Source organism: Choloepus didactylus, chromosome 24 (genome assembly GCF_015220235.1).
Source record: "Choloepus didactylus isolate mChoDid1 chromosome 24, mChoDid1.pri, whole genome shotgun sequence".
Taxonomy (NCBI): Eukaryota; Metazoa; Chordata; class Mammalia; order Pilosa; family Megalonychidae; genus Choloepus; species Choloepus didactylus.
The window spans coordinates 4,049,934-4,122,022 of NC_051330.1; the positions used below are offsets into that span (position 1 = coordinate 4,049,934).

Consider the following 72,089-nt stretch of genomic DNA (forward strand, 5'->3'; position numbering starts at 1 on the left):
GATTAGGTTGTAATTCCTTGAGTGTTTCCGTGGAGATGCACCCCATCCAACTGTGGGTGATGACTCTGATTGGATAATTTCCATGGAGGTGTTACTCCACCCATTCAGGGTGGGTCTAAATTAATCACTGGATTTATTTATATAAATGAGCTGGCAAACAAAAGGAACTCAGTGCAGCTGAGACTGACATGTTGAAGAGGAGCTACAGCCAAGAAGGACACTTTGAAGAATGCACAGGAGCTGAGAGAGTAGCTGCGGATGAGAGACACTTTGAAGATGGCCATTGAAAGCAGACTCTTGCTCCATAGAAGATGCCCCAAGAGCAACCAAGAGTGACATTTTGAAGAGGAGCTGTGGCCTAAAGAGGAACATCCTGGGAGAAAGCCATTTTGAAAAACTTGGAGCAGATGCCAGCCACGTGCCTTCCCAGCTAACAGAGGTTTTCCGGACACCATTGACATCCTCCAGTGAAGGTACCTGATTGTTGATGCATCATCTTGGACACTTTATGGACTTAAGACTGTAACTGTGTAACCAAATAACCCCTCTTTTATAAAAGCCAATCCATTTCTGGTATTTTTCATTAGGAGAAGCATTAGCAAACCAGAACACCATATACCAAGAAAAATTATACATGGATTAGAGTTTTCAAAGTCAAAAATAGAACCAAAAAAGTGCCAGAAGAAAGCATGAGTAAATGTCTTTTCAAACAGGGAGTGGGGAAAATTTTTAAAACTGTTTTTGCCAGTTTTGCTACAAGAACAAACAAACTCAACTTCCCATAATCTTAAAATTAGAAATGTCAATTTCTTGATTACTTCAGTGGTGTGCAGCTGTGAGTCAGTTGTGGCTCTATCCCATGAGTTTTCTCATTCTGGGACTGGAACTAGAGTTAACATTCTCATGACAGAGGAGAAAATCCAGAGAGCTAAAAGGGAAATGGCTCCTATTTTTTCTTTATGGACATGACATTCAGCACATCTGCTCACATTCCACTAGACAAAACCCTCCAAATGGCCAAGATTCATATCACATACAAGGAAACAAGCATTGCCTACAGAAGTCCCTGGCTAATGCTTTATGGAAAAGGAGGAAAAATAATTGCAGTCAACACAATATAATTCACCTCACCTGTTGTTACTAAAATCAATAAGGTAAAAAATTGTTAAACTGGATTACATAAAAATTATATTTAAAACTTTACATTGCAAAAGGAAAACAGCACATAAACAAAATCAAATGACAAATGAAAACCAAGAAAAAAATTTTTGCAACTAATATCATAGACAAGGAACTAAATATATAACATTTAAAGATTTTCTTTAAAAATGAGAATAAGAAGACTTAACTATGCTACGGGAAAGTTTGTAAAACACATGAAAGGCAGTTCACAGATAGTGAAATGCAAATGGATCTTAACATGAAAAAAATGTTCAACCTGCTCAATAGAGAATGAGAAATAATAGTACCAAACCATGCCTTCCTAAAAGACTGGCAAAAATCCAAACATTGGACAATATGTGTCATTAGTGAGGCTGTGCGGGAAACAAGCACTTTTATATATTGTTGGGGGAAAATGCAAAATATTACAATTCTTTGGAGGGGGATGTGGCAATATTTGGCAAATCACATTTGCTGGACCACTTGACACAACAATGCTACTTCTAGAAATTCACACTGAAGTTGCACTGGCACAAATTCAAAGGCTATACATTATATCACTATCTCCTAAAAGAAAAGACTGGGGATACCCCAAATGCCCACCCTATTACTTTCATTCATGTTCTCTTCAGGCACACAATGTGGACAGGTTGGGGCTAATGCTTCCTCAACTTTCTCCATGAACATACAAAAATATACTGTGGCAGTTTGAAGCTCATGTACCCAGCTCTTATGTTCTTTTAATCCATTCCTGTGGGTGCAGATCCATGGTATGTTGGACCTTTTGATTTGGTTGTTTTGATTGAGATGTGACACAATTCATTCAAGATACATCTTAATCCTCTTACTGGAGTCCTTTATAAGATAATAAAACACATACAGAAGCTAAGAGGTGAAATTGAGAGAAGCTCAAAAGAAAAAAAAAAAAAAAAAAGCCCCAGATAGAAACTGAGAGGAAAAGACACACCCAGAGAAGCTGAGCGGTGGAAGCCGCTGAGGGCAGAAGCTGGAAGCAATGAAACCCAGGGCATAATAACCAATATGCATAACCATGTGCCTTGCTCTCTGACAGAGGAGCCCAAGCTTGCCAGTAACCAGTCTTCAGAGGAGGTATCATTCTGCTGATGCCTTAATTTGACCATCTTCACAGCCTTACAGTTGCAAACTTATAAGCTAATAAATCCCCATTTTTAAAAGCCAGCCCATTTCTGGTGTATTGCATTTCATCAGCTTTAGCAAACCAAAACATAAAGTAACATACATTGTCTTCTAGGGGAGTTACTATTTAATTTTGCAATCATATCACACTGCACCCCATTCCACAATTTGTACTCACCTGACAACTCATCAAGGGCATCTCATCCGTTCAGTAAATTTGGACATATTTCCTTTTAATAGACACATAATGTATCAAAATATTAATGGGTTTCACATTGTTCAGCTCTTTTACCCTTTTATTTTTCCAGAGATATTGATGATTAGAATAAGCATTCATAAACACATTTCTTTATATTGTGGTGCTTTTATTACTGCCAGAAAGTTTCAAGGTGAAGTGCATTTTCAATTAATAGGTAGCATCCTTAAAAAAATAACAATTCACATACCCACAACAGTATATAAGAATGTATATTTCTATGAACCCTTAATAGCACTGGACAGAGATAATCAAATAAGGATATAATCTTTGAAGTCTTTATACACACAATGAAGTGAATTGGCTCAAACAGAGAATTAACCTTGGACTTTAGTATCATCAATTCAAATCATTAATATAATAATGACTGTGATAACTTCCCACATAGATATATGTTGCCAAGACCACAGAATATAGATTACATTGCTGGCAGGATCTATTTTCAGCTCACTGAAATTCACCCTCTGTGGCAGTGTACTGATAGCATTTTACAAGTAACCTTAACACTCTAAGCAAGTTGTGAATTAGAGCCTTGATCTCCAGATATGAATAGGCTTTCATCTATTGCCCCAGACTTGGAGACACCATGCCCCAGGTATCAGAGTATATAAATCCTAAAGGAAATAGTAAATAACTCAGATAGGAACTAATGAAGTTCCTCAGATCCCTACTGCTTGTTACCAAAGGTGATTATCTTTCTTTGTCTCTAATGTGTATAAAAGCCAAGTGAAAAATCACTATGGGGAGGTAGATTAGGGTAGTGTTTTGGTTTGCTAAAGCTGCTGGAATGCAATATGCCAGAAATGGGTAGGCTTTTAACAATGGGGATTTACTGAGTTACAAGTTACAATTCTAAGGCCATGGAAAACGTCCAAGTTAAGGCATCATGAAGAGGATACCTTCTCTGAAGAAAGGCTGCTGGCATCCAGGACTCCTCTGTCGCATGGGAAGGCACATGGGGACATCTGCTGTCCCTTCTCTCCTGGGTTCTGGTTTCAATGGTTCCCTTTCTCAGCTCCCAGGGGTCCTTCTTGCTTCTCTGACCACACCTCACTCTGCTCTTTCCAAATGTTTATGCATTTTATCCTCATAAAGGACTCCAGTAAAGGATTAAGACCCACCTTGAATGGGCTGGCTCATATCTAGTTTGAAACAGCCTAATCAAAAGTTCCCACCCACAATAAATCTGCCCTCACAAGAATGGATTAAAAGTACATGACCTTTTCTGGGTACACAACAGATCCAAGCCAGCACAGGAATTTTCCCCTGACCTCCTGCTGGCATAAATAAACCTCCTTTTCCTCCACAGCCCATTCAGGGTGTCTGTGCATTAAGCCATACTGAGCAACTAACCCAGAGTTAGGGGGGCAAAATCCACAGTAGGTTGGATAATGTAAATTAACAAACACATGTTCTTAATCTGCTTTACTGTGGCACACTGTGGACCCATTATAAATAAGACCAATGGAAGGTGTTATTTTTAGTTAAGGTGCAGCCAAATAAATCAAGATGGGTATTAAGCCATATTACTGAGGACTTATAAAGAGAATCCAGAATTCACAGAAGCCAGAAATGAAAGGACATCACCAAATGACAAGGGGGAGAAATACAAGCCAAGGAAACTTAGATTGTTACAGAATTCAGGGAGAAATCAAACCTTGCTGACATCTTGATTTTGGACTTCTTCTAGCATTAAACCATGAGCCAACAAACTCCAGTTGTTTAAGTAAAACAATTGTGTAGTGATTTTCATAGCAGCTTGGCAATCTAAGAATACCCCCCTTCCACAGTTTCTATTAGTCCTTCTCTCCCACTTGGTTATTTAGATAATGAATATTTTCCCAGTTTTATGCAAAATATATTGCAAACTTGCAGGTACATTCCCTGGTAAAACTATCAGGTAGATTATTGGAAACCTAGAGAAAAATTGAAAACCTTCAGGTAAATTATTGGAAACCTAGAGAAAAAGTGAGAACCATCAGGTAGATTAGTGGAAACCGAGGGAAAAAGTGAAAAAGTGATAGGAAAAAAGTGATATAGTGAAGGGTGGCTATTTTTCTTTGGAGAATACTTGTAAAATGACTCAGATCTGATGAAACAAAGCCGTGTTAATTAAAGTCTAGAGACAAGATGCTTCCCAGACATTTGCCATTGATGTCCCCAGGCTCTCAGTTGGCAAAAGTTCTGGGTTATGTCAGACATGCCCTACGTCTGACTAGCAACCTTAATTTAGAGTCACTCCTTATACTAACGATTAGACTTGGAGCAACCAGATCTGGAAGATGAAATAAACCTGCCAATGCACCCATTAACTGATTCTCAGCCTTAGTTCTGTTACAGAAAAGGAGAACCTAGCTCTTCTCACTCAGGGAGTGTTCCAGGTGATGAAGAGAAATGCTGAATTTTGAGGTAGCCAAATTTAAAACTTACTCTGGAATATGCTATCAAACAATTGGTGGCAGTTTTCCTATATTTCTGAAAATAAATTAATCACATTAATTCTCAAATAGGTAATGGTTCACATTAATGATGATAATCACTGGGATATTAAATAGAATTTTAATCATCCAGTGTATATGAACTCTGTTGAGTCAGGTAGGTAAAAATGCCAAATCCTACTGATATGTAGACAGAAACAGACGGCTGTGTGGGTGGTTGATAAATAGCACCCACACTCTTCACCTTCTCTGTAAAGATTTTCATTTAATGGTGTTTAGACTTAAATTTAAGTTTTCATGTCTAGGAAGTTTTGTACTCATAAATTATATAAAGGAGAAGATTAAGTGCCTCCTAGGTTTAAAGTGTTTATTAATGGTGGTGTTCAATACAATGGGCTCTGGAGCCCAGCAGAATTGGATTCGCGTTTCAGCCCCACACACTACATGCTCTGAGACCTTGGACAATTAGTTGGGCTTTCTTTATTTTTGCATCATCCAGGGATGAGGAGAGAATATGTACAGGCATTTCTCCTTTCAGCAAGCCATTCTGGCAGCAGGGAGAGGAAGGAAGTTGTGTTAAGTGATCAGGATCGTGCCTCTACCTCAGGGTGATGAGGACGGCTGTGAAGTTGAACAAAGGTAAAGAACAGGGCTGGCTAAGAAGGAAAGAACTGGATGGCTGGGCAGTCACAGGAGGATGCTGAGCATTTGATTCACTGTGATCTGATGGGTCACTGTGGGGAGAGGCGACAATGGATGAAGAAATCCATCAGGTGCCTGGACACCACGATAAGCAGATGTTCATTTGCAGGTGGGTCAAAGTGCCCGGCCATGTTTGCTGTTGATTCCAAGACAGATGGTTCAATGGAGATGTGGATGTGTGCTTCTTTCTACCTGGATTTTGACCTATGTCCTCAAGGAAAGGGAAAAAAACCTTGAATGAGGCACAGACACTGATGAGAGATTGAACACAAGGATTGTGATGAACAAAGAGGTAAATATATTCTCTGAGACTACATATGTATTATACAGCATGGAAGCACTGTGGTTGACTACACAATTTCTAAACTTATCTGCTCTTATAAATAACAAGGGTCCTTTTAAAAATCCAGGCCCCATTCCAGTAGGTTTTAGTTGGGGTTCAAAAATCTTGTGTTTGAACAAGAATCTTCTGTGATTCTGATGAGCAGGTAACTTTAGGAACATTGTGGATAGGTTGAGTACAGGCTCCAGATTTCGACTTTCCCGTCACCTTAGGGCTCCTCTGCCTTATGGAAAAATACCTACTCCTCTAAGCATCAGTGCTTTTTTGTAAAATGCAGATAACTATTCATTTTTATCTCATAGGGTTGCTGAGAGAAGTAAATTATGTCAGATTGCATATAAAGTGGTACCATTTGGTGAGTGTTCAATAACTATTCTATTACTATTACCTTTATCTTTAGGGCCATACATTGTTTGAGCTCAGCAAAATGCCTTTCACCGTATGTCAATCTGCATTCAGAGTTGTACATCTAGTTCCTACAATGAGGATGTTTCATATACTGAGAAAATGGATTTTGTTTCTGGAATAAATACCCCCCAAATCTCTTTTGCTTATTATAAATTGGTAATTTCAATGTTTACACTGAACAAGGGCAAGAGGAAAACCCAATTCCTTGCTTCTCCTTAAAATTGAGTAGAAATAGACCCATCAGCAAAAACACTGGGTTCCTGTGTATTCTGATCTCTGTATTTTATGTTTCTGAGGGGAAGAATCATCTATCCATCTAAGTGGACAATGATTGCTTGATTAAAAGCCATCTCAAAAGAAATACAAGCTCTTTATTTGATTGTAGCCTACTCCACACTTATAAGAAGGAGAAGGGAGAATAACAGGGCAGAAATAAAGCTGGGCAGAAGAGTTAACTTTGGGATGAGAAGAAAATATGCCACTGTGTGGAATAAAGTGATGAAAGAAAAAGAGGGCAGAAAGTGAATTGGTTAAAGGAAGATTGATATAAAAGATGGAAAAAATGCAGGGAAAGTGCAAAGTAAAGGGTTCCTTCTAGAATGAGTCAGGTGAAGCATGCAGCTGCTTATCTTCAGTTCAGTTTGCTAGGGACTGAGAAGGCCACACAGTTTTCCTATTTCTCCCCTCTGATGCTTGGCATTCCAGCATTCAAGAAGCCTCCTTTAGATTGTCTCTCTTGTCTGCTAAATTTGTAACCCAAACCTGCCATGTATTAGACTAAACCTTAGAAAAATATGTGGCACAGGTAAATTACTGGGAGTAAAATTTGAAAGTGTCAAAAAATCTGACCAACTTGGGCAGCTGAGGTTGGCCAGAGAATCCATCTGGAGAAGAAAGACACACACAAGTGTCTGCAGACCTCTACATAAACGTCAGGAAAGTGACCACGAATGTGGGTTGTACTCATGGCTCCCTCTCTACACACACTGGACACATTGATCTGGTTCCTGTCCTTCTTCTGTCCTCTGTGATCCTTTCAGATCAGTCTGTAGGGGGTAAAGGGTGAAGGTGTCACAACTTTCCCACACACATGATGTACAACTGTTCTGAGAGCCAGGCACCCATTATTAAATGTGTTTTGTGTAAATGCTAGATGAACCATTGTTTCTATGACTCAGGGACAAAGCAGGCTGCTGGCCTCTGTTACACGTTCACGGAGAAGGGCACTCTAAATCCTCACCACTAACACCAGCACATGGATTAATTTCAAGGATCGGGTGCCTGACACTTAAAGTCAGAAAACAAGCAGCTTTCAGGAAGCAGGCATTGATCATCTGCAATGCCTAGGAGTTGACTAAAAGTGTCTTCATAAAGGCATTATTAAAATCATGATCTCTCTTCTCTTTTCACTGTATTTTCTCTCCAGCATGATCATACTGATGCCCATTGCTTCATTTCACATCAACAGAGGAAGTCTCAGGAAAAATGACCTGGCTTTTTTGGGAGGGAAAAGGTGAGTGCAAACCACACTGAGTTCTGAGAATGCTTTCTTCCCTTCAGTTATCAAGGCCTCTACTTCTCATCTCTAAGAAAACGTTCTCCATTTTTCATGAAGCCTTTTAAGACTGAGTGAAAATGTGGCTTTTTCAAAATCTAAAATGATCATTAACTACTAGATGAAATTATATGTACAGGGACCATTAAGTGATGACTAAATTAGTACTTCAAGAAATATGTATGATAAATTTTCATCAACTGACTGGATGTTTGTAGATAAAAACATTAAAATGCACCTGTGTTCATATTTCATTATTCTCAATCATTATGTTTGTAACAGATTGGTGAGTTTCCTAAGTAATCCATGGGAGAGAAATAAGAAAATCTCTAACATTTGAGAAATTGTTTATAATACTAAAGAGACAATTATAAGGAAGGAATTGGCATGAATTTATTCATAGAAGTCTTGGGAGTAAGGAAGGTAAACCATTGAATGATAATGTGCCCTCAGATGGAACAATGCCCTTGCATTTTTTCTCAGGGTAATGATATTCAATCAGGAGAGAGACAATGAGACTCTCACTACAGATTTCATTCTCCTGGGGCTCTGGCCTGAGTTCAGCCACCTTAGGATCCTCATCTGCCTCATCCTTCTGGTCTACTTGGTGGCTGTTGTGAGCAACACTATTCTCATTCTTGTCATCTGGCTGGATTCCAGACTCCACTCCCCCATGTACCTCCTCAGCCAGCTCTCCCTCATTGACTTGGCCTTGATCTCAACTTCTGTCCCCAAAATGGTCACGAACTTCTTCTCGGGGAAGAAAGCCATATCCCAGGTGGGCTGTGGAACACAGATCTTCCTCAGCTTAGCCCTAGGGATTGTGAGTGCCTCCTGCTGACCCTCGTGTCCTACGACCGCTCCGTGGCCATCTGTAACCCGCTGCGCTACTCGGTCATCATGGGCCACACCATCTGTGCACAGATGGCCACCGGTTCCTGGGTGGGAGGGGCAGTGACTTCCCTGGCTCATACAGCCCATGCCATGCACTTTCCCACCTGCCGTCCTCGAGAGATCCCACATCTTCTGTGTGAGGGAACAGCTCTCCTGAGGCTCACGTGTGAGGACATTACAGCCTATGTGAAGTCAGTGGTGGTCTCCAGCTTTCTGGTGGTCCTCATTCCCCTGAGCCTCATTCTGGCCTCCTACACCCTCATCTTCCTCACTGTCCTCCGCATGAGCTCCACCGAGGGCAGGAGCAGAGCTCTGGCCACCTGCTCCTCCCACGTCTCCGTGGTCACCCTCTACTTTGGCCCTGCCATACTGGTCTACATGAGGCCTGGCTCCTCCAAGACCCCCAAATTAAACCAGTCTCTCTTCATGTTTAATGCCATCCTTACCCCTATGCTGAACCCCCTCATCTATAGCCTCAGAAACAAGGATGTCAGAGCAGCTGTAAAGAGGATCGTCATCAGTAGGTGTCCCCTGGGAAAGAGAAAAAGGCCCCTAGGTTGCTGTACCTAATTATAATCTGCTGTCAGCATATTTCTTTCAATTGCTTCAGGAGCCTTACTTCTTGGTAAATGTCATCAGAAACATAGAAACGTTAGAGGTCATTTATTTCAACACCATTCTTCTGTACAAATAAAATTAAGAAATAAGATAACCTATCTTGGCCTCAGGGCACCATCACAAGACCCATTTCTTATGATTCAAAATCCTAAAACCACAGCGCTCCTCTCTGAATTACACAGAGCACCATCCTTTTTGTCCACATATGCTCAAGTCACAAATGCACTCACCTGTCTACACACACGTGAAGAGGAGGCGTGAGCTGCTCCTAGAACAGCTGGAGAACTCATGACTTCAGAGTCGGCCGAGGAAGCAGAACTTTTGAGAGCAGGTCATTCAACTGATGAGGCATTAAAATAGTCTGACCCACCTTGAGTAACCAGAAGCACCTGCTACTCAGTAGTCCTTACATTTCATGAGGAGCAAAGGATAAACCTGCCTCCTTTCTTTGAACTCCCAAAACTTTTCCATTTTCCTGTACTCCTCCTTTTGTGTTCATGGGCATTGCCCAAGGCAGACATAGCCCCAGATAGGGTGACAAGATCTCTTCTGGGTGATATGAAAAATTTGAATAAATATAATGGTGTCTACCTCCCAGAGTTGCTGAAAGGATAAAAAGTTAACATGTTACTCAGAATAGAGTTCAGTGAATAAATTTTATCTATATAGATCCAAGCATCTGAAGGCTGGAGATGAGAGTTGACACCTAATTTGGAAGTGTGGGAACCCAACTCTCAAAGGCCTTTCCTCTAGGCCTTACAAATGGAGCTTTATTTTATAACTAATAAAGATGTACCATATTCACTCTAGGCTGAATGCTAAATTACTGAGTGTTAAAATCAGTCAAAGAATGGACCAAATAAAAACAACAGCAGCAAAAACAAGAGCACTTTCTTCTGGAATACAAAAATAAATTTGAAATTTTTTATTTTATACAAATAAAATTAAATAATATTGCTGGCTTATTAATAAATATTTAGTGGTCAAATTTTAAAAGACTAATTATTGTGATGAACAATAACTTAGCACTGTCAGCTCATGGTTTGCTCCTATAATCACTCTAGTCATATTTGTGAAAATAGACACACTTCAGCTGAGATCCATGAAGAACAAAGTTTACTTAGTTGACTAACGTATAATGGAGCTGGCAATGACCCAGTGCTTTCTGTCCTCTTTAATAGAAACCACCTTAACTAAGGCCTTTCTCCTCCTAGTGCCTGGATTAGAATATTTGGTTGATTGTTATGAAGTTTTGCTTGTACTTTCATATGATTGAGTTAGTTCTGTGGTTTTACATTGTTGGAAGAAAATACTTTCTGAGTATTTACAGAAACAGACAACACTGTTGCATAAACACACACATATGCACCTGCTGTTTCTAGCATTTCTGCCTGTGTTTGTTGTTTCAATCACTTGAGGATAATTTGACATTAAATGTCAGTACTAGAAATGTGTCACGGGACGATATAGCTGGATTTCCAGTCACCAAATAATCTCTGGAATTTCATCTGTGTGCAGTCGTCACTGCCCACTACCAATCAGCTTCCTCTCTAGGAAATTTTTATAACAGGTATCATGGTAAAAATTTGAAAAAGAAGTACTAAAACAAGAAGAAGATTGAAAGAAAAGGGAGAAGGGAAAATCTTGAACTTTTCCATAGTTTGATGTCATTCTCAGCAGGTTGCAGCATTTTATCCTTATAATAATATACATTTATGCTTCAAATGGCTGATAAAATTTTGACATAGGAAGCACACAAAAAAGTTTCTGCTAATGTGGTAATTTATCATGAGCTCCTGCTCCCTTTCCTAAAATCAACCCTACACTCATTAGAGAGCAAAATAAGGACTCCAGTAGGTCAGGGATGGGGAGGGAAAGGAAATAGCGTGGGATCCACGGGCAGCGGAAGGGCTGTCCTGCCGAGGGGCGCGTGGGGAGCGCGGCTGATACCCGCGGTTCTCAAAGTCTGGCCCTTCATCAGCAGTGCTGACGTCACCTGGAACCCTGTTAGAAATGGGGGTTCTCAGACCCCACCCCAGACCCAGGGAATCAGAAACTCTGAGGGCAGGGCCAACATCCATGTGTAAGCCCTGGGGTGATGAACGCAATAGGAAATAGTTCTAGAGAGTCTTACTTCCCAGCCAAGTTCATGTGTTTGATCATTCAACAATATTTATCGATTACTGTTTGGCAAGCATGATATTATGCACGGGTGTAAACTGGTGGAAAAAAGAGCCATGTTCCTTACACTAAGAGAACCCAGTTCTGCGTGTTTTCAGCTGCTCGCCCCAGCACAGCTCTGACCCAGCACCGACGTGACCCCCGTGCATTTCTGCACCAGCTTTCCACGCCCGGCTGCTGCCCGGGGGTAGACAGATGTCCCCGAGACAACATGAGTGGAAGACCAACGCACAACCTCGACTAATCTTCTTCACCAGGGGTCTCCCATCGTGTCCCTTTTTACATCTGAAACACTAGCTAAGTATTTGTAATTTATAGTGCAAGTAAACACAGCGTGCTATCAAATATCCTCTTCTCAATCACATCTAATCAGAACTGATTTGGTTAACTAAATACACAGCAGAGATGCTGGATGAAAACTAGTGAAGTTCCCTTCAATTCTTAGTTTATAAAGAGGTTTTTTCATAAATAGATTCTGCAAATTACCACATCACACTGCAGCAGTTGAAATTATTATATATATGTTTTTCCTTTGTTAGTTTAGTTTTTTCTGACATTGAACCATCCTCTATTACTGAGATAAATTCTACTTGACCATTTTTTTTTAAATGCTGGATTTGCTTGTGAATATTTTATTGGGACTTTTTAAACATATTTTTTCCATAAATAAAACATACAGATATTTTTGGCATTTTCCAAATCTAATTTTGGACAGAATTATAACAGCCTGATACTGGGTAGATTTCAGTAATTTTCTATTCTTTAAAGATAATTTTCAAAAAAGGTAAAATCATGACTCATATACAGATTTAAAAATAAACATGTGTGTGCTAGTTTGAATATATTATGTCCCCCACAGAAGCCTCATGTTGGGTGGAAACTACTGATTGAATGTTTCCAAGGAGAGGTGACACTCAACTGTAGGTGAGAACTCTGATTAAGTTATTTCCATGGAAGTATAGCCCTACCCATTCAGGGTGGGCTTTAATTAAATCACTGGAGTCCCATAAGAGAGCTCACAGACAGAAGGAGCTCAGAGCAGCTGAGAGAGACTTTTGGAGACATGCTTCAGAGCTGACACTTAGAAATTCTTAGAGATGTGGTCAGAAGGATGGTTGGAAATGCTAAGCTAAGAGATGAAGTTCAGAGTTTTCCTGGGGGACACTAAGAGAGGACCCCATGATGCTTAGAGAGAAACAACCTGGGAGAAAGAAGCAAGGATGCACAGGAGCTGAGAGAGGAGCTGAAACACAACCTGGGAGCAAAGGACAAGCAGACACCAGCCACGTGCCTTCGCAGCAGACAGAGGAGTTCTGGATGCCATTGGATCTTCTTCAGTGGAGGTATCCTCTTGACAATATCTTAGTTTGGACACTTTTATGGCCTTGGGTCTGTAAATTTGTCACCAAATAAAATCCCTTTATAAAGCCAATCAATTCCTGATGTTTTGCCTAATGGCAGGATTAGCAACCCAGACCAATGTGTTTAAAGCTTCTACTTTACTAATTAATGAGGTCATTGCCAAAGTGTTGCAAACAGTCCAAAGAAATTGTACAACAGTCACATTAATAGATCAAGAGTATCATGAAAGACTCCAGAAGAGAGTTGCAGCTAAACTGACAGCCAGGAAAAAGCAGCAGCAGAAGGAAAGGCCAGCATGTAATAAAGACTGTGGTCAAGAGAGTACACGGAGCATTGGGAGGAAATAGAAGTCATTCTGTGTGGCTCAGAAAACATTGGTTGCATACTATGGATGGATTGTACGGTGTGTGACTATATCTCAATAAAATTGCATTACACAGTATAAAAATAAAGTCATGGAAAAAATATGGCAGAGACTATTGGAGAAGAAACTATTCAAAGAAGTTGGCATCAAAGGTATAAAAAGTTTTAAGCCATGTAAGAAGTGAAAGTCATTCCGAAAGATATCAGAAATTTGTATGTTCAAAATAATCTCTCTGGTGCCACGTGTTGAACGGTGAGGGTTGAGGTATAGCACTGACGGCCAGGGGTCTATATGAGCATCCTCTGAGGCATTTCCTCTCATGCTCCCAGCTCCAGTTGTAGAGAGGTTGCTTCATACCACGAAGGGTTCCTGGAAATGACCTGTGCGTAAATACCCACACACCCCACTCAGTTTAAGTGAGCCCCTTTATATTCACAGCATCACCTCTTCTGACTGCAATTCTGTGAAATCCTTTATTCTAAGTAGGGAAATTTATGTCCCAGCTGATGACAACTATTTCATTATTAAATATAAGTATCAGAGAATCTGATGCTTATGGCTCCAGATTATAAAGAAGCTTTATTCAATACCATCTTTGTCAAAATTTTAACACTGGATCGTAAGTCAAAATGTACTTAATTGAGACATGAAGCTATTCTTGCTAATAGTACAAATTTTGTCCTATGGGTATTAATATCTTCAAGTTTTTCTCCTTATGTGAAAACTTAAACACGTTACATCTGATAGGTTCCCTTGTACATTTACTATTTTATAAACAAACATGTTGGCAATTAAGTAGCAGGTTAAAACCATAAACAAGTGATTATCTCTTATGTCAAAAGCCTATTATTATTCAATGATTGGGAAACTGCATTTTTACGAATGTGTTCCAGGGAGGAGTCAGTCTGCAGCAACACAGGTTAACAGAAGCATCTTTTTCTCTTGTCAGATTTTCATTCTTTTTTAACTGGACCAGGATTTGGGGGTGGGAGTATTAAATGTGGAAGAACTCAACAATTTTACCTTTTATCAAAGTAAAAAGATCCTTAAGAATACAATCATGGCATATATTGTTATTCTTATAGCACAAATCCTCAAATGAATTGAATGACTTTGCTTTACAGGAAAATACCATGATGTTTTAAACAAAAATATTTAAATACTTCAAATACCAGCAAGCTAAAAACAAATAGAGTGATCAACATACTTAACTGTCCCCCTTTAATCACGCTTTCTCAAATACAGAAGTCATGGTCTGAGGAAATCAGTTTTAGTTTCTTTAGGGTCCTCCACTTATCTCAGCATGACGCTGGTTTGGCTGGTTGTTGAATCTGTAACACAACAGTGGTTTAGACCAGTTTCCCTCTCCATATTTCCTCACCCTTTCCTCACCCAAATCACAGATTCGTGTCTTCCTCTCACAGCCATGACTGTTTTCTTCTACATCACTGTTTTTCAGAAATTAATGGCCTTTTGTGTAACACACTTATTCTCTTGCTTTCAGTGGCTTTTCTCCTGTTTCCTTCTTCCTTTCTCCCACTTTGCCGTTTCCACTCTTTCCTCTTTCTTATCAAGTTCTTGTTGTTGGTTTCCATGTTTAAACTCAGACAAGAAGAGGAGATTCTTCTGAGCCCTCACTGAGGATTTTCACCTGCCCTGAGGATTCCGTTACCCCTGACTCCCAGTAACACTTTCTCCTGCAGCCAGATCGGCTTCTCTTTCGTCTCATTTTCTTGCGGAATTACCGTTCTTGTCCTCTTGCTTTCCTCTACTTTTGCTGCTGCCTCCATTAGAAACGTTGGAGACTTTTCTTTCAGCCTGTAATTCACATCTCTTAATTTTCTCCATCCCGTGGTTATAGCTGAAGTGTTGAAAACAGAATAGAATGCATATTTCTGAGAGAATATCATAAGCAATTTCCTTTTTAAAGGCATATGTGAATTTGGGTCACCAAATATTCTTTCAATGCCGTCTCCTTCTTTAAAGTTGTCATTTTTGCTTACAAATAGCTATAGCCTGAATTTTAATTAAATTCTGTATTCCTGCATGAATTTTGTAATTTGTCTTTTGAATTGAAGCCCAGATCAGCAAGGCTGATACCAAGGATGTAATTGGGTCACCTTTTTCACACTGTGCATCTGCTACATCTGCTCCCTGAGAGTGTCTGCATCATTCCTGTCCTCTGGCCCCTGCAAACTCGGCTCATTTTTATGGCTAAATTTATTTAATTTAGGAGCAATCTCTGTTGGGAGCAACAGATTCTTAATTTGAAATTTGAAATTGAAAATGCAGAACATCTTTATTACCTGGGCATCAGGATGTGTAACATCATTCTATCAGGTATAGATCAACTCATCAAATGACAAAGTTAGAACAATTTTAATTATTCTGACTGGTCACAGGCTCAGTGTTCTACATTATCAAAAGGTACCAGTCAATCCAGTTAGGAGAAAGTGTAGAAGCCATTAATGCCTGTGCCTGTGTGGCTAAGAGGAATGGAACAGAACCCAGAGATGTCACTGATGACTACGGGCTCCCACATCTTGGGCCACAGCCAACCTTCTCACAGCTGGCCCTCAGCTCATCACCAGCATCCCCATCACTTGGGCTCCTCCTGAAATTGCATATTTCCGGGGTCCATCCTAGACCTAAACATCCAAATCTCTGGGAGAAGAGCCTGAAGTTTGCACTTTAACATGTATTCCATGTGCAGAGTAAAGATCGAGAGTCACGAGTCAGGTGTTTCGAGAGATTCAAACAACTCACTAGAAAGAAGATTTTGGCCGTAGCTTCCACCTGCCAGTTGAGTAATTCTGCTAACAGCAGAGCGGATATCCATGGAATTCTCTAGGGCTTGAAAAAAGACTTGAGCTGCAAGAAATACTCCCAGTAGGTGCTCACTTGCCTCGGATGTTTGGGATTCCTTTATTTGCTGCATCTGTGGCAGGATCTTTCTGCAAAGGCAAGGGGGAAGCTGGCAAACTTTGAGGGAAGTTACTTGTTTCTCTAATTACAAATGAAATAAAATTCTACCTAAGTTGACCTCAGAATGCAGTAGATATATACACAAACCATTAAAAGTGTGTCCTTCTTGTGCTTTTCCTTGGAGATATTGAATTTAAGCTTTGCGCTTTGTTGAATCTCTGAATAGAGTTGGTGATACGAAGATTATCTGACTACATCTACTGAGTCAACAAATGTTACTGAGGACATACTATGTATCATAGTTTACAGTGCTCTCTGTTTTAAAGGAACTTAAACATCAAGTTAAATATCTAATATCAGGTTTCCCAAAATTGTGGTTTTTTAAATAAGAAGACATGTTTAATCTGTTATACATGAATCACTGAACTTATTAAACTTCTATTAGATTCCCTTGCACCATGCTGAAATTTGCTTTGAATACAACCATGAATGGGAAAAAATACATGAATATTAAGGATTCCCAAAAGTGGGGAATTAGATGATGAGTAGAAAAAGTGACATATAAGAGGTTAAAACATTGATAGAAGAAAATCCAGTAAGTGTCATTTGCTATGCTGTAGTTATTAATTTCTCTACTGTGTTGCAAAACATTATGAAGCAAGGAAAATTCTGTTTCCAGATCCCCCCCCCCCAAAAAAAAAGCTTTCATAAAATGGAATCAGTTACTGTATTTTATGGGCCTGATTTAATTCCATTGTCTTCTAGAGATTTGTGTTTTGAAAGTCTCTACTATCTTTCAGGCGAAGCTGATAAGGGGAAACACGGAGACCCACAATGAGACACTAAGCACAGACTTCATTCTCCTGGGCCTGTTCCCTGGAATGAGACACGTCAGTGCCCTTGTCTCCGTGATCCTTTTGATCTACACTATCGCCTTCATGGGAGATGCTACCCTGATCCTCCTCATCTGGGTAGATCCCTGTCTCCACACCTCCGTGTACTTCCTGCTTATCCAACTGTCCCTCATCGACCTGGCTTTCATCTCCAGCACGGTCCCCATAATGGCGGTCAGCTTTTTCTCGGGCAAGAGGAAAATCTCCCTGGTGGGCTGTTGGGCCGAGATCTTCTTCACCTTGGCCCTGGGAATTGCTGAGTGCCTCCTTCTCACCCTCATGGCTTTCGACCGCTACGTGGCCATCTGTCACCCTCTGAAATACCCAACCATCCTAAGCCACCAGTTCTCCCAGAAGATGGTCCTTGGGTCTTGGGTGGGAGGGGCTCTGGCATCCTTAGTCCACACAGCCTGCACCATGCCCTTCCCTCTCTGTGGGCCCCGGGGGCTCCACCACTTCTGTGAGGTCAAGGCCATCTTGAAGCTAACTTGTGAAGACATCTCTGCCTATGAGAAAGGGGTACTGGTGACTGGCATCATTGTGGTTTTTGTCCCTGTAAGCTTCATTCTGACCTCCTGCACCCTCATCTTCCTGGTGGTTCTGCAAATGGGCTCTCCTGAAGGGAGAAACCAAGCCCTGGTGACCTGCTCCTCCCATTTGACCGTGGTCACCTTTTGCTACGGTCCAGCCATGTCAATATACATGAGGCCTGGATCTTCCAACACCCCCATCTGGAACCAGGCACTGTTTCTCTTCGACACCATCCTCACCCGCATGCTGAACCCACTCGTCTACAGCCTGAGGAACAAGGAGGTGCTGGGCGCACTGAGGAAGGTGCTGGGGGGGTGCTCCATTTCAAAGGTGGCACCCTGTCTCACTGCGTGAGCATGAAGTTCCACAGTTAAAGTATCACTGGGAGACTGCAGGGTCCGAGGAAATCAGCTGGGCCTCTCTCTGTCCCTGTTTTCCCATCTGTAAATGTTGAACAACTCCCTGCCTCCTGACAATGCCAGTTGTAAACAACTGCATCCATGAACACTAAATCACAACTGATTCTCACCTTGGAAATGAGTGTCTGCCTAATCCCCTGAGCTCACTTCATGTGTGTCTCCTGCAATGGAAATAATCAGGTCTCCCGTCTTTTAGGTGTAGCAAGAAAATATGTGAAAAAGAGTGCTTTGGAGGAAAATAAAGGAGCTTACGTCAGACCAAATATTTCCCAACTTTCTTTTGTGCCAATGAAATGTCCTGTAATTCCAGGCTGCTGAGCTAATGAAACAAAGCCAGAACTTGCAGGTTTCATGTTTGCACACCCAGTGATACACTGAGTCAAGTGCCTTAACCCCCTAAATATCACGGTTGTCTGTACCATCTTCTCCATTTTTCTTCCTGAACCCTAACAATACCTGCTTATGAATGTTCCTGCTCTGGACCCTTGTTCCTTTCAGTCCATTACATCCTACCATAGTGATTTACCTGTTTGCAGATCTCCATTCCCTTGGTCAGGAATTCATTAGTCATTAGTGCTTTCTATGGCCTATGGACTAAACTATAGATTCCCATTTGTGGCAAAAAGAACTTCCATGGCATGCAATTCTGTCTGCCCCATTTCACAATCTACTTGAGCTCCAGAAATGCCCAGCAGCTTATAGTCTCTCCTGAGAAGCATGTTTCCTCCCAACCCACACCATTGCAGGAGCTGTAGCCCATACGTGGAAAGTCCTCTGCACTCCACTCCATGGTTCCCACTCTACCTGGGCACCCTCCCTCCTCTGCAGATCCCCATACACCACCTCACCCTTTGTGAGGCATCCCTGACCTCTGGTCAGACTGAGGGATCCTTGTTCTCCCCAGGACTGATGTCTCCCCTCTGTGCATCCTATGCTTTGCAAAATGCACACGATATGTATTTGATTAGTGAATTCACTAATGCATGTGACTGGCAGAGCTGGACCTGTCAGTGGTTCCTGTTTTCCTTTCAATTCTAGGACTAGAGGGAATGGGAGCCTTTCCCAGGTTATCACATACGTTCCAGAAAACTGTGAAATGATCAATTGTAATGTTTGTATCTTCATTTCCTTTTTCACAGACAAGGAAACTGAGGCCAAAGATGGTTAGTAAACTATTCAAAGTTTCAGGACACTAAGTGACAGAATCGGAGTAAGATGTTCTGCCCACTGATGGCTGCTATACCCTGCAAGTGACTGAGTCTGAGAGAAAGAGAGAGCTTTCATGCAGGACTTGAGTAAGAGGGCTGGTTCAGTCCCTTTCTTTGTTACGTTTTACCTGTAAAATGTAAGGAAAAACACTGACTTTCTAAGATTTTTCAGAGAATTAGGAGGTATCAGTGTAAAGACTTGCCAATTGATAAGTGGAAAGTATTAAATTATTGTCGTGTTATCACACTAAAACAAGCATTCAATCAAACCAAATTGTTGCTTCATTTTGCTTATTTAGTTTCCTTTGTTATATGCTGTATTAGCATTATACAGACGTGCACTCAATTTAGGCTTATTTAGCCAAAGTAACTAGGTTGCCATATTACATGTATCCATATCATCAAGTGACACATTGGTGTAATTAGAATAAGAGCAATAATGAACATGGAAGAGAATTTATGATTTACACATGCATCATCTCATTTCTAATCGAACCTCCGAGCCCCCTTATGATGTTATGGATCATAAAGAATATCAGGACTAACTCACCTGTCTCCTACACAGTGCTGCACATTTGAAAATGCTCAAATAAATCCTATCTCAAACAACCCAATAGCATTTTATAGTTATAAGCTAAAACAAACTCTGAAAAGAGGAAACCCAGCTATGGTCTAATATAAATGTCTCACAGTAGTCTTAAGAAACATGTTAGAATTTATGTGATTGCCTGTATTTTAAAAATTGTATTTTATTACAAATAAATATGCAGATTGCTAATATTGCTATAAACCAAATTAAGTGTGCTGTGTATTGTTTTTACAGTCCCCAGCTGTTTTAAGCATGTGCACCTTCTTTCCACAAGTATCACAAGCACCTTACAGGGAGAAACTACACAATAGGCTACACTGTTTTGTTCCTGGAAAATGTTACTTATTGAAGTATGGTGCTATTTTGAATGTCAGCAATAAGAATTTGAAAATATTATCTTTTACATTGTATGAGGTTTGATGGGATTGGGTGGTTGGACAATGTCATGTGAATAAGGGGATAAATCTGAGAACTTCCAAATCCTTAACTTTTAATCCAGTTCCTTCTCAATTGGACCATATGTGTACAATGAATAAAATTAAATATGCTTTTCGATGCAGTTTTTGACGACTGGGATTCATTTAAAAGTGCCTATCAGAGCATCAGGAGGAGGATCTGAGACGCAGGTGATGCCTGAGAGCTGTGTGGAAGGCTCTTTCTGTGCAGAAATCCATCTGCAAATGCCCCTGTAGCTGAAGGCTGCTCCTGGTTTTCTGCCTCATGGGGCAAAGCCAATCTCTGTCAGTGTCTAAATGGAGAAGATTGGTCATTTCAGTGCAGTAACTGACAGAAAACATGAACAGCTTTCCGTTACTCCACTGACTTTTCATTGTATTTAAATTAACTGGTTATTTCCCTCATTCTAACCCCAAGCTATATACTGAGAAATCTCAAGATAAGGTACCCAGTGCTGGAGGGGTTGCAAGTGTGGCTGACAATAAGGGACATAAACATTATACCTGATTATGAATTATACAGACATGCAGTGCTGCAAGAAAGAGTCCACAAATGTGATGACACATAAAATGCAATCAATAAATCGAAACTTGATTTTTATATTCTCAGTAAGCCCAAATGACTAATTTTGCAATGCATTGAATTTTCACTCTTGAAAGAATTGTCTTAGTTATCCAGTCCTGAGTGAGATGCATGGCCAGGGGCTTAGGGGAATCAAGGTCAAGGCTGGGATCATGGTCATGGTCACCGTCTGGGAGCACTGCCGTGGGGGTGGGAACATGGGCAGGGAGGATGAGAGTTTGGTGCAATGATGAGAGTCTGGTCAAGGACTGGGAGCAGAGGTAGAAGACAGGAGCATGGGCAGGGAGGCTGGGAGCAGTAGCAGTGGCTGAGAGCATGGGCAGGGGCTGGCAGCATGGCCAGAAACGTGAAGACTGGTCTGGGCCTGTGAGCATTGCTATGGGAGTGGTAGGATGGGCAGGGGGGATGAGAGTTTGGTCAAGTATTGGGAGCAGGGGTAGGGGTTGGGAACATGAGCAAGAAGCTTGGGAGCATAGCTAGGGGGCTGGAAAATTGATCAGGATCCTGGAAATATCACCCTTGGTGAAAGACTTCTTGGTTCAAACCTGGTTCCCACCTCTTATTAGAACTTTTACTTAAGGCAAATTACTGGGCTCCTCTAGGCCTCAGATTTCTTTCTTAAAAGATAGAGATGATAAGAAAAGTCTCAGCCTTGTAGTGTTTATATGAAAGTTGAGTTAATATGCATAAAGTCCTAAGAAGAGTTCAGGTTCAGAGTAATTGCCTTGCAAGTGATAGGCATGCAAAAAAGAGAATTAAAAACATTTGTACATAAAAAAATGATTATTAATCATTTTTAATTCCCTCATTTATTATTCAGTTGAATAAAACAAATATTTATTAAGCAATTTCTAAGTCCAAGTCTTTCAGCTCAGTTTTCTCACACAGAGCTTATAAATTATTTGGAGGAAGAGGAAGAAACATAAAAACTTGAGTACCAGAACTGAGACCAACACAAGGTCAGAAAGCTAGATCCAACACGGGGACCCGGGGAGACTTCTCACAGCAGGGGGCATTTGTTAACGGAGGTGAAGGACGTACGTGATTGACACTAAAGCCAACAGACCATACCACTGTGTTCAGCACCTGTAAGTCAGACTTTTCTCCTAAAAATGCAGACTCCTTTTCCTAATTGTCAAGCCACAAAACCCCAATCTAATTAGGTCCTTTAGGGTGAACTGGGCTTAACTTGCATGTTCCAAAACACCCATTAGCTGTGATCTTCCAGTTCAATCAGATTAAATCAGTATTAGCTCTTCTGAGACAGACATGTCCCATGAAGATTCATCCTACCAACATTATGACTAGTTCATATACTGTGCACATCTTCAAGTGCATTATATCATTTAATTTTTGGAGCAACCCTGTGAGAAAGGCCTTATATTACCTCCAACTAGCAGATGAGTGAACAGAAGCCTGCAAAGTGATGCAACCTGCCCAAGGTCACACACATAGTAAGAGGTGAATCAGGTTACAAATCTAGTCTTACCCCTTGTCTTCCTTTGCCAGAGCTGTTATTGCAAATGCCACAAACTTGTTTTGCACAAATGACAGGACCTTGTCAGCTCATGATTTTGAGGCTAAAAGAAGTCCAAAATCAAGACAGCAGCCAGACTTGCTTCCTCCTGGAGTAGTAGGGTTCTGGAGCTGACCGCCAGCAAGCCTTGGGGTTCCTCGGTGATGCCCTCCCCTTTGTTGGCTCTGCTGGTCTCTGCTGACATCTAGTTTCCTCCTCTGTGCCCTTCTCTGGGCTTCTGCCTTCCGATCTTTTCTCTTCACAATGTCTCCACTAATGTGGACTAAGACCCTGCATTCAGTTGGTCCATACATTAAAAATAAATCTGCACAAGCTCCTATGTAAATGGCTTCAAACCCATGGGGATGTGGATTAAGATTAAGAGCATGTGTTTGTTGGGGTACATAATTCAACCTACCATGCTGCTGAGGAGTGACTTTCTCCCTGGTGAATTTCGGCTCTGTCCTCTGACACCTGAGCTAATCACCTACCAGGGCTGGACTGAGCTGACACAAACCCCTGCAGAGCCCAGGGCATCTCTCCCAGTCAACAGTCCTGTATTTAACCTCTGCTTCCTAGCGCTGTCGGACACTCCCTGGGTTTGAGGTGAGCTTGTGGTGTTGACCTCACCAAGATCACCAACTGTCAAAGTTTATTCTCCACGTGAGGAGCCTCAGGCCTCCTTTGCTGAGCTGCAGAATGCAAAGGGAGATGGAGAAGAACCCAGAAGTCCCAGGAGGTGACAAGCATGGGCACAACACGATGACAAGTTACCCAATATTGGAAGAAGAAGTCATTGTTCCCAGGTTTGTGCACAGAGGCATGAAAATAAGTAATGACTTGCAACACTCTATAGTTGGGTACATCCTCCAAGTGCTTTGGAAACAAGCTCCCAGATCTATGACAGGTGCACGAGAATTCAGTGAATGATGAGATCCGCGGCAGATTATACTTGATAATCACATAGATCATCTATATTTAAACACACTATTTATAATGGTACTAAAGTGATCAGCTACTAGTCAGCTCAAGCAAAATAGTTCAACTAATCATTTATAAACATACATTATCCTTCTTTCCCAAAAACAGGGTTTAAATACATCTTTTGTGTTTTCTCGACTTTGAAACTTACAAAAGAAAACAAAAACGCATCTTAGATTATTATATTTACATCATAAATATTCAAAACATTGGCTACAGGTTTGCACATTCAACAATTTATGCTTAACTTTCAACAGAAACTCCTGAAGTCCAATTATAGGTAAGGTCAGACTGCATAGAATTCCCTCCAAACTTTTTCCCTGTGAGATAAACTGAGCTCATTTGCTCAGGTTGGCACAATGCTATCATGTCTGAAAATTGCTTTTTTACTTCTTTTAACTTAGAAATATTAGCTGATCACCATGTCCAGAGCTGGAAAATTCACTCTCCATTTCGATTTTGCACTGCCCAGCTCCGCTACATCTGAAGGCATAAATCCTCCCTGATGAACAGAGCACCGTAGTTCTCTATGGTGGCTGGAGGATGAAGGGTTGGGAACAGAGGCCATCAGGGCCCTTGGAATTTCAATGGGCCATGACAGCAGGAGAAGATTTTCTTGGAGCTGAACATCTTAATAACCAGCAGATGCAGATACTCAAGGCAGTTTACAAAACACAGCACTCAGCTTAGAACCTGCTGGTCTCTGTTTCCCTGCTTCTCCCGTGCTCTTCAGATACATAAAAGTTTCTTGTCCTGCTGTCTGCTTCTCTCAGCCTGTATTTCCTTTTGCTTGTTCTGTACGTGTTGAATGAGGGCCTGCTCCATAGCAGCCCATGGGAGATACAGTGGTGAGCAAATCATTCACCCTCAAGGAACCTACATTTTGACAAGTGAGACAGACAATAGGGAAATAAACATGCAAATAAATGTTTTATTTGATTTTAGGTGATGACAAGGAGTATGAGAGAATATAAAACAGGGGAGAGGAGATGAAGCAAGTGAGGGTATGCTTTAGATGGAGCGGTAGAGCAATGTCTTTAAGGAAGTCACATAACAGAGAGATGGAAAGAAATGACCCCTCATCCCTTGTGCCCCCTTACTTGTTACTCTCTCTTCTCTTTCCAGATGATCCCCCTCTTATCCTTCTGTTCTGGGGGTTGACCTGTGCCTTCCAAAACGATATGCAGAAGTCCTAACCCCAGTGCCTCACGATGTGACCTACTTGGACACGGAGCCCCTACAGATGGAATTAGTAAAGGTAGGATGAGGTCAGAGTAGAGCGGGGTGGGCCTTAATCCACCATGACTGGTGTCTTTTTAAGGAGGGGAGAAGGACACAGAGACAAAGAGGAGAAAGCACCTGTAAAGAGAGAACAGACAAAGACTGAAGTGTCACATCTACAAGCCTAGGGATGCCCAGGATTTCCAGGAACACCAGAAGCTGGGAGAGGCCAGGAAGGATCTCCCCTGCAGGTTTCCGAGGGAGCACGGCCCTGCTGACACTGTGATTTGGGCTTCCAGCCTCCAGAACCGTGAGACAATAAGCGTATGTTGTTTTAAGACAACTAGTTTGTAGTACTTAGTTATGGCATCTCTAGGAAACCAAGACTCCTTCCTTTATCCCACCTTATCTTCCTTCTAAATTAATCAGTAGAAATAGGAAAATAAATCTTTTGTTTTTCCCTGTTGAATTATTGTCGTGCTTCTTATAGTTTATTTGAAAAGTAAGGTAATTGCAAAATAAATTTATACTGTAAGGACAAAGCCATAAATTATTATTACACTTACCAAAAGAAATAACTTGTAAAGATGCTCTTTGTGGTCTGTGTTTATTCCTCATTATGCTCTTAACATGTAGTTCTTTTTAGAACTGGTTTTTCTACTCCAGGATGAACCAGATTCATGTCAATTAGCAGGAACACAATCAAACAAAATCACATGAAAAGAAAATTTATTTTATATAAAATTTCTCAGACAAAATGAACACATTCAATTACCCCTTGTCAATTACTGAAATTCTGTAAGTCAAACTCAAATAAATAATAATGTTGCATAATGCATAAGAGATCAGGGAGTGTTAATGAATATGACGGAAACAAGATCAATAGCAGACTGAGAAGATTCTGGGTTAAAAAAATTGGAGAAATTTTTTAATTGCAAGATTTTCCAGAGTATTTACTCTGCTAATAATGATCTCCAAGTGTGAGGTAGAGTAAGTAGTATTTCCACACCTATTGTATAACCTGCCTTGCAGAATGCCTTCTGGAATATTCCTATCTGACTTAATTCCTTCAGTTATGCTCTTCTAATATCATCACATTTTCATATTGAGTAAAAATTATAATGTAATCCACATGGAATGATAACAATATTCTATCAAAAACTGCAGCAGTGTCTCTAATATTGCATCTAAGAGATACCTGAAGATTTTATGGCCACAAGTTTACATATATGTGACACTGTGTTAATAACATATCCAGAAAATTTAATGATCTCCGCTATTTCCATGGTGATTTGCTAGTACTGGGATGTACAATCCTCCTGTAAGTAAAAAATTATGGTGAGACATATTTTTAAGAGCATTGTAATAGGAGGGGGGAAGAGAGAGAGAGAGAGAGAGGGGGAGGGAGATTCCTTTTAAGGTTCTGCAAATTCATTCCTTCTTGATCATACATCAAAACCCTGCTTTGGTTATAACTCTTTCACCTAGGTTTTGCTTGTCTCTTCCTAATCCATAATGAGATGACACAAAATGGCAATAACAGAGGAGCAAAGTCAAAAATTTTGATGAGATGGTACAGAATGTTATAGAAAGATTTGCAAAACCAAGGTTTATTTCATGCATCAGAGAAAGTAACGTGAGAGAGCAATAGAGAAAAAAGCCAGCAACTTTTATAGGAACAATTTCAACCTGATGTGTACTTTCTCAAAAACTAATACTTGAATTTCCAAAGTCTAGTAGACCATCAATTGGTCTACAGTGATGTATCATTAGACCACAGAAAACAGTTCGAGTCACTTTCAAGACATTCCTGGCCAGTCCCAACAGATAGAGTCATACAATCTCTCAACCATGGCTGATCATGTCATCTGATAAACCTGTGAGTCCCCCAAGCATCAAACTGGATGCAGATTGTGAACTTAAAAAGCAAGAAATATGCAGAGATTCTAGGTTCTGTTAGTTATTGTGGGTTAGTAACCATGTCCACATTGAAACACGCCTGGATGCTCTTTGCATATCACACCTCCATGATGTATGGAGATTTTCATATTGACTAAAAATTACAATTGTAATCTAGAATGAATGATAGCAACATTTTGCAAATCAGTGTAGTTTAACGGTTACAAAACCAATATTCTTCATTTCAGTTGATTATGCTTCCAAATGGATTGTTAAATACTATTATTAATTAGCAACAGATACCAAGACATGAATTATTCCCACATTCAAAATACATAGCACTGTATCTGAATTTCCTCAGTAATATTACAGTTTCAAATTAATGGGTTCAGTGGTAATTGAGGAGATCTCACTGCGTGTTTTTCTCCTGATCCTCCAGATCAAGCAAATACACTGAGACACGGGGCAAGGAAATGGATCCACCACCACAGATTTCATTCTCCTGGGCCTCTTCTCTGACTCCACACATCCTGGCTTCCTCATGGCCATTGTCCTTCTGATTCTCTTGGTCGCCACCACTGGGAACTCCACCCTGGCCCTGCTGATCTGGGGTGACGTTCACCTCCACACCCCCATGCACCTCCTGCTCAGCCAGCTCTCCCTCATGGACCTGACGCTCATCTCCACCACCGTCCCCAAGATGGCCACTGACTTCTCCTCAGGACACAGAGGCATCTCTCGCAGCGGCTGTGGGGTCCAAGTCTTTCTTTACTTGACGCTAGGAGTGGCTGAGTGTGTTCTCCTGACTCTCATGGACTTTGACCGCTACTTGGCCATCTGTAGGCCCCTCAGATACCAGATCATCATGACCCCCCGAGTCTGTGTGCAAATGGCTGCTGGGTCATGGGCTGGGGGTGTTGTCATCTCCCTAATGCACACAGTTTATGCCCTGCATTTCTCTGTTTGTGGCTCCAGGAAAATTCACCATTTCTTCTGTGAGGTTATGGCCCTTCTGAAGCTCTCTTGTGAGGACACCTCAGCCTATGAGAAGGTGGTGTTGGTGTCTGGCATTGTTTTCCTTCTCATCCCTTTTGGGCTCATCCTGACCTCCTACACCCTCATCTTCCTTGCTGTCCTCCACATGAACTCCCTGGAGGGCAAGAACAGAGCTCTAGGCACCTGCTCCTCCCACCTGTGTGTGGTGACCCTCTACTTTGGTCCGGCTATGATCATCTACATGACCCCAGGATCCTCGCTCCCCTCAGAGGTGGACCAGTGTCTCTTTGTGTTTGATGTTATCATCACCCCCATGCTGAACCCCCTCATCTACAGCCTGAGGAACAAGGAGGTGCTGGCTGCTTTGAGGAAAGTGCTGTGGAGAAGGCTAATGTTTAAACAGTAAAGGAGATGCCACTTTGCCTTAAAGTACTCAGATTCTGCATTGTTCTCCCACTTGATACTGCTGCTATTATGAAACACTGGACTCTGAATTTCAATTTTTCAGCCACATTAGAGAAAAGGTATTACTCCTTTCTTTCCAGCTTTCCAATAATGTGGACTTTTCTTCAATGGGGAGAGAGGGTAGTAGATACCAGCCAATAGTGTCTCTGCAGAAGTTCCTATTTAACAGTGTTACCCAAATTGACTGACCATAAGATAAATATCAAAATTCCCTAGACCTCATGAATCAGTCTCTTTGGGGAAGAGGCCTAAGCATATGCCTTTTAACAGGCTTTACCTGTTTTGAGATACCCTGCTGAATAGCAGGGTCCTAAGGTAACTTTTCAGTCCTATGTCCAACACTCATCTTCCATATATGCTGTACTGCAGCCGTATTGACTGACTGAGCCTTGAACATTTTAGATGATTTCACGAGTTACCACTTTTGCTCTTCAGCTCAGAATGAGCTCTGCTGATTGTGGGCATCTGTTTAAATACTATTCTTCCATAAAGTTATCTCCTGACTTTTACCCGGTTTTTAAAGCTTCTTGATTGCCTGATCACTTTCCAAGTGTAAGAAACAGAATTCAATGCTTAGGAGAGAGTTGATGTATTCTACACAGACACTAAAGGTATTAACTTTAAAATGCCCTAATTTATTAAAAATCACTTCGAACCAAAACATTTTAGTGCATAAAAATCACTTTGAAAACTTGTTTAATATGTAAATCTCATGGCTTAAACTTCTGGGATTTAATTCAGGAGATCTTGACTGGGGCCTAGGAATCATAATTTTTAGTAAAAGTAAAAATTAATAATCATCCTTATGCCGGTGTCCTGAGGAACACAGTTTGAAGAAACTGAACCTACAGTGAGGAGATTGTAGAAGGGATCACAGAGGTCCTGATTATTTATGTCTGAAGTCTTTTAATTAATGACTTTCACAGGTTATTCCAATGGTCATAAAATAGTAAAAAGTTACTGCTCTGGTGTAAAGTCTCAGTTTTGCAGGTGAAAAACATCAGGGGTTAATGAAACTGTGACTCTACTGAGTGGCTATTTTTTTTATTGCCATACCTTTAAATTCACCCTTATTAACACATCTGCACATATTAGGTTATCACTCCCCCTTCCCTAGCTTCTGTCTGTCTGTAGGTCCCCAATATTCTACATTATAATACATTGATTTTACATTGTTGAGGGAGTTCATAGTAGTGGAAACATACAATTATCTCTTCTTTTGAAAGAAATGAAATAAGTCAGACACAAAATGAGTGGCTATTTCTGGTCAGTGCAAATATCGATGTTTGTGTCTCAATACCCTGAGTCCTGAAATAATGAGCTTTCCAACTCATAACACAGCCAACGCATCTTCATAAAAAACAACATCACAGTTATCGTGTCAACACAATGTTCAATTATTTGATTCTGAATAAGATCCAAAAAGAGAAAGACATACCAGATGACAACAAGCAGCCAAAGTGTAAGACAAGAAAGGGGCTATTTTCAAATGCACCCATAAAAAGGAAAAGAATTTCTTTTGAAAAATGCCCAGATCGTCACATAGATTTCAGTCTGAAGCTTCCCATAATTTGTGGTCTTCCATCAAAATCTATTAATTAAATGCTATTTATTTATCTAAAACTGGAAGAGAGTATGAAAATGAACCAATTTTGATAAGCCTTTTTAAAAACCTCACCTCTTCTTTCTCCCTATTCTCTAGTTGATGGTTATGAATCTTCAAATGAAGCCAGTGGTCTAGAATTAAAGAAATGTTTCATATTCATTACCTTGTTCATATATTCAATTATTATTGCATGACTAGTATAGATGGAACACTGCTAAAAATTTTATGATTCCTTGTTACCAATGCAGACATAGAAATTGGGGAGGTTTGGGATCATGCCATCAGGAATGTGGTCTGTTTTTCATTTTAAGCAAAAGTTGGGGTTGTGCGTAGACACTGCCCAAGGTAGCCAGATAGTTGTTGAGATTTTGTATATAACTCTAGTTTGTAACCAGACAGGTAGATGTAGTGGAGGCCAGGGTGCACTAGTAGCATGATCAGATTTTATGAAAGAGTTTCTTAGGCCTAATCAACTGTGTTTTGGAGAGATGGGTCTGGTTAAAAAAAAAAAAAAAAAAAAAAAAGGCAAAGCAAAGTTTTGCCTTAATTCACAATAACCAACTAGGCATAGCAAAAACCCATCTCAAATTTTTATATTCTTCAAGTAAGAAGATAGTCCTTTTAACTAAATTTATTGGACTGTCCAAACTCTCATGTTATCTGATTCTTCTTTTTTATATGAACCATGTTTCTCCCTGGTGCTTTATTTTCTCCTGCCCCATGTTTTTTCTCTGACTCTGTCTTCTTGGGATTCCTGTGAGTCATGCTCACTCCCTGGTCCTACCAAATCTTCTTTAGGAGTGTCACTTGAAAATCTCCATGCAAGGACTACACATTCCAAATGCCACTTAGACAACATAAGTCAAGGAAAAAGCAGGAGCAGTCACTGTGATTGTAGTGTTGTGCTGATCTGTAATCCGGAACATGGATCCAAGGATTTGCACTCTCCATTTTTCTGCCCTGGAATCCCTGTTATGTGTGTCCAGGTGATCATTTACTGAGTGCCTTGTCGAGGTCAAGCGTGGACTGGGTCTGAGGATACCACAAAGAGGGAGAGAAGAGAAATCTGGACACCAAACTCAGAGCAACTACACTCTAGCAAAAGAGAGAGAAAATAAGCAAGTAAGCAAACAGATACATTCTTACAGCTGCTGTGGTATGCATTATGAAGGAAACAGCTGGAGTTCTGTGATCAAGAAATGCACTGTCCTTGTGGTGCTCCCTGCAGGAGGGGGCATGTCAGCAGGGGGAGGTCTTTTCCAAATGGCTCCACTGACAGGGAAGGAATGTGCATCTGGCCATGGTGGGACCAATGGGGAGAGAACAGCCATAAATGTTAACTTTTATTTTTGGTCCCTGGGCCTCCAGAGAACTCTATTATTCTGAGCTAACAGAATAAAAAGAAACCAATATATTTAATGAGTTGCTCTGAATTTTCACTCCCCAGATCCCCAGAGATGGAAGAGTCTCCCCTCTGCAGGACACTGGGCACAGCCTAAGAACACACTCCCTGAAGCTCTGCAAACGTCCTTCCATTGCAGAGAACCTCCGTGTCTCTCCTGCACACATGGTCCAGAGGAGGACATTCCAGCAGGGCCAAATCCACCCAGTGATGCTCTTGGGGGAAGCCAGGCTGTCTGGTAAGTCCCGGGCGAAGGAAAACTGCTATTAGCAGTGTCTTCCTGGGAACAGTCAGGGGTGACTGGAGAATTAATAATGCAGAGTAAAAGATGTATTCTGGGGAAGTGATCACTGGCACATGTATTAATTACAAGTGTCACAGTATCCATAGCATTAAAACAAGCCACTTTCCTAGCAGAAGCCTGACCCTCCATATATCAATGCAAAAATAAAAGGCATTGCTCTCCCTGAGTCTCTTAAAAAGAACACACTGTGTGATGTAATGAGCAATGTCTTCAGCCCATGCATTCAACAAACTCAGCAATGGATTTCAAGCTCTTGAACTGTTTCTTGCTGTGAATACCTCACCCACAGAAACTGCCTCTCTAGCGAGGCGGTGGTGGCATGGATTCTACATCCTGGCCCTGACATCCAAGCGCTCTGCATAAATCAGCAGGAATCCACGACCCAGGTGAGGCTGGGTATGATCAGGTGGCATCTCCACATCTCAGTGAAGACACTGGAGCCCAGTGACCCTTGAACCAATGCCTGCCTAATTCCCTCTGAGTGTGGAGAGCCTGCAGCCCAGGGGCTCTGTGAATATTTATTTGGGGCATTCTGCACAGTGTCACAATTAAGGAAGAAAACCTCTTGTAAGATGAAGAATGTTTGCAATCCGGGATTCATTCACTGGGCTGAAATTTTCACCATGTGAATTAAAGAGCAAACAAGATTCCTGTATTTTTTGGACCAGTTGCTCCCAATGAGGTAAAGTACTCAAATATTATAGAAACACTGAAAGAAATGAGATTTGAATTGCCGGAGCTCCAGACTGCAAATACTACCCCATGCCCTTTGCTACAACCCTCCCTTCCCAGACTGGAAGTAAACTCACTTGTGCCTCCCAGATATGCCACACTGGGCCAGCAAACGTGCCTGCACCGTGTCTTTTTCCTCCTCTGAAGACAGAGGGATGGAGGACAAGGAGGCTGTGGTGAGCAGAAACTCCCAAAAAACAGGAAGACAAAGAGAGGGGAGAGGCCCATATCTAAGATTCCTATACTGCTTAAGTCCCTAATTCTGGGTGGTTTATCTGTCCTCACTGCATTCCACTCTCTCACCTCTGGGCTTGCTCATTCACAGATTCACTGTCATGGGGTTCTCTTCCTCAGCTAGAACCTCCGTTCCCTACAGTGTTTCTCTTTATTTTGCCTCAAACAGCCAGTCTCTCTTCTGTACCCCATCTCTCAGTCTCCCTGTCTCACAAGTAAGGACCCACACATTCAATCCTTTGTTTATATATCCATTCATTCATTCAACATACATTCACTGCACACAAATATGTATCTGTAAATTTGAGTATAATAAAAATTCCTGCATCCAATAGGCCAGGAACATGGTGTTCTCCCAGTGAGTATAATTTACTAGTGTTACTGATAATTGAATAATCCCCTTGCTAGTATTCTGATTAGACTCCTTTTTCATTCTTTCTCCTAACTGATGATTGCAGTATATATATTAAAGCTAATTATTTTAGTATATTTGGACATTAACATACCAATTTCACTTAGTTTTACTAACTTCACACTTGATATCTGTCAGTGTTCTCAGTTGTCAATCATCACCTGTAAAAGATAATTTGCCTTTCTGACATTAACTGATTTATTTTTATTGTCTTGTGAATAGTCTAAGCTTTCAGACCCCTGATAATGGACAGTGGCTCTAGCAGGCACCCTTATCTTCTGTATGACTTGAAGAGAATTTCTCTTTTTCTGCCATAGGGCCCCCCACCCCAGGAGGGTGGAGGCAAGTCTTGTTGATTGGTCACTGACTCCCTTGGCTATGGAAGGAATTCTATTCTATTCTACTTTATTTTCTATCAAATATGGTTAGTTATCTTTCCCCAAAAAGAAATTAGCTTTGCTGATGTTTTCAAATTTTTTCACATATACAGATATGTGATGATATCTATTCACGATGAAATGTCCTCCATGGGTGCCATTGTAGCCCCCTTCTCAGATCCTCAGTTTAGCATCATCGTTCTTCATCATTTTCTAGATTTCACTAGTCAGAGGTTTGCTATTCTAGAAAAAAGTACTTCTTGGCATATATCAACTCTCTGGCTTGATTCTTATAATTTCATTACTTTTCCTTCCATTTTCATTATGTGTTACCTCCTGTTTGGAAGTTAATTTTGGTATATTTTTTAGTACTTTTTATAACTCTTTTTAACAGTTTTAAAAGTATGTGTGTGTGTATGAATGTGTACAAAACTCTTAATCTTGAACTTAAAAACCATGTCTTCAATGAGGATTAACCTGATGCACAGTGTGTATATTAATTTTTTAATTTATATTTTGGGAAGTCCTACTGAAAGTTTAAGGAATGGGTAAATAACACTCCATTTTTGGAGGAAGAAATAAAAACCTGTAAGTATATTAATCCTTTCAAAAATGGAAAGGCTTATTATTATCTATATGAAAAATCTAGTGGTATAGTACTTAAAATTTGGCACATTTATTCTCAATTTATCTCTAGAAGAAGGAATGAAAAGGTAATAACATCATTAAAGACAATAAGTAATAAAATATTTTTCTATTAGGTTTTAAATGTCTCACCATATACAAAAACTAAAACTTTATAAACAACATGTCTGAGAGGATGTCAAATGAAACAGTTTAAAATATCACAAAACTGACATATGTAAACTATGTTAGTATACAATCATCTTGCTTGACTGATCATTATTATACAAAAGTAGCATTTTGAAAAATTCTTCCCTTCCAAATAAAGCCAAACATATTTGTGCATTATCTTTTGGTTGATTATTTATTCTTGTTTTGTCTTTGTCCTGGCAAGTATATCATCCACATGGAATCAGAAAATCAAACAAGAGTTTCTGAATTTCTCCTCCTGGGATTTTCAGAGGCATCAGAGATTCAATTAATTCTCTTTGGCTTTTTCCTGTCCATGTACCTGGTCACATTCACTGGGAATCTTCTTATCATCCTGGCCATTATCACAGACCCCCACCTCCACATGCCCATGTATTTCTTCCTCTCCAAACTGTCCTTTGCTGACTTTGGGTTTGCTTCCACCACCATCCCAAAAATGCTGGTAAATATCCAGATGAAGAACAAAGCCATAATCTACACAGGCTGCCTCACCCAGATATATTTTTCCTTTATGTTTGGATGCCTGGACAGTTTACTCCTGACTGTGATGGCCTATGACCGCTTCGTGGCCATCAGTCACCCCCTGCACTACACAGTCATAATGAACTCCCAGCTCTGTGGACTGCTGCTTCTGGGATCTTGGGGCCTCAGTTTCATTTTCTCCCTGCTAGAGACCTTGACCACATTGAGGCTTTCCTTCTGCACACATATAGAAATTCCACACTATTTCTGTGATCCTTCTGAAGTCCTGAAGCTCGCCTGCTCTGACACCCTCATCAATAACATATTTGTGTATTTTGTTACTGGTGTTATGGGCATTTTTCCTCTCACTGGGATTCTCTTGTCTTATTCTCAAATCATCACCTCCATTCTGAGAATTTCTTCAGTTGGGGGGAAGTATAAAGCCTTTTCCACTTGTGGGTCTCACCTGTCAGTTGTCTCCTTGTTCTATGGCACTGCCCTTGGGATCTACCTGAGCTCTGCAGCCACACCATCCTCCAGGACAAGTCTGGTGGCCTCGGTGATGTACACCATCGTCACCCCAATGCTGAACCCCTTCATCTACAGCCTGAGGAGCCGGGACATGAAGCAGGCCGTGGGGAGAATCCTCTGCAGGGCAGCCTCTTCTCAGTGATGGGGGACCAATGACTAGCAGGGTTCACAATAATAAGGACCGAAAGCAACATTTTAACTTCATCTGCATTTACGTATTTGAGAGCAACTCTTAGATCTTCCATTGCAGCCCCTTCTACCCTCACTACAGTTCATAAAGTTACATCATGGAGCACCTTTTTCTAACCAATAATGTTCAGTTTGTGTAAATAGAACTTGACACACTCTGTTATTTATAGGGATGTTGTGGACATTTTATGAATTTAAATTGTATCTCACACCTCTAAAATATACCCTTAGAAGTGATGAGTTTATACCTCTTTTGGCAATGTCCTAAAGACTCATTTACAAAGATGTTTTCTGGGCTGAACGATTTTTCAGAGATTACTGCTTTTTCATCTGTTTCACTTTCCTTTCATTTGTAACTGCTTTACTGAATTTTTCCATTCATTCACAATATGGACTTTTTAAAATATGAGCACTATCTTATCCTCATTGTAACCACAATGCATACTAGTTCTGCTCTTTGTATGAAGCTTATTCTCAGTGAATATAGTTTGAAAAGAATGACAAATACATAAGTGGACAGTTAAATTTGAGGTAAAATCTGACCCTAAAAATACTTATTTATTTACTAATAAAATCCTTCATTTGAAAAAGAACCTCAATATCATTGAATAATAATGACGACACTCCCTATTTGCCAACCCTGATTAAGCAGTTCAAACACATCATTTCATCGGATTTTTGTGATGTCTTTTATGTGATTAGTTTCATGTTTGTCTAGTTACAGTTGAGGTGGTCAGAGCCTACAGTAATTAGGTGTCTAGCTCAAGGTCACGGGATTGGTGAGGAGGCAGAGACAAGTCAAGTGTGGGCTGTCTACACTGAAGTCACTCTCTTAGGGGTCATGTGACACCGACTCCGTCAAACCTTATAGTAATGAAAGGTAAACCTCAAAGGAGACAGAAGTTCTTCTGACTTAAACTCCCACTTTTGAAAGAGCACTCTTGACCAAGGAATTTTCTCTCTTGGGGCTTGATTCTTACAAATAAGCTGAAACACTAAATATGCGCATAACAGTGTTTTTTAAGCATGTGAATAATATGCATCATTTTCTCTCATGGAAAATAATTAAATACGGTCAATTTTTTTCTTGAATATTTTTTCCAGAACTTGACTTACTCCCTGGGTGAAGGTGCAAACATAGACTGTTAAAGGGATTTTAAAGCATTATGTTATCATAAAGACTGTGGACACTTGGTTTTATATATTTGCACATTCTTTTTAATTAATATTCATAAATACTGAAGATATCACTTGCATTAGCATTTGCCACATCTGGGGGCACTGCTGCTATTGTGTTATTAAGAACAGAAATAGCTATGGAGTCATTATTTATCATGCACAGACCAGCTGTTTTCTTCTACTCTGTTTATTTCCTGTTATAAAAAGTATCCATGGCTAAAGTTAAGAGGAAAATCAGCTATAAAATCACATTTCGCAAACACTACATTATTTTGAAAAAGTCACAACTCACAGCAGAAAGCTACAGCATAGAAGAGCTAGTAGCCTAAGGACTCCAGGTGTGGATATTTAGCTGGGATTCTTTCTCTCCTTCTCAGGAAAGCATGCCCAGATGCCAAAGATTCAGCATGCTATTTTATGGTACTGATGCTACTTGCTTCCTAATTCATCTCAAAGAAAAGACAAATCTTTCACAAACTTTGGTAATACGTACTAATAAGGCAGCAGAATTTTACTATTATGTTACTATGATTTATTTTTATTCTTTCTGAAATGTTGGTTCACATCCTTTCATAATTATTCTTCTGAAATACCATGTTTTAGCAAAACTTCTTATGTCATTTCACTTCATACTGTACAGTCGTGTTCTAAATATTTTCCCTAGTTTTTCATTTGAATGATTTACTTTATAATGTTTTGAAGTACAGTTTATTAATGGACATGAGTCTATCAATTATTTTCCCAGTTCTTTGTGTTGGGATTCTCCCATCTCAATTTATGCTCAAAAAGGTAAGCTATAGTTCATCTAGAAATCTGATGATATTTTAGATCTTTCTCCAACATAAATTTTCATGGTAACTCATGTTACAATAGGAATGAAAAATTATTTTTCCTCTAACAAATAACTAATTGACTTAAAACCATTTATTTCAACATCCTTCACTTCCTCACTGTTTTTTTTGTTTGTTTGTTTGTTTGTATATAAAGGATTAAAAAATTCCAATTTAATAAATTTTGGAAAAGCAAATGTAAAATGCCTTGGGCTTATATAACCAGATCCTCACTGGTTTTAATGCTGCTTTTTAATATAATTCATTATTTTATTAATTTGTTTGTGATTATTGAGATGCATTATATATATTATATATATCACAATGTGATAAACAGTTTAATTACCCATTTTAATAAGGAGACAGTCAAATCTCTTTATTTATTCCTCTTTTTAAAAATTCTTATTCAATTATTCTTTGTGTAAAACATGGATAAGTTTCATTTCCAGTTTACATGTGGGCTTTAACATAAATAGCAGAAATCTGATTTTGTTAGTGGGGCAGTATACAGCTAAATCCATAATCTAGGGCTGATAATATGTATCAGTTTTCTGTTTCTGCTGTAAGAAAGTACCAAAATTAGTGGTTCAAAACAGCACAAATATTATCTTTCAGTTCTGGAGATAAAAAAAAATCCAAGTGGTTTGAATTACTTTAAAATCAATGATCAGAAGAGATGTGATATATCATGAAGCCTCCAAGGAAATACCTGTTTTCCTTGCATTTTCCAGATTCTAGAGAATTCCTTAGCTCAATGTCCCTTTCCATTTTCAAAGCCAGTAAGGGCCAGTCAGTTCTTTCTCACATCATATCCTTCTGACACAGGCTTATCTGCCTTCCATCTCAACATTTAAGGCCCACTGTGATTACATTGGGCCCAACCAGACAGTCCAAGATAATCTGCTTATTTAAGATCAGTTGATGAGCAACTTTAATTCTACCCGCTGCCTTTATTCTCACTGGCCAAGTAGTTTACGTTATTTCCAGTTTCCAGGGATTCGACGTGGACATTTTTGGAAGGCCATTATTCTGCCCACCATACCATGTGGACCAATTTTGGCTAAAGATATGTAAGCCAAGTTTTGGGTGGCCCTTCGACCTAAACATGTACTTTACTAATTGCAAAAAGAAAGTCTCACCATATAGTGTTGTTCAAAAGAAGCCAGACACAAAAGAAAATACATTATATAGCTCCATTTATACAAAGTCACATTATTAATAAAATGTGTAAGGTTGATGTATATGCATTAATATGATGAAAATTGGATAATTTGTGATAGATAGCTGATAGATTAAATGATTAAAATGACTTAAATGGTTAAAACATTTAAGTGACTACATGATTGAAACGGGGAGTTTTGTGATAGATAGGGAGCTGACAGACAGAATCACATAAATATAAAAGACAAAAAGTATTCTATGCTGTTAGATTTCTGGAGACTGATGACCTGGGGAAGGGAGTGGAGATTAGATTTGGACACAAGTTGCTTCTGGGGCTGGTCATGCTTCTATTTCTTAGACTAGGTTCGGGGTACACAGAGTCATTTAGTTTGTGAAAATTCGCTACGCTTAAATGACATTTGTCCATATATAGGTCATATTTCAATAAAAGGATCTTTCACAATGATCCATCCGGAACTCCATTTCTACTCTTTCCTCCATTCTTCTCCCAGTCTTCCTGGCTGAGATATGGATTCTGTGCCTGGAGGTGCAGCCCATATTCGGTGGCCATGAGAGTGAAAACCAAGCACTGAGAAAAGACCATGAATACCTCTTCCCTAGCAATGTCACTGAGCTGCTGTACTAGCCCAGGTCAACCGAACCTAAATCCGTGATGTGTGAATTAACAAAACCTTAAATTCTGCAAGCCATTGTTTTCATTTGGGCTGAAGCTGATTGCCATCTCTAACTAAATTCACTATTCTTGGTATAGTTTAGAAGCTTTTCAATTATACCTCTTACAAACAGCTTGGATGCGGTTCCAAAAGTGATTATATCCATATCTATTTGTGCTAATAGACAAAAGTTTCAAAATCCATCCTTTGAAGACTGCTACAATGGAAGAAAGTCCTTTAAAAATTATAAGACCAGAGAGTAGTTTCTAATATAGAGAAAAATCCAAGACCATGACAAAGGGGAATTCATGAAGAGCAAGAAATATATTTTCTGCCTAACTTAGGAAAGAATGTTCATGAAGCCCATGTTCAAAAGCACATAAAGCTGGCTGAGACACTCCAGCATCACTCCATGCCTTCGCTGCTGGTAACCACACAGTGTACTCAGACCCCCATCTCTGTTCAATCCTCACACTTAGGAAGGAGACAAGTCCTGCCAGGAAACTGGACCCAATACCTCAAAACTTTCTTCCTCTTCCAATTCTTAATTCTCCATTGTCTATTTTCATTTCAAATGTCTCATCTCCCAGTAGGATCCAAAACCCCCAGCTACCAGAGGTAGAATAGAAACCTTAATGTATATGTTAGAAAGTCAATCAAACAAAAGGCAATATAGACATGAGGACATTAAAATGTCAACAGCGATATAAGAAGTCTTTGCTCTGGTCACAAGTGAGCCAGACAGGAGATCGCTGGACTCGTTGTGGTATCTGGAGAGAAAAGGTATTTCTTCTTAGCCTAGGAATGGTGAGCTGGAGATGAGGGGCAGGTGGAGAATATTTACATCTGGGAGAACTTTCACATTCTAGAGTAGAATTCCCATAACTTCACTTTCTCCTCTAAGAAACTCATTCAATTGCTGAGAGTAAAGTTGGAAATAGACATCCTTCAAGGCTTGGTCCTTGATATATCACAGTAAAACTTCATAATATTGAAATGTATACCTGTAGTAGGCTGATTGTTAAGATGGCAACAGTTTTCCAAATTTCTCTGAATCCAAATCTTCTGTATGCAGCTCCACTCACCAAGAGCTGGAGTCTCTTTCTCCACCGTTGAATCAGAGTGGAAATGAGGAAGTTTTATTTGCCTTGCCCAGTAGAGTATGGCTGAAATGACAGTGTACATCAGGAGGCCTTGGAGTCTTTCTGATGCTCACTCTTGTAGTCCCATCTCAGCCATATGAACAAGCTCAAGCCAGCTTGCTGGAGGACAAGGATGACAGGACATGTGGAGGAGAGTCCAGCTGTCCCAGTTAAAGTCACCCTAGACCAGCCTACAACAAATCGTGCCACCAAGAAGGAGACAGCTGAACCAAGAACAGCAGCGTAGCCCCAGATGGCTCACACCAGGCAAAAGCCAAATGAGAGAACAGGAGGGAACAAAAGAGCAGCAAACCATAGACTCCCATAAAGGAATATAATCAGCATCTAAAGCCATTCACTATTGGGATGTCTTGTCGTGGAGCAATAGCTCACCGACACAACGGTCAACATTACCAGATGTGGGGTATTCGGATACGTCTGCTGCTCCCTATTGTTTGCATTCCTTCAGACATTTGAAGACAGCATGGATGATAACCATTTATTACAGTTTACTTCAGATAACTGTACTTTAACCCTTTAAAGTACACAAATAATGTACAAATAATGTAGTCACAAATAATGTTCTCCTCCAGATAACTAGGAGAGTTTGGAAGCATATGCATGTTTGTACAGGAATAACTGGTGACCCTGAATCAAAACTCTCCAATGCCAGAGGTATTTTGTCAGCAGGAACCCAAACTCTTTTATCAACCATCCTTTGGCCATAAGGATTAAAGAAAATTTTGATGATAAGTGAGATAAAGGTATGAAAAAGTAAATACAGAGTTTGTTCATTCACTTGCCTTTTTGTGTTTTTATGATATTTAGAAAAATGGTAAATTTTTTTTTAGGAATAGAAGGAATACATTTGCAGGCACCACTGAAGTAGTCAAGCAGAAGTGGGAATGAGCCAATAAAATAATAAGGAACATGCAACACAGTTGGGCACACCAATGAACATAACCCTACAAGTGTGCACCAAGATTCCATACTTCAATGAGGACACCCACATCATGAAAGGTAAATCTTTCTTTAGTAAAGCAATGCACAACTGAAAACTTTCCTTCTCCATATTTAAATTCATCTGTGATGTTATGGCCCTATCATATCATATATTTGTAAAATTTGACTCCTTCTAGTCCCCCATTGAAAGACGTCTATTGGACAAACCATTTTGCCTATCGTACCCTATGCAGAGACAATCTGTGAGGATAGTGAGCTGAAGAAGAGAACAGGATCTTAATGAGGAGGATAAACCCAGATGATGTGCTATAAGAAGCACCAGTATGTGAAAGTCAGCATTAGTATAAAGATTTGTTAAGGTAAAGATGTACAGTGGTATGGCAGACACAAAAGTGAAAAGCTACAGTATCCATTTATTACACAATTATAGACTTCAATGGCATGGGTATTTTTTCCATAAAAGAAGCACAACCCATCACCATCCTTTCAGAAAAAGAGAAAACCTTGCTTGTAATTTTAAATGTCAATTGAGAAAAAATACTCTTCAAGAAATCCATTCTCCTTGTGGTATGTTGGAATTTCCAAGTTGTTTCTCATCCAAGATTGAGAAAAACATTGGAAAAGTGAGAAAGTGGACAAAGGGCAAAATGTTGACTATGTAAGAGACAGAGAAAGCTTACTAAAAGGAGTTACTTAAAATCAAACACACTGAAACTCTATGAAATATTTAGAAAGAGACATTTCTAACTACTGTGTTTCGATCAAGGAGTCTTAACTTCTGGATCTGTCTTTGAGCCCTGAAATCAAAAGCTCTTCTGCATCCCCATAAATAATGATGACTTTAATAACTCCTTCCAAACATTTTCTCAGAGCCCCTTTTATATATTTATTCCTCAGACTGTAGATAAGGGGTTCAGCATGGGCATGACAATGGGGTAGTTCACCAAGGCTGGTGCACCTGAATGTGTGTTGGGTGCACCAGCAGAACTAAAGTACACTCCTAGGCTTGTACAATATAATAAGGACACCACTGAGAGGTGAGACACACAGGTGGAAAATGCTTTATATTTCCCCTGAGTTGATGAGATTGTATGTATGGAATAAACAGTCTTAGGGTAAGAAAAAGAGTCATTAGTGCCTTTGAATCTAATCACAGTAGAAAACCAATTATGGAAGTCTATTTTAAGATTCTGTTCCTCAAGAACCACACCCAGCACCAAGTTGTATTAGTTAGGGTTCTCTGGTCCAAATTCTGCAGGGCAGGTAGCGAACTGGCAACTCCGACAAAGGTGTTTGATGAGCTCCTCAGAAAACACTTCACTAGCTAGCCAAAGAAGCGAAGGTCCCTCTTTCTCCCTTAAAAGTTTTCAACTGATTGGATTAAATCCCGCTGATTGAATTCTCTCATTGTGGAAGACATGCCCTTGTCAATGTAATCAGTCACAGGTGCAGTCAACCACAAATGTCCTTGCAGTAACGGTTAGGCAAGTGCTTTCTTGACCAGACACCTGGAAACCATCACCTGGTCAAGTTACCACATGAACCTAACCATCACAGCCCCCTTAAGGGACAGGGGAAAATGTAGACATATTAAACTTTCCCACCTGGGGAATTCCTGATCATCTTGCAAGCATTGGGGACTATCACTTTAGTAGGCCAAGCCTTCAATCTTGGGGCTTGCCCTTATGAAGCTTGTTACTGCAAAGTAGAAGCTAAGGCTACTTAAAATGGTGCCTAAGAGTCACCCTCAGGGAACCTCTTTGGTTTCTCAAATATGGCCCATCTCTCTCTAAGCCCACTCAGCTGCCCTCCCCACTATGTGGGCCATGACTCCCAGGAATGAGCCTGGACCCAGCATCATGGGATTGAGAAGGTCTTCCTGACCAAAGTGGGGAAGAGAAATTAAACAAAATAAAGTTTCAGTGGCTGAGTTATCAAATGGAGTCGAGATGTCATTCTGGAGGTTATTCTTATACATTATATAGATATCCCTTTTTAGTTTTTAGTGTACTAGGATAGCTAGAAGAAAATACCTGAAATGTTGAACTGCAATCCAGTATCCTTGATTCCTGAAGATAATCTAATAACTATATAGCTTATATGATGTGACTGTATGATTGTAAAACACCTGTGGCTCAGACTCCCTTTATCCAGTGTATGGACAAATGAGGAGAAAAAAGGGGGACAAATAGTAAAAGAATGAGTGGAGGGAAGGAGTATGAGATGTTTTGGATGTTCTTTTTTACTTTTATTTTTATTCTTATTTTTTGCAGTAATCAAAATGTTCAAAAAATTGATTGTGGTGATGAATGCATAACTGTGATGATACTGTGAACAATTGACTGTACACTTAGGATGACTGTATGCTATATGAATATATCTCAATAAAATTGCATTAAAAATTATGTGGCTACGAGCACCATTTTCAGCTTTTAATGTGCAGAATAAAAAACAACTCTCATCTTGAAAGTTCTGAACCATCTGATCACTAATGAGAATGTGAATCCCAATAGAGCCCTGTCTGTGAACCTGGGTAACTTGGTACAAAGGAATTTTAAAAACCAGTGCAAGTTTTCGAGCCGTTTCTGAGGCAACCACTTCTTCCAAGCAGATGCACGGTAAACACTGGGTGCCCACCACCATTCTCAGCTCCACTGCCTGCAGCCTGCTGCTGGGGGTCAGCTGCTCCTGGCAGACACAGATGGTTAAACAGGACCTAACCTTGACTTCAGTGAATTATAGAGCTGAGTTCCATCAGCTGCACCACAAGTTTTTACTACATCTTCCTTTATGCTTCTTAAATCATGGCTGAAGGCTGACGTTGTTCACCAGAGGCCGTGAAACTCCATCTCCTTGACAGCTTGGGGAAGATGAATTGCTGTCTGGGACCCTGCAAGTGCTCCGCTGAGGGGAGGTGGAAAGACTGTGGAAAGACTGTGGAAAGACTGTTATTCACACAGGCTGTCGGGGCATCGGGCCATGGAGAACACTCTTTGAGGATTGTGGTATCATAGGATGGCTATTATTTTTATTTTTCATGGACAGTTCTCTTCTACATCTTTTCTCAGTCTGTTTTTTTTGTTTCCTGTCTGGCTTTTAGGCTTAAACATTTTGATTTGGCAGCTAGTGGAGTACAGATGATCTGTGTATTCCCCATTTTCATTCTGCTTTAAGGTGTTAAACTGGATCCTAAAAGGCACGCCTTTTTCACCTCCATGCTTCCGTGGAGTAAATTCCGTGCTGACACAAGGTACCTGAATGAAAGCACATGTGCGTTTTGCAGGGTCCCACAGAAATTCACGTGCATTTAACTGGTATGGATTTGACCTTGTCAGTTATTTCCACAGACACTGAAATGTCTAAATCAAGTACTCTATCTCCTGGGAGATTCCACCTCCAACCTTCAAGTTGCTGATGTGCTGTGTATTGTAGCTGTCTGTCATGGAATACGACTCCTATTATGCTTTTATGAATTTTCCACTAATTTCAGGCATATCTTCCATATTCCATTTATGCAGCATCTGAATTTCATAAGACTGACTTTGGTTCAAGTAAGCAACTCTTTCCTCATGCAGTTTTACTGCCGGTGATGTTGCGGCACACATCACGTACTGAACTGATGGGTGTTTAGTTTCACCATCCAATGGAAAGCTGGAATCTTCCTGCTTGAAAATGGGCAATGGCAACACGTTGCTCATACTGTAGACCGATGCCCAGCTCCTGCAGGATGCCCGAGTGGAGGCAAAGTCATGCACCAGCCCTCGATCTTGGGGTTTGCCCTTAAGAAGTTGTTATTGCAAAGGAGAGGCTAAGCCTGCTCATAATTGTGCCTCAGAGTCTCCCCCCGAGAGCCTCTTTTGTTGCTCAGATGTGGCCTCTCTCTCTAAGCCCACTCTGCAGGTGAACTCACTGCTCTCCCCGCTATGTGGGAGATGGGACATGACTCCCGAGGATGGGCCTGAACCCAGCATTATGGAATTGAGAAAGCCTTGTTTACCAAAACAGGGAAGAGAAATGAAACAAAATAAAGGTTCAGTGGCTGAAAGATTTCAAATGGAATCAAGAGGTCATTCTGGAGGTTATTCATATGCATTATATAGATACCCATTTTTAGTTTTTAGTGTATTAGAATGTATTAGAAATAAATACCTGAAACTGTCTAACTGCAATCCAATAGCCTGGATTCTTGAAGACAACTGTATAACTATTTAGCTTAAATGCTGTGAATGTGTGATTGTGAAAGCCTGTGGTTCACACTCCCTTTAGCCAGTGTATGGACAGATGAGTAGAAAAATGGGGACAAAAAGTAAATGAATAATAGGGGGATAGGGGGATGGGAAATTTTTAGGTTTTTTTATGTTTATTTTTATTTTTATACTTTTCTTTTTGTGCATAATAAAAATGTTCAAAATTGTGGTGATGAATGCACAGCTATATGACGATACTTTGAACAATTATTGTACACTTCGGATGATTGTATGGTATGTGAATATATCTCAATAAAATTGCATTGAAAAGGGGAAAAAATCATAGTGAAGATGACAAGTGGGCAATTAAGGAATCTGGAACCAAAATGCATGTTAAACTCTACCTGCTGCCAACATATGTGGCTTTATCCCCACTACTAGATGAGTCCCTTGCACACAGCCAAAGAGCAACAAATATTTTTTAAATGAAAGACTGTTTTCAACCTTCCGTATACCTGGAAAATACATTATTTTTGTTTATAAGTTCAAATACTCAAAATATTTAAAGATTTCCAATGTTTCAGATTTATTTCCCTTACCATATGCAATAAAGTGATTAAAATTTAAAAAAAAAACTCATCAGATGCAAAGAAGGCCGTGTTGAGAATGAAGTTTATAGCCATAAATGTCTATTTTTAAAAAGAAGAAAAAGCTAAAATAGACGATATAACTGCACACTTGGAGAGGCTAGTAAAAGAACAGCAAGCTAACCACAAAACAAGCACAAGGGAACAAATAACAAAGATTAGAGTAGAAATAAATGAAATTGAGAATAAAATGCAATAGAGAGAATCAACAAAACCAAAGTTATTTCTTTGAGAAAATCAATAAAATTTACAAACCCTTAGCTAGACTGACAAAGGAAAAAAGAGAGATGATGCAAATAAACAAAATCAGAAATGAGAGGGGGGAACATTACTACTGACCACAGAAATAAAAAGATTATAAGAACATATATGAAAAACAGTGCAACAACATATTAGAAGTCTTAGATGAAATGTACATTTTCCAAGAAACATGCAAGCAACCTACTCTGAAGAAACAGAAGACCCCACAAAATAATCACAAGACATTGAGACAGTCATCAAAAACCTCCCAAAAGTGAAAAGCACAGGACAAGATGGCTTCACAAGTGAAGTTTCCCAATCATTCCAAGAAAAATTAATACCAATCCTAATCAAAATTCTCCAAAAAACTGAAGAGGAGGGACTACCTAACTCATACTATAAGACCAACATCACCCACCGGGCGCGCTCCCCACGCACTCGCTCGCCCTAGTGCTCAAGGCTCCCGGGAACGGCCTCGCCCCGGCACCCTCTCCACCGGGGCCAGCACCGCAGCGCCCGCAGCGGCCTCTGCTGCGGGGGGCCGGGCGGCCGCCAGGGGGCAGGCGCGGCGCCACAAACAATGGCCGCGCTCGGGGCGCGGGCGGCAGGCGGAACGGAGTTTTTGGAGCCGTGAGGGATACAACAATTTGGTCAATATTGTCTTAACATGCTTCAAATAAATCAGCTTCTCTCCAAGATAAAATGGCAAACCCCAAAGAGAAAACTCCAATGTGTCTGGTAAATGAGTTAGCCCGTTTCAATAGAGTCCAACCCCAGTATAAACTTCTGAATGAAAGAGGGCCTGCTCATTCGAAGATGTTCTCAGTACAGCTGAGTCTTGGTGACCAGACATGGGAATCAGAAGGGAGCAGTATAAAGAAGGCCCAACAAGCTGTTGCTAATAAAGCTTTGTCTGAATCTACGCTTCCCAAACCAGTTCAGAAACCACCCAAAAGTAATGTTAATAATAACCCAGGCAGTATAACTCCAACTGTGGAATTGAATGGGCTTGCTATGAAAAGGGGAGAGCCTGCCATCTACAGGCCATTAGACCCAAAGCCATTCCCCAATTATAGAGCTAATTACAACTTTCGGGGCATGTACAATCAAAGGTATCATTGCCCAATGCCTAAGATCTTTTATGTTCAGCTGACTGTAGGAAATAATGAATTTTTCGGAGAAGGAAAGACCCGACAAGCTGCTAGGCACAATGCTGCAATGAAAGCCCTTCAAGCGCTGCAGAATGAACCTATTCCAGAAAAATCACCTCAGAATGGAGAATCAGGAAAAGAAATGGACGATGACAAAGATGCAAATAAATCTGAGATCAGCTTAGTGTTTGAAATTGCTCTGAAGAGAAATATGCCTGTCAGTTTTGAGGTTATTAAGGAAAGTGGACCACCACATATGAAAAGCTTTGTTACTCGGGTATCAGTGGGAGAGTTCTCTGCAGAAGGAGAAGGAAATAGCAAAAAGCTCTCCAAGAAGCGTGCTGCAACCACTGTTTTACAGGAGCTTAAAAAACTTCCACCTCTTCCTGTGGTTGAAAAGCCAAAACTATTTTTTAAAAAACGCCCTAAAACAATAGTAAAGGCTGGTCCAGAATATGGTCAAGGAATGAACCCCATTAGCCGCCTGGCTCAAATTCAACAGGCCAAAAAGGAAAAGGAACCAGATTATGTTTTGCTTTCAGAAAGAGGAATGCCTCGACGTCGAGAATTTGTAATGCAGGTCAAAGTAGGCAGTGAAGTTGCTACTGGAACAGGACCTAATAAAAAGATAGCCAAAAAAAATGCCGCAGAAGCAATGCTGTTACAACTTGGTTATAAAGCATCCACTAACCTTCAAGAGCAACTTGACAAGACAGGGGAAAACAAAGGATGGAGTGGTCCAAAGGCTGGGTTTCCTGAACCAACAAATAACACTCCCAAAGGAATTCTTCATTTGTCTCCTGATGTTTATCAAGAAATGGAAGCCAGCCGCCACAAAGTAATCTCTGGCACTACTCTAGGCTATTTGTCACCCAAAGATATGAACCAACCTTCAAGCTCTTTCTTCAGTATATCTCCCACCTCGAATAGTTCAGCTACAATTGCCAGGGAACTCCTTATGAATGGAACATCTCCTACAGCCGAAGCCATAGGTTTAAAAGGAAGTTCTCCTACTCCCCCTTGTTCTCCAGTACAGCCTTCAAAACAGCTGGAATATTTAGCAAGGATTCAAGGCTTTCAGGTATGAATTAAAAGCAAAAACGAAAAAACAAAAGCATCTCAGCCCCAACTCCTTCCTCTCTATCCATCAGAAGGTTCATTCTTGCCTTCTAGTGTGATCTACATGCCACTTACATTGTAAATTATTAGGAACACAAAGGACAGAAAGAAGGGAGCCATGCACATGCCTCATTTTTTCTTATTTTTCACTCTATCCAGTAATTCCTTTGCGGCCTGAGTCTCCTCCATTTTCCTTTTTCCTTCTCCTTTTTCTTTTTCTTCTTTTCCTTAACATTTTCATTCTCTGTTCTGGTCTGTCTTCTGGTTGATATTGAGAGGGTACATCATTCTCTCCTCTACAAACAAAAATTCTGCCTTCAGGCATTTGGTATTAGTATTTAGTACTTAGTCCCCCCCCCCCCCCTTTTAACATTAGGTTTGATTATCTAATGATTACTTTCATTGCAATTTTGTACTTGGCATTCCATTGCCAGTAAAACTTCAGCTACAGCATTAAGACATGGAATCCTAGAGGTCTGTTACCTGCGGAGTTAATTAAGCATGCTGTTAGAATAATGAAATGTTTTCTAATTGTTTGAGGCATAAAAACATGGATTTGTTTTACTGGGTCACATCTGGGCCATCTAGAGTAGCAACTGCCTCAGAGGGTGCCAACAATTCCATTTCGCTGCATAATCTAGAACTAGCTTATAGCCCACTTAGAGTGTTATGTATATGAATTTGGGAATGGAAAGGTTTTTTTTTTTCCTATTTATTTGCTCCCTTTTCAGAAAAAGTAACAATAACAACAACAGTAGCAACAACAACAAAACAGTCGTTTATGGTTAGGCCAGAGCTTTTAAAAGAATTGTTAATTCCAGAAAGGTGAAACCCCTGTGTCCTGATTTCTTAGTTGCCTTGAAAATCATGTTCTAAAACTGTAACCACTAACTTGACTGGATAAACAGCAGTGTGCTAGTGTGTGTAGAAAGAGTGTACTGCTCCCTCAGATTTCACTGTTTTCATCCCTTTTTCCATCTTAGACTTATTCTTTAAGACCAAAAACTGTAATTTCCTTTAGAAATACTCTAGAAAATCTGTATTGTGTAGAATGATCGTGTGTTTATAAAAATTTTACAAGTTTAGATTATAAAATAAGAAAGAAAATCATGTGTTTTGGGGCATATTTTGCATGTTTTTTGTTTTCCTTCACAGAAACTGATTCTTTCAACTCTATTACCAGGTAGTTGTTAGTGTTTTAAATTGGAATATTAAATGTGAAATTAAAGAAGCTGTTAATTAAAAAAAAAAAAAAAAAAAAAAAAAAAAAGACCAACATCACCCTAACCAGATAAAGATAATTCAAGAAGAGAAAATTACAGACCAATCTCTCTAATGAAAATAGATGCAAAATTCCTCATCAAAATACTTTCAAGTTGAATACAACAGCATATTAAAAGAATTATGCACCAAGATCAAGTGGGTTTGTCCCAGGTACACAAGGGTGGTTCAACAGAAGACAATCAATTAATGTATACACCGCATCAGCAAATAGGAGGGGAAAAATCATATGATCATCTCATCGCTGAAGAAAAGGCATTTTACAAAATCCAACAACCTTTCCTGATAAAAACACTTTGAAAAGTAGGAATAAAAGGAAACTTCCTAAACATGATAAAGGAAAACCCATAGCTAACATCATACTCAATGGTGATGGACTGAAAGATTTCCCTGTAAGATTGGGAATACGACAAGGATGCCCACTGTCATCACTGTTATTCAACATTGTGCTAGTAGTTCCAGCTACAGCAATTAGGAAAAATAAAGAAAAAAAAGACACCATGTCTGAAATGAACAAGATAAGACTTCACTACTTGCAGATGACATGATCCTATATTTAGAGAGTACCAAAAATTTGACAGCAAAGCTACTAGAGCTAAAAAACTGATTCAGCAAAGTGACAGGATACAAGATCAACAAGCAAAAATCAGTAGTGTTTCTATACTAGTAATGAGCAATCTGAGAAAGAAACCATAAAAAAATTCCACTTACAATAGCAACCAAATGAATCAAATAGCTAGGATTAAATTTAACCAAGCATATAAAGGACCTGGACTTGGAAAACTATAAAACATTGCTAAAAGAAATCAAAGAGGATCTAAATAAATGGAACAACATTCCATGTTCATGGATTGGAAGACTAAATATCCTTAAGATGTCATTTCTCCACAAACTGATTTACAGATTCAATGCAATCCCAATCAAAACTCCAACAGCTTACTTTACAGAAATAGAAAAGCCAATTATTAAATTTATTAGGAAGGGCTAGGGACTCCAAATAGCCATAAACATCGTGAGAAAGAACAAAGTTGGAAGACTTACACTTCCTGACTTTAAAGCATATTACAAAGCTACAGTGGTCTAAACAGCACAGTAGTTGAATAAAGATAGATACACTAACCAATGGAATTGAATTGAGAGTTCAGAAATACACCTCACATCTATGGTCAATTGATTTTTTGACAAGGCTTCCAAATCCACACAACCTGAACAGAATAGTCTCTTCAATAAATAGTTCTAGAAGAACTGAATGAACTATATCTAAAAGAATGAAAGAGGACCCCTGTCTCACATCATATAAAAAATTATCACAAAATGGACCAAAGACCTAAATAAAAGACTCAGGACCTAGAAGAAAATATTGGGAACCATCTTCAAGATAAACAAAATGGCCAAAAGCACATGAAAAGATGCTCTAAACCACAATGAGATATGACTTCACACCTACCAGGATGGCTATAATAATAATAATAATAATAACAATAACAAGTGTTGATGAGAGTGTGGAGAAACTGGAGCCATTATTCAATGCCAGTGTGAATGTAAAAAAGTGGAACCACTTTAGAAAACAGTTAGGTAGTTCCTCAATGTGTAAAGTATAGCTGTTACCATATGAATCAGCAATTCCACTCCTAGGAATATATCCATAAGAATTAAAAACATACATCCAGATGAAAATGTGTATACAAATGTTCATTGCAGCATTATTTATAATGGTCTAAAATTAGAAACCAAACAAATGTCTATCAACTAATGAATGGATAAATAAAATATTTCCATAAAGTGGAATAATATTTAGCCATAAAAGGAATGCAGTACTGATACATGTTGCAACATGGATGAACCCTGGAAACATTATTCTAACTGAAAGGAACCAGAGAGAAAAGGCTACATATTATATGATTCCATTTATGTGAAATGTCCAGAGTAGGCAACTCCATAGAGACAGATAGTAGTTAATGATTACCCTAGAGATGGAGGCAGGGGGAAATGTAGTGTGACCACTAAGGGGTACGAAGTTTCTTTATTCAGTGATGAATATGTTCAGAAATAAGACAGGGGCAATGACTGCACTTCTTTGTGAGTATACTAAAAATCACTGAATTGTACACATTAAAATGGTGAATTTAATGCATAAGAATTATATCTCAATTTTTTTAAGAAGTCAGAACAATGAATTACCTCTGGAAGAAAGTGAAGAGAATACAACTAAAAACAGGACCACAGAGAGCTCCTAAGAAACTTTGATGTTTTCTTTTTAACATGAGAGAGCTATTCATAACATAGAGCTATTCATTTTATTATCCTTTAAATGTACATTTATGCTTCATACAATCTACCTGATGCATGATAAATTCCACAATGAAAAGTTAAACTTTTTAAGCTTAAAAGCTAAATTTTTAAAATAAAACATGGAAGAGTAATTGTAACAACATCTATCTGTTGATTCTAATAACATCTCAAACATAAAGTACCCCAGATTGAATTTCTGGTCGTCTCCCGAGCCTCCTACGCCTGCAATCTTCCCTAGCTCAGTTGATGGCAATTCTGTCCATTATTTGTCCAGGTCAAAACCCTTAGAGTTACATCAATTCCTCTCTCACATTCCATGCTCAGTGCCCCGTAGAATGTCAGGAAGCAGGTAGTCTTTTACACTGTAGTTAGAAGTACAAATTGGCATGTATCTAAAAAAGCGATTTGTAAATGTTTTTCAAACTTTAACATGTGCCCACTCATTGCTCCATGAATTCTACCCTCAGGGATCTGTTGTAGGTAAGTGATGAACCAAATGGGCAGAAATGTACAGGAAAGGAGGCTTGTTCATAACAGCAATAGAACACCGAGATTGAGAGCAGAGTCCACAGGGCTCAACTCCTGGTTCTCCAACTTGAAGGTCAGTTCAGAGTGGAGATTTACCCAGGAGCTAGAGCTGGGAGCAAGGTCCAGGTCAGATGGAGGAAGGCCAACCACAGGCCAGGTGTACACAAAGGACAGTGGCCAGGGTAACAGAGCACAGAGCCCAGGGAGGGAGCCGAAGCAAGAAGATAAACAGCATGGAACATAGCAAGCCAGGTGGACAGGGGATCCCAGGAGAGAGTCAGGAATAAATACAGATGCATGAACCTTGGAGAAAAGGCAAACTTCAGCAATGCAGATGCACCCTGGTCAAAGGAAACAACACGTGAGAAAGCCGTCTTGCCTCTGGCCTAGGTCTTCTTTGGTTCTGTGGAGTAAATCTAACTCCAATTTAAGCCTGTAGGTGAGAAAGTGTCATTGGGATGCCTGCTCAGAAGGTACTAGGAGTGGGTGGGGAGCAATCTTTGAACCTCAGATCCTGGTGCTTCCCATCTCTGCTTGAGATTTTTATATTTCCCTATGTGAGTAAGTGGGAGAAGAAAGAGGAGACTAATACATTGTGATATGGAAAGACACCTTGGAAATTGCCTCAAGCAAATCCCAGAGCTTAAAGAAGAAAAAATAGGGTACAAGATCCTAAAAGTCACTCAACCTTTTAGGGAGAAAATCTAGATTCATGGGCTTTATTCCCCCGACCCCCATCCCATCCCGTACCCCAGGCTCCACAGGGAAAAATACTGAAAAATAACCCCACAATGAGCCTCCATGTGGACAGTGTTTGAGTTTTGTATCTGCCTTGATTGGTGGTTTTAGCAATTGACTAAAAAGCTGTTGAGAACTTGAAAAAGCGTTTCAGCTCTTGGTTCTTGGATGGTTACACAGAAAACTCTTGGGACTGGCACCAACAGGTGCAGGGAACCAGTTCAAGGATCTGCTGTGGAGCAGCTTAGGATTCTGGGGAGGCCACGCACACGCATGAGCCTCCCCTGTCCCCATTATTAACAGTGAATAATAATCCTGCCTCCCAGGGCTGTAGTGAGAATACAATTAAATACTGTTTGTAAAGTGCCTGTCACATCATAGAAACTCAGTATCAGTCCACTGCCGTCTTCTCATACTCCCACTACAGAGAAGGAAAATTGGCAGAAAGCCTAAAACAACATTTGTTCCAAAGACAGAAAGTGCTTTCAGCTTGACTCAGATTCTTTCACCAGACTGATTCCAACACACTAATATAATTTCCTGCCACCAGGTGGTGGTAAAAGTGCATGCAAACTGTCAGGGACAAGCGATACAAGAAATACAATTGTATAAAATAAATGTTCAAATGTTTCAATTGTGAACAATAAAATCCATTTGAACTGAATGTCTTATAAAATATAGTAATACAATTCCACAGATATTCTAAAATATACTCCTGAGCTAAATAACTCAATAGTCTTTCTTAATTCGGGTTCAGTAAATCTGTTCTAAATAGATATCATTTTAATGTGTGTAATAACTCATTTGAAACCCAGCTTTTTTTTTTTTTTCTATGTAGAAAAACCTAGAGGCAACTTTTTCCAGTTAATGTCCTTTCTACCCCTTATTTGTTCTTCCAGTTGGCAGGTAGCTTCTCTTTCCACTGTTCACTGACTTGACCTACACAACCTGAGTTCTGCTCATACATCACCCAATGATTATCTGAAAAACATACCCTATGTTTATGTCCACTGAGGAATACACATTATTCCTCCACTCAACTGGAAACAATGAAAGACAAGAAATTAAAGCACCAGCTATGAACATTTACTTTGGTTCACCATCTCCCATCTGGGATCACGTACAGCAGGGTGGTTAGGACGGAAACCATGGAGCCACATTGCTGGCCCAAATCCTACCTCTGCCACCCTCTAAATTGTGACACTAGGCAAGTTACTTAACTTCCTGTGCATCCATTCCTTCATCTGTAAAAACAAGATAATCAAGTGCCTCAAAAATTTAGTCCTGTTTTGTGAAGACTAAATGATGTAGCACATGTGTGCACGAGCAAGAGAGGAGCTCTGATGGAAACATGGGTAAGAGCAAACACACTTTTTTTTTTAACCACTCTTCTGCCACAAATGCTTTTGGAATCAATGTCCCATTTTACCATCCCATGGAAACAAATCAAAGGGGAGGCTTTGGTAAATGGACATAAAATTGAGGCACTATTGCTTTAATGTCTCTCCCACAACTCAAATATACGGTTGTATGGGGAAAATTCCTTATGACCAGCTAATGGAGAGTGGAAGCAGCCAAGCTTGATCAGCTTGGTATGTGGGTGTAAGCCAAAAATGGAATACTGTTTCTCTACAACTCCACTCAGGGTGGCCCTGAAAGACCTGCTGAGGGGAATTCCTTCCATGGGCATAGCTTTTGTCCACATGGTGTGCAAAGAGAAGCAGCCAGAGGCAAGCACACATGCAGCCTCATGGGCAGTGCAAATGTGGCTGGGTTGTTTGGTCAGGAGCCAAGAAAGGGAAAGATTGTAAGATCAGGGACAAGGAGATTTAGGGTCAAGCATGAAGATGGACATATGGGAGTGGACACAACATGTGAAGATATTTGTATGTTATGTTTACACTCACCAGAGAGCAAACACCACAGAAAAGAAACTAAAACACCAAGTATACAGGATGATCCAGTTAGCTAACGTTGGACAGCTCTACCATCCACTACCACAGTGCTGGCGTGGTGTGCAAATGAAGGAAAGCAAGCCACGGTGGCAGAGGTGCCACCTGTGCATGGTCCAGCAGGGCTGCCCCAACCAAGGCTGATGTAGCTACTGCTGCTGCTAAATGCACAGTCTTCCAACAGTGAAGACGAGTGCTGGGTCACCAACACAGTCCCATCCCTAGAGGAGCTCAACCAGACACTCGGTGCCAAGTTGAGTCCAGTGGATTCCTTCTACCCTACAAGGAGCAGAGATTCATTTTCCATGGAATCAACCCATATTCCAGGGATAGGCTTGCCTTTCCAGACCCCAAGATTTAAGCTAGCATCCCACTATCCATGAGAATAGAACCCACAAACACAGGATTCACAATAACTTCACATTGACTAAGGAATTCACTTTACCACAAAGGAAGTATAGCAGTGAACACGTGACCAAGGGATCTCCTAATCACATTACAAATTCACTGCTCAGAGCTTCTGGCCCCAAGTTATGATAGGCCATTCTTTTTCCACCATTCTCCCTGGTCATTTCTTTTTCTTTTATTTATATTTGAGTACATTCACTGGTGTGCTTTAATAACAGCGAAAAATTAGAAACAGTCTAAATTTCAGTCATCCTTATAACAGAATATAGAGCCAATAAAATAATGACATAGAGATCAGTTAGTCATTGAAAGATCTCCATAGAATACTATACTATTGCTTTAGAATACATTGAAGTAATATTATACATAGATTAAAATACACAGATACAAATATGAAGAGATTATGTTTTGAAAAATAATTATGGGAAGTGTTAAATATTTACCTTTGCTAGTGGGATTTTGCACAATTTTATTTATTTATTTTTTTAATCAGAGAAGTGGTGGGCTTAAAGACCAGTCAAGCATCAAATACAGGATTCCCATACACCACTCCTTCTCCAAAACCTTGCACTGGTGTGGAACATTTGTTACAGTTGATGATAGCATTTTTTTGTAACCACACAAATTTTTATCATTAGTTACCTCCATTACAATTGATGAAAAATTATTAAAATAGTACTACTAACTATATTTTTCACAGTTTATATTAGGTGTATTTTTCCCATACACTACCCTATCATTAACACCTTGTATTAGCCACACATTTGTTAGATTCATGAAAGAACATTCTTAAACTTGTACTATTAACTATAGTCCATTGTCTAAAATAGGAGTCAGTGTGGTGCACAGCCCTGTGCTTTATTTTTTAATTTTTATTCTAGTAACAAATATGATCTAAAGTTTCTGCTTTTAGCCACATTCACCTATATAATTAATTGTTGTTAATTACACTCACAATACTCTGCTACCATCACTCCCATCCATTTCAAACCTTTACAATGACTCTAAATAGAAATTTTGTACAAATTAAGCATCAACTAACCATGCTCTAAATCCAATATATCCCCTGTAAACCTATACTCTAGATTCTGACTCTATGAGTTTGATTATTATAATGATGTCACATCAGTGAGAGCATGTATTTGTCTGTTTTGTTGGACTTATTGCACTTAGCATAATGTCCTCAAGGTTCATCCATATTGTCATATGCACCAGGACTTCAATCCTTTTTACAGCTGAATAATCCATTGCATGTATGCACCATATTTTGTTTATCCATTCATCAGTTGATGGACACGAGGGTTGATTTCATCTTTTGATGATTGTAAATAGTGCTACTATGAACATCAGTGTGCAAGTATCTGTTGGGGTCCCTGCTTTCAGTTCTTAGTGTATACATAGCAGCCGGACTGCCAGGTCATATGGTAATCCTATACTTAGCTTCCCGAGGAACTGACAAACTTTCTTCCACAGCATCTGCACCATTTTGCATTCCAAGCAGCAATGAGTAAGTGTTCCCGTTTTTCCACATCTTCTCAAAAACTTGTAGTTTTCTGATTTTTTTTTAATAGCAGCGATTCTAGTGGGTGTGAAATGATATCTCATTGTGGTTTTTTTGATTTGCATTTCCCTAATTGCTAGTGATGCTGAGCATATTTTCACGTGCCTTTTAGCCACTTGTATATCCTCTTTGGAAGAATGTCTACTCAAGTCTTTTGCCCATTTTTCACTTGGGCTGTTTGTGTTTTTATTGTTGAGTTACAGGATTTCTTTATATAGTCTGGATACTAACCCTTATCAGATATGTGGTTTCCAAATATTTTCTCCCATTGAGTAGGTTGGTTTTTCCACTTCCATGACAAAGTCTTTTGATGCAGCAAAGTTTTTAATTTTGAGGAGGTCCCATTTCTCTATTTTTTCTTTCATTGCTCATGCTTTGAATGTAAAGTTCAAAGAATGATTGTCCAACACAATATCCCCAACTCCTTCCTGACATTTTCTTCTAGGAGTTTTATAGCCCTGGTTCTTATATTTAGCTCTTTGATCCACTTTGAGTTAATTTTTTGTATATGGTATGAGATAGGGGTCCTCTTTCATTCTTTTGAGTAGGGGTATTCAATTCTCCCTGCACCATTTTTGAAAAGAAAATTCTTTCCCAGTTGAGTGGACTTGGCAGCCTTCTCAAAAATCCATTGACCATAGATGTGAGGGTATATTTCTGAACTCTCAATTTGACTCTTTTGGTCAATATGTCTACCTTTGTGCCAACATTATGCTGTTTTAACATTTGTAGCTTTGTAATAAGCTTTTAAGTCAGGAAGTGTGAGTTCTCTGACTTTGTTCTTTTTCAAGATGTTTTTGGATATTCATGGCCCCTTACTCTTTCAAATAAATTTGATAATGTGCTTTTTCATTTCTGCAAAGAATGATATTGGAAGTTTTATTGGGATAAATTGAATATGTAAACCATTTTGGTTAGAATTGACATCTTAACAATATTTAGTCTTCCAATCCATGAACATGGAATGTCCTTCATTATTTAGGTCTTCTTTTATTTCTTTTAGCAATATTTTGTAGAATACTGTGTACAATCTTTTACCTTCTTGGTTAAATTTATTCCTAGATATTGAATTTTTGGTTGCCATTGTAAATGGAATTTTTTCATAATTTCTCCTGTTTGCTCATTAGTAGTGTATAGAAATAATACGGATTTTTTTCCTGTTGGTCATACACCCCATCATTTTACTGAATCATTGATTAACTCTTGTAGCTTTATTGCAGATTTTTTGAGACTTACTATGTATAAAATCATGTCATATGCAAATAATGATAGTTTTACTTCTTCCTCTCTGATTTGGATGCCTTTTATTTCTTTTTCTTGCTTGACTGCTCTGCTAGAACTCACAGCACTTGTTGAATAACAGTGGTGATAGTGGCCATCATTGATTTGCTCCAAATCTTAGAGGAATTTCTTCAGTCTTCTCCATTGACTATGACATTAACTGTTGGTTTTACATACGTGACTTTTATCATGTTGAGGAAGTTTCCTTCTATTCCTATCTTTCTAAGTGTTTTTATCAAGAAAGAATGCTGGATTGTGTCAAATTCATTTTCTGCAACAATTGAGATGATTATGTGTTGTTTTCCCTTCATTTTGTTAATGTGGTGTGCCAGCTTGAATCTGTTATGTACCACCTAAAAGACTGTTCTTTCAATCCATCTTGTGGGACCAGATATATTGTGGGTGGGATATTTTGATTAGATTGTTTCCATGGAGATGTGACCCACCCCATGTGGGGGTGCTTCTGATTAGATTATTTCCATGGAGATGTGACCCTGCCCTTTCAAGGTGGATCTTAGTTTACTGGAGTCCTTAAGACAGCTCTGGCTGTGAGAGAGAGGTCAGAGCTGACACAGACCCCGATGCTTGGCAACACTTAGTCAGAAATGCCCTGGGAGAAACAAGCAGAGTAGCTAAGGGAGAAGCTGAGAGAGACATTTTGGAGAGAAGCTAAGATATGTAATCCAGAGTTTGTCCCTGGGAGAAGCTAAGAGAAAAGGTGAGACAGAAACCCAGAGACATTTTGGAGAAAGCCACTGAAACCAGAAGCTAAACCCAGGAGAGAAGTTTCAGCAGAGCCAACCATGTGCCTTCCCATATGACAGAGGAACCCCAGATGCCATCAGCCTTTCTTCTCAGAAGGTATCATCCTGTTGATGCCTTCATTGGGACATTTTCATGGCCTTAGAACTGTAAATTGGTGAACGAATAAACTCCCATTGTAAAAGCCAATCCATTTCTGGTATTTTGCATGAAAAATACTGTGTACAATCCTTCACTTCCTTGGTTAAATTTATTCCTAGATATTTGAATTTTTGGTTGCCATTGTAAATGGAATTTTTTTTCATAATTTCTCCTCAGATTGATCATTACTAGTGTATAGAAATATGTGGTATAGTACCTTAATTAATTTTCTTATGTGAACCCCTCTTACATACCTGAGATAAAACCCACTTGATCGTGGTGTGTAATTCTTTTACTGTGCTGTTGGTTTTGATCTGCAAGTATTTGTTGACAATGTATGCATCTATATTCATGTGAGAATTCAGTCTGAATTGTAGTACCTTTACCTGGCTTTGTAATATGGTGATGTTGGCTTCATAGAGTGAGTTAGTCTTCTCTCCTCTTCAAATTTTTGGAAGAATATGAGCCAGATGGATGTTAACTCTTCTTGAAATGATTAGACTTCACCTGCGAAGCCATCTCATCCTGGGCTTTACTTTGTTGGGAGGTTTTAGATGACTGACTCAACCTCTTCACTTGTAATTGGTCTGTTGAGGTCTTCTATTTCTTCTAGAGTCAGTGCACATTGTTCATGTGTTTCTAGGAATTTGTCCATTCCTAGAAATTTGTCCATTAGACAACCAGATTGTCTAATGTGGTGGCATACGGTTGTTCATAGTATCCTCTTAGGATCTTTTTACTTCTTTGGTCAGTAGTAATGTCCCCCTCTCGTATCTGATTTTATTTATTTGCATCTTCTCTGTATTTTTCTTTGTCAGTCTATGAATTTGTAACTTTTATTGATCTTTTCAAAGAACAAACTTAAGGTTTTGTTGATTCTACTGTTTTTTTGTTCTCTGTTGCGTTTATTGCTGTTAGAATCTTTGTTATTTCTTTCCTTCTGCTTGTTTTAGGATTAGTTTGCTGTTCTTTTTCTAGTTCATCAGTTGTGCAGTTAGGTCTGATTTTAGCTCTTTCTTCATTTTTAATGTAAGCCTATAAGGCTATTAATTCCCCTCCTTCAGCATGTACTTCACTGCACCCCATAAGTTTTGATATGTCTGTTCTCATTTTCAGTCATCTCAAGATATTTACTGCTATCCCTTGCAATTTTGTCTTTGACCCACTGACTGTTTAGGAGTGTATTATTTAACTTCAATATATCTGTGGATTTTTCTTTTTTCTTTTTTTTTTTTTTTTTTTTTTTTTTTTTTGTGTTTTTTTGGTTGCCAGATTGATTCCATTAGGGTCAGATAAGATGCTTTGTATCTTTTTAAAATTTCTTGAGATTTGTTTTGTGATGCAACATGTGGTGCATATGGGAGAATGATCCATGTGCACTTGAGAAGAATGTATATCATATGGATTTGGGGTGCCATATTCTGTATATATCTGTTAGGTCTAGTTCATTTATCATTTATTCATGTTCTCTTGTTCCTTATTGATCTTTCGTCTAGATATTCTGTCTATTGATGAGAGTGGTGTATTGAAGTCTCCAACTATTGCTGTAGACATCTATCTCTCTCTTCAGTTTTGCCAGTGTTTGCCTCATGTATTTTGGGGCACCATGGTTAGGTGCATAAATACTTATGATTGTTATTTCTTCAAGGTGAATTGCCCCTTTTATTAGAGTGTCCTTCTTTGTCTCTTAAGAGCTTTTGACTTAAGGTCTATATTGTCTGATATTTGAATAGCTACTCCAGCTCTTCGCATGGAATATCTTTTTCCATCCTTTCATTTTCAACCTATTTGTGTCTTTGAATCTAAAGTGAGTACCTTCTGAATAACATATAATTGGATTGTGCTTTTTCTATCCATTCAGCAACTCTGTTGACTATTGATTGTGGAGTTTAATACATTAATAGTTTATTACTATAAAGGTAGCATTTACTTCAGCCATTTTTTCCTTTGGTTTTTATGTGTCATACCATTTTGTCTCTCTTTCCCTTTATTGCCACCTCCTTTTCTGTATACCTGATGTTCTGTGATGCATCTGACTGGTCCCTTCCTTACTTCTCTTTTGTATATTTTGTAAATACTTTACTTACTCTTCCTTGGAGTTTACATTATACAACCTATTTCTATAACCTACTAGTTTGTAAAGCTACCAAGCTAGCTTCAGTAGCATACACATTCTCTGCCCCCATATCCCTCCATTTCCCCTCTTTACGTTGTTTTTTGTCCCATTTTACTGCTTTGTATTTTACATGTCCAGTATCAGGAAATTTGCCTTTTTCTTGTTCAATTATATTCTGACTTTTATAGGAATTAAAATGTAGAGTTTTATGTTGCTGATACAGTTATTGGGTTTTGCATTTACCCTTTAGTTATCCTTATTAATAATCTTCATTTCTTCATATTACTCCAGGCCACTGTCTCCTGTCTTTTCCTTTCAACCTGAAGGACACCCTTTAGTAAATCTTGTAGGGCAGGTCTCTTGTTGATGAACTCTCTCTTTCTGTTTACCTATAAATATTTTAAACTCTTCCTCATTTTTGAAGGACAGTTTTGCCAGATAAAGAATTTTTATCTGGCTGGTTTTCTCTTTCAGTATCTTAAATATATCATACCACTGCCTTTTCACTTTCATGGTTTCTGATGAGAAATCATCACTTCTTCATATTGTGGATCACTTGTACATGACAAATCACTTTTCTCTTGCTGCTTCCAGAAATCTCTCTTTACTTTGGCATTTGACATTTCTGATTATACAGATACTGGGAAAGAAATACAAATGGCCTTTAAAAAGAATAAAAGTGCTTAACTTCACTCATAATAAGATGAATGTAAACTGCAGTAAAGAACCATTCATCACCTACTTAACTGGCCAAGATCAAAATGGCCAATAACAGACTTTGTTATGTGAGGAAACAGGCTCAGATATATACCGATGGGCAGGAAAACTGGTTCAAGCTCTTCAGCAGGAAAATTACGGGAGCTATCAATATTACTTCCAGGAACTTATCCTGTAAATACACGTGCAAATGTGGAAGTGGTAAATGTGTATGGACACCTACTGCAGGACTATATGTGATAAACAGCAAAAGATCAGAAACAACTCAAGTGCCTATCAGTAAGGTGGCACTTACATAATTATAGAACATCTTTATAATGCAATACATTGTCAGTGATAAAAACTATGAGGCAGTTCTTTATGATTGAACATAGAAGGTTCTCCAAGATATACTGAAAAGTGAAAAAAATCAAGGGTATATAAAAAAATCAGGATATATAGTTTGCAAACATTTGCATAAGAGAGAGAAAAATAATTCACGATGCCCGGATACATAAGAAACTGGCAATATTGGTGTCTTCCAGGATAGGAACTGGGTGACTTGTAAGTGAGGGGGAGGACAGAGGAGGCAGTAAAGACCCTTTTGTAGCATATGTCTTTGGTATTATTCAAAAAATTAAAATATAATTGAAAAATAAGAAAAATGCATAAAAGTCACAATAGAACAAAAAAAAAAGTGAAGTCAGCTGGACCCATGGAGACTGCTTTTGAGGCTGTAGGGAGGCCTGAAAACAAGGTGGCCAAGCACAGTTTTTCTCCTTTGTCCCTCAAGCATGTGTTTTTCCAGTGGCTGTAGGAAGACCGATTCAGAACATGAGTCAGCAAGAAGAGGAGAAACTGAAGGAGAAGCTAGTTTCCCGGAGGCCCATGCCAACTCTTAGGGAAACAGGCCTTGGGCCAACCAGGGAATCTAACCTATTTGCAAAGGGATCTCATGACCACCCTTTGGTTCAGCGATTTTCTGAAAGTACTCATGGAATTCAGTAACAGATTATACACATGGCTAAAGTTTACAGTAAAAAATACTAACTGAGTTCCTAAGGCACATAGTAGGCACAAAACTGCTCTGTGACCAGCCATGGGGCAAACGCCAAACAAGGCACCAGGTGTACATCATAAATCATCATGTTTACTTTAAACAATGCTGCACTGCCTGGTACACTTTTCCCCAATGTCCACAGAGTACAAAATAGCATCATTAATCAGTGACCAAGTAAATATTCTAAGATTTAGTTCTCAGATCTTTGCCACATAGCAGTGCCAGCTTCCATGGCCCTTGAGTTAAGCAAGGATTTAGCAAAACATACCTGTTGCATTCTTTCCTTGAAAACCCCTAACTAGGCTAGTGATCAGTTTTGTGGAAAGAATCTGGCCAGACAGAGAATAACTTTCATGATGCCGTCCAGCCACTAGCCACAGTGGTCCACAAACCAGATCAATTTGAGCTGGAGCGGGAAGGAGGAAGACTTGAAACTGATTCCCCCAAAATCTAGAGGGGCTCTCTCTTTTCCTCTCAGCTCCATGTTTGTGTTCCAGATTCACCACCCAAAAGAGTTTCCTGTGATTTAGGAAAAATGGCACATTCCCTGTAAATGTAAAATCACAAAGTTGTCTGTTGACATGTGTTCAAGTTTTATTTTCCTTCACTAATGAGAGAACCAGCAGGAAGACAAAGTAGCCTATTCCAAAGCATTTGGAAAACTGGTATTTATGTGGTCAGTTAGGAAAGCCATGCTGGAATAAGACTGCTAAGTTAGATATATGACTTGTTACCTTTCCATAGTGTGATAAAACATACACCCTTGAGGTGAACTTCTCCACCAGTGTATAAAACCATAGCAGTGTACCAATTAGACATGACCCTCTAACAGAACAAGGCTGAAAGCCTTCATATTTTTATCAGTTGTGGATTCTTAAGCAAATTTTCTGTGAAAAAATCTTCATTTTCAAGAGAATGAAGGTCAAGCAGGTTTATGAGAAAATTCTTTAGCATTTTTGTGTGCATATTCATGTGTATGTACTATATATACATCTACATACACATATATTCATATATTGCCATTTTCAAAGTTTAGGAAAAAAATTTCTTTCACTCTCTTATGTTCTCTTTCCCTGTATTCAGATCTATGACTTTGTTCCAATGATATCCATTATTTATTCCTGCCCATGCACACCTCCTTCCCATCTTCCCCCCACATCCACAACTATTGCAAAAATATCTTAATGAAGTAAAAAAAAGAGTTATTTTGGTTTTTTTTTGTTTGGAAATTTCTTTAAAGTGCAGCAGGTTTTATAAGAAATGACAGATGATCGAGAGATGGGCATTGCACTAAACAGATTCCAGCATTAAACAGTGGCTCCCATTTTTGGTGTGAACTATATGGGCAAGGGGAGTAATCCAGCTTAATTAGCTTTTCTGAAAACCCAATTAAGGAACAAATATGGGCTGAGACCACAGTTTATAAGAACAACTGAAAATAGAGCCATTGCCCCAGGGGAGAGTTAGACCAAGTAGACAGAAAGGCGGCTACTCTTCTTTAGAGAAGTGTTTCACAGAAGCCAACTCCAGAGCTCCACACCCCAATTAATTAAAGTCTGAGGACAAGAGGTCTCTGGAACTTTTATTCCCTGGGAGGTCTCCTGTCCCACATTAGAAATATTTCTAAACCATGTCCTACAGGTCCTTCCTCTAACCTTCAACCTGGGGCACTCATTACCCAGTGTGCTGGTTTGGATGTATTATGTCCCCCAAAACACATGTTCTTTAATGAAATCTTGTAGAGGCAGACATATTTAGTCTTGATTGGGTTGGAATGTTTGGATTAAGTTGTTTCCTTGGAGATGTGACCCACCCAGCTGTGGGTAATACCTATGATTAGATTATTTCCATGGAAGCATGGCCCTGCTCATTCAGCCTGGGTCTTTTTTTTTAATTAAATTCAGTCTTATTGAGATATAGTCACATACCATACAATCATCCATGGTGTACAATCAACTGTTCACAGTACCATCATATAGTTATGCATCCATCACCCCAATCTATTTTTGAACATTTTCCTTACATCAGAAGGATTCAGAATAAGAATAAAAAATAAAAGTAAAAAAGAACACCCAAATCATCCCCCCATCCCACCCTATTTTTCATTTAGTTTTTATCCCCATTTTTCTACTCATCCATCCACACACTAGATAAAGGGAGTGTGATCCACAAGGTTTTCACAATCACAATGTCACCCCTTGTAAGCTACATTGTTATACAATCATCTTCAGGAGTCCAGACTACTGGGTTGGAGTTTGGTAGTTTCAGGTATTTACTTCTAGCTATTCCAATACATTAAAACCTAAGAGGTGTTATCTATATAGTGCATAAGAATGCCCACCAGAGAGACCTCTCGACTCCATTTGAAACCTCTCAGCCACTGAAGCTTTATTTCGTTTCATTTTTCATCCCCCTTTCGGTCAAGAAGATGTTCTCAATCCCACGATGCCGGGTCCAGATTCATCCCCGGGAGTCATATCCCATGTTGCCAGGGAGATTTACACCCCTGGGAGTCGGGTCCCATGTAGGGCAGAGGGCAGTGATTTCATCTGCCAAGGTGTCAGCCCGGGTCCAGATTAGTTTACTGGGGTCCTTTAAAAATGCTGGCACAAACCCAGATGCTGGCTGACTTAGCTCAGAGATGCTTGGCGTACAGACCCCTGATGTTGGCTGCAACTAGAGAGACATTTTGAAGATGGCCATTGAAAGCTAACGCTGACATTTTGGAGAAAGCCATTTTGAAACGCAACCTGGGAGCAAGCAGATGCCAGCCATGTGCCTTCCCAGCTAACAGAGGTTTTCCAGATGCCACTGGCCATCCTCCAGTGAAGGTGCCCTATTGTTGATGCCTTACCTTGGACAGTTTATGGCGTTAAGACAGTAACTTTGTGTAACCAAATAAGCCCCCTTTATAAAAGCCAATTCATTTCTGGCATTTTGCATAACAGGTAGCATCAGCAAACCAGAACACCCAGTTACATTACAGAGCAAGACAGCAAGTCACTGTCCCTACGGAGGAAGTCAATGTGCCTATTTCATTAACATATACACTTTTCTCATATATGAACTAATTTTTAACATTTCTCACTTAGAATGAACACAAAAAACACCTTGGATTCCAAGAGGCAGTGACAAATGAGCATCCCTGTAATTATTGGGTTGTTGATGGTATTAGACATCAGAAAAGTTGGTTTAGGGTTTTTTCATGTGTGAAACTGTTTAAATTTTGTAGGTAATGGGCAAAGTTGTGATGACCGTTGATGATGACCTCACGGGCTGTTATGAAGATTGTGAGCATTAAATGGGATAACACACAGAGAGAGTCGCCCAGTGCCAAGCACTTAGAAAACACTATATAAATGTTTGCACTAATATTTTTGTTGTTGTTGTCGTCATCACTGCCCTAAATAAAATAAGAAACTTCACAAGAGAGTTGAGATAATTTCTGAGACCAACTCAGTCAAAGCTCAGGACAAACTATGTGTGTGGAGCCTAATGTGCCTGTAAAGGGTGGGAACTAAATGACCCTCTCCATGTAGAAGGATATGCGTTCCTTAGCCTTCCCACATATGGCATATTTTCATTCATTCAGGCAAACTCATCATATACTTGACAAGTTACGATGTCTTGTTAACTCACTGCTGGGATTTTAGGGCTATGGCTAATCACAGTGTTACTGTAACACACACCTGCAGTTGCTTATGACTGAAAACATATGAAATAAACTATATGCACCCAGTTGATGGATATACTTAGATACACACACACACACAAAGTCACTCCAACATTAGAATCTGATCAACCAAATGAACTATCTGTTCAGAAATTATTTTCCAATGTAGTCTATCCCTGGGTTGAGGAATGGTAAGTGGAAGGAAGGAAGACAGGAATTTTCATCTTGTCTGGTTATTTTGGAAACATCATAAATCTAGGAGGGTTCTTTGAAAGGCAAATCCAGGGTCATCTGAAATCTAGAGCAGACAGTATGAATCACATCCCTGAATCCTAGGAGCTGTGTGATCTCTGAATAGCATTCTCACTACTCATGATGCTGAGATAATAATGCATATGATCACTAACTCACACTGTGCTCATGAGGATTATGTGAGATAAAGGAGGTAAAAGCCTTCGTGTAAACTCCAAGTTCCAGAACAAATACAATTTGCTGTTTCAGCCTCAGAGCAGAGCCACGTGAAGTTCAATCCTAGACCCCGTGCGGCCCCCAGGGGCAATCAGCAGAGCTGGAGAAGCAGCCAGGACCACAGTGGGATCCACACGGCCCCCGGGAGGGCTCTGCTGGCCTCCCACTGACCCCACGGGGAGAGACGGCACAGGAAGGGCGGGTGAGGGTTCTCGTCGTTGCAGAGAAATGCATCCAGACAAACCAGGAACCTGTTAGCTGGTCCTAATCCAAAACTAGGGAGAGCTTCTTAAGTGCAAAAAGGCAACTGACAGTTTCTGGATTTTCCTGTTTAGAAGGCAACAAGAAGGAGTTGGTTTTGTCTTCCTGCTTGGATTATCACAAGAAAATGAACAAACGCAAAGAAAAGCATAAATTGTCAAACTGTATATTCATAGATAACTAGAAAACAAAGGTAAGATAAGAGGAGAAAGGGAAACCGTCTCCTTTGTTCCATACTATTTACCTTGGTTTCATTTACTGTACATATCATGAGCAACTCTTAGGTGAAGTCAAGAACCTATTCTTTTGATTAAGATAAAGTTTTCACAAACAAATCTAATGTTTCAAATTAGGTTTTATAAGGTGATTTTATATCATTGAGAGTTGCTTGTTAAAATACCTGTTTTGAATCAGAGAAAAGAACCAAACCTTGTGCTCCTTTTCCTCCTGATGATATGACTCTAAAATAATACCTTAAAAGAAATTTCCCAGAAATGATAAAATTTATAACATTTAATTTAAAAAAAAATAATACTCTCAGAAGTAGCAGTAAATACAGACTCCTATAAGCATGTAATGTTCAGTAAAGAAAAGAATACTCCATTCATGATTGGCAGTCAATAAATTATTACGAAATAATAAAGTTCATCTCCTTGCGGTATTTTCTATTTTGATAGGGCCAAAAATCTGCTAGGAAGATGTGTTCAATTCAATTCAACAAGTATGCCCAGAACCCCCATTACAGTCAAGTAAAGGGGTAAAGGAATGCAAAATATTGACCCTACCAAGAACCAGCTTATAGTCTGACATACCTTCTGTCCAAATATATTTCCCTCCACTCCCAGCAACCATCGGAGGAATCAGGATTTGAGCTCCCTTTGAAAGGTCAAGGTGACAGGGGAGTGACTGTGTGTGAGAGGATTTTGCAGGTGGCCCTACAAAGAATAGTAAACAGATGTAATGGTGATGAACTAAGAAAAGAAGCAGAGAGGAAAAATGATTGGAAGAATAAATCTTTAAAAGAGGAAAATTGAGATGCTCTTTGGAGAATAAACTTGTGATGAATGAAGTGGCATGTGGATACGTGTAGGTGTGTGGATAAAAGAGAATAAATGGATGGGGGAAGGGCACAGGACAAAGGAAGAAGTGTGTGATTTCGCTGCGTGCTTGGACGAGTCTCAGGAATGTCCCCACATTGTTTCCCCACCAGAAGGTTCCAGAGGCCAGTGGTGACGCCACTAGAGCTGTGATTTTGACTCCTGGCTTTATTCCCTGTGGATGTTGGTGCCTGCTCATTGGGGACAGCCTGTTAAATTACAGGGCCTCCATTTATCAGAGTCTTTGCTGAGAGGGGTTTAATAGAGGAACGGGCATCCAAGCAAGAGTTCCAGATCCTTCCAAAGTGGAAAGAAAGTCACCAACAGAATAACGGGAATGGGGGCAGATCTCAGGGTGAGTGTCCCCTCTCCATCATAAACCAAAGAATTCACTGGCACATCAGCTTGCCAGAAGATGCCAAGAGCGTGCACAGTCCACACTGAGTAATGAGCCAGTTGAACTCAGAACACACTCCGAGTTCAAAGCTGCGAGCTTTGGGAAGCAATGATCTGACATGTGGCAAAAGGAAGATTTGGACACAAAAAAGAAAAGTCACAGAGCAGGTGGAGAACTAGGCCACTATGCCCAGTAACTCAGGTTAAATCAAGGGGCAGAATCTGCAAAATACACCTGCCACAACTGATTCTTATCAAGAGCTCTGCTAGTCCCGCCACCTCACAGCCAACTGAAACGATTCATTCACCCGACAGTTATGGACAGGATAGTTATCACAGAAATTCAATCTGCAAATACACAGATACACTTCAAAATATATTGATAGAATGTATTTTTGCACATATATTCCCCATCCAAGACTTAAGGGCTGAGTGTGCATATTTTCAAAGGGGGAGACTTGTTTGGAGTTTTATGCCAGCATGAAATACATAAACATATAGAATTGAAATGTATTCACATTTGGGGTATATTCTAGATAATAAGAATCAGCATATAAATGCTAACAAACTGACCATTTAAAAATTAAAATTAGTTATATTCACAGCTTTCTAAACATTCCCTCACAATTCTTATCCTTGAGAATAAATTATACAGTGATTTGAAGCACCTTTAGTTGTTGCCTAAGGGAAATGGAAGATAATGGATTAATATGAATTAGTTGAAAATGACTCAAGAAATAATTTATAATAAAACCCTACAGTGGTTAAGAAAATCAAGCTAATAGTAAACTAGGGTTACAGTTCATTCATCGTTAACTAGCTGTGTGATCTGGGACTAGTTTTTTAACTTCTCTGAACTGCAATTTCTTTAACATTAGAATGACAGGGAGATTAAAGTGGCAGGGGATATGACTGCAGTAGATTTTTCTAAAGCACCTTCTAATTCAAAAATTCAAGGATTATACAAATAAAATAAACTTTAACATTCTTTGTGATAAGCCACCTTGTGGTAAGATGCTCCCAGTGAGCTCCTCCTACCAGTAGTCCAGCCCTTGTGTAATTCTCTCTCCCCCTGAATATGGGCTGGACCTTGTGACTCGCTTCTAATGAACAGAATATGGAAAAATCTAATACAGGATATCACTTCTGTAATTAGGTTGCAAAAAATCTGTGACTTCCATTTTGCTCTTCCCTGTCTCGCTGGCTCACTCTGAAGGAAGCCGTGGGGTGAGCTGCCTCCGGAAGTGGTAAAAACAGAGGGAGGCCCCCAGCTAACAACCAGCAAGGAACTGAAGCAGCCCAACAGCCCAGGAGAAACTGAAGCTGACACAACCCTGAGTGGGCCTGGAAGCAGACCCTCCCCACTCACGCCTTCAGATGAAACTGGAGCACTGGCCAACTCCATCACTGCTGCCTCCCCAGAGACCTGGAGGGAGAAGCTCCCAGCTAAGCAAAGAAACTGTGAGATAATGAATGTGTGTTCTCTTAAGCCACTAATTCTTGATTGATAGATGACTTATATAGTTTTCAAAGCAAGATAAATTCTCTCTATTATGAAAGGTCCAAGAATCGGATCCACAGAACTATAGAGAATGAGGAACCACTCTTGTAAGTGGCTAAAATGTATGGTCAATTCAACTCAACAAGTACTATTTACTAACCAGTATGGTTAATAACGTGATAGGGAATGCAAAGTATTGTCCCCACTGTGAACCAGCTTATAGGCCTTGTGCAAACACAAATGAAGTAAGGAAATGGACAGGGATTAGCAGCTGTTTACCAAGCCCCCTTCCTCTTATCCCTGGGCACTCAGCTACAAACACTTCCCAACTTCCCCTGACTGGGGAGGGGGCTTACTGCACCTTCAGACTTGGCCCATTAACTCTCCCAAGTCTTGCTGCCACCTGCTTGATACAGGTGAACAAAGTGACCTTAAAAGCCAGCGTTGAAGATGGTGAGCACCAAGATGGAATGAGTCTGAGTCCTGAAATATCACTTAAACAGTAGACACCTGCTTATCAACATCGACTTTGGACTTCAACTGATGAGAAATGCACTTCTATTATCTGAATCCCCTGAGACTTGGGATGCTGTCATTTACAGGATCTAGCATTACTCTAATAAATAAGGCAGAGAATAATACAAGACTATCTTTAATGAAATGCTACTGCAAATATACTTAATGAGGATCCAAGAGTTGGCTGTAATTGGAAACGTTGCTGGGTCATGAGTTTTAGTAATTTCTCTTCAACATTGAGTAGTGATGCGACTTTGCATAAGCTGCTTTACTTCTCTGGGCTAGATGATCTCTGAATCACCCTTCGTCTCTAAAGGCCTACAATTCCATGATGCTGAGGCTCCAATTTGATGGTTCAGTCAAATAAAGGGCTGTGTGAGATTAGACCTTCACCACCATGCAATTTCTCTAGGTTTTGAAAATAAGGAATACTTTGCATCTCCCTTGTACTCGGTATCATGTATATTCTTGCATTATAACATTTTTCCTGTTTTTTTATAGATACATTTCACCTTTGTCTATAGGTTAGACATTCTTATCATGAGACTATACTCTATTCATCTTTGTCTCGCCAAATCCTAGCTTTGTGCCTAGGACATTAAAGGTTCAAGCAGGAGAGTGAGGCAGGCTGAGGGGAAAGAGGAATGGTCTCTGAGCAGTAAGGTGAACATGAGGGGAAATTATAGTCCTGGTTCGTGGTGCAGCCAGATATGGGCTGGATGTTAAGTGTCCTGAAGTTAGCAATTTGTTCTGGGAGTAAAAGGGATTGGTTGGGCCTGCTTATCCATGTAATTGGCCAAAATGCTGTCATTTGCAGAAATATAGCAGCCTGTTGATTCTGACTAAGGTTAGCAAAGGAAAGAG

At 39.7% G+C, this 72,089-nt stretch overlaps 5 protein-coding genes and 2 pseudogenes across 6 annotated transcripts; 5 read left to right on the forward strand and 2 right to left on the reverse strand.

The window, feature by feature from the left end:
* Positions 1-8,508: 8,508 nt before the first annotated feature.
* Positions 8,509-11,958, forward strand: LOC119519778 (olfactory receptor 2T10-like). Its single transcript, XM_037817516.1, is given in 3 exon segments — positions 8,509-8,842; positions 8,845-9,435; positions 11,813-11,958. Coding segments are annotated over 3 exon segments (1,071 nt in total).
* A 2,717-nt stretch (positions 11,959-14,675) lies between these two features.
* LOC119519779 lies at positions 14,676-16,279 on the reverse strand (annotated as a pseudogene).
* A 967-nt stretch (positions 16,280-17,246) lies between these two features.
* On the forward strand, positions 17,247-18,143 carry LOC119519781 (olfactory receptor 2M5-like). Its single transcript, XM_037817517.1, has one exon. It carries the CDS (start codon positions 17,247-17,249, stop codon positions 18,141-18,143), a length of 897 nt encoding a protein of 298 aa, XP_037673445.1.
* An 8,812-nt stretch (positions 18,144-26,955) lies between these two features.
* LOC119519872 (olfactory receptor 2AJ1-like) lies at positions 26,956-28,133 on the forward strand. Its single transcript, XM_037817616.1, has one exon. It carries the CDS (start codon positions 27,202-27,204, stop codon positions 28,060-28,062), a length of 861 nt encoding a protein of 286 aa, XP_037673544.1. The 5' UTR covers positions 26,956-27,201; the 3' UTR covers positions 28,063-28,133.
* Positions 28,134-34,218: 6,085 nt separating this feature from the next.
* Positions 34,219-35,157, forward strand: LOC119519782 (olfactory receptor 7C1-like). Its single transcript, XM_037817518.1, has one exon. The coding sequence runs from the start codon at positions 34,219-34,221 to the stop codon at positions 35,155-35,157; it is 939 nt and encodes a 312-aa protein (XP_037673446.1).
* Positions 35,158-40,232: 5,075 nt separating this feature from the next.
* On the reverse strand, positions 40,233-46,473 carry LOC119519783 (annotated as a pseudogene).
* Positions 46,474-46,668: 195 nt separating this feature from the next.
* Positions 46,669-49,727, forward strand: LOC119519870 (double-stranded RNA-binding protein Staufen homolog 2). Of its 2 annotated transcripts, XM_037817615.1 has the most exons (2): positions 46,863-46,910; positions 47,042-49,727. In XM_037817615.1, the coding sequence occupies exons 1-2, from the start codon at positions 46,895-46,897 to the stop codon at positions 48,463-48,465; spliced, it is 1,440 nt and encodes a 479-aa protein (XP_037673543.1). In that variant the 5' UTR covers positions 46,863-46,894; the 3' UTR covers positions 48,466-49,727. The 2 variants fall into 2 exon arrangements, with proteins under 2 accessions (XP_037673542.1, XP_037673543.1); XM_037817614.1 differs by having other exon boundaries at positions 46,669-49,727.
* The last annotated feature ends 22,362 nt before the right edge of the window (positions 49,728-72,089 follow it).

Bases quoted from the DNA above. Each gene is read 5' to 3' on its own strand.
- LOC119519781 (XM_037817517.1), top strand. From the start codon at position 17,247: ATGAGACACGTCAGTGCCCTTGTCTCCGTGATCCTTTTGATCTACACT.
- LOC119519872 (XM_037817616.1), top strand. From the start codon at position 27,202: ATGGCCATTGTCCTTCTGATTCTCTTGGTCGCCACCACTGGGAACTCC.
- LOC119519782 (XM_037817518.1), top strand. From the start codon at position 34,219: ATGGAATCAGAAAATCAAACAAGAGTTTCTGAATTTCTCCTCCTGGGA.
- LOC119519870 (XM_037817614.1), top strand. From the start codon at position 46,930: ATGGCAAACCCCAAAGAGAAAACTCCAATGTGTCTGGTAAATGAGTTA.